Below are 72,089 nucleotides of genomic sequence, written 5' to 3' on the forward strand. Positions count from 1 at the left end.
AAAAACGATAATTTCTTTGTTCAAGTGTGCCCAAAACAGTTGAACTTCGATCTAAAGTTCAATTTGATTTATTGTAAGATCTATTTCTACACCCAAAGGCGGAGGGAGGTGGGGGCCAGAGTGGGCACGTGCCCCTCCTGACTTTAAAATATATATATATATATATATATATATATATATATATATATATATATATATATATGGTATAGTAGATTTAGATATCACACGTAGCACCGTATCACTGTCAGTGTACTATCCCCAATCACAATCAACATAAGTAATAGCAGTAATTTTATTTCCTTAAATAAATAATTAAAGGACCACTATAGCCCATTTTCACAGCCCATATTCACAGCCCATTTTAAGTCCAAATGAATAAAATAAATTATATATACAATACAATAAGAGAAAACAACCGTACAACTTCTTCTCCACTCCAACTCCAAATATCTTTAGTTTCTTCTTCTTCAAAAATTCATGCGCAACAGTAAAAAAAATCCACTTAGCCATTTTAAAAAATTCACCACTAGGTCTTGTTCACTCCAACTCCATGACTTCTCATTCTCAAGGTATCACTTAGCAATTAAAAATTTATTTTCTTATTTGTTCACTTCAATTCCCAAATTATGCAGATGATTTTTTTTATATGATTGAAGTGTTCTATTGATGATGATTTTTATTAGCTAATGTTTATAAAATTGCTAAAGTTTGACTATGGTTATTGTTTAATATTTTTGGCATAGGTATTGGAAAATATTTTAAGAGAAAATTAGAATCTCAATGTCAAGACAAATGGCATATTGAAAAAAATGCAAAGGTGGACAATGATGAATTTAGTGTTGAAGCTCTTCCCACCGATCCCGGTCTTCGACTTCCTATCATCACATATCATCCCAATTTGTGCGATCGAGTTCGACGACATTATATGCTTAAAGGTCCATGTCAACCCAAAGATCATTCTTTTCCGTTTACAAAATTTGGAACAAAATCAAGACGTTTTAACCGCGATTGGTTTCTAGAGTACGAAAGTTGGTTAGAGTATAGTATTGAAAAAGATGAAGCGTATTGTATATGTTGCTATCTTTTTAGATCAACTTGTGGAGAACAATCCGGTGGTGATTCTTTTGTTGGGCTTGGATATTCAAATTGGAAGAAAAAAGAAAATTTTCAAAAGCATGTAGGAGGGATAGGCAGTGCTCATAACAATGCTTGGAAGAACTACGAGACTTTGAAGAATCAAGATCAACATATTCAGACAATTCTCTCCAAACATACAGAGGTATCTCGTAGTGAGTATCGAACTCGCCTAAATGCATCTGTTGATTGTGTTCGCTTTCTTCTACGACAAGGTCTCGCATTTCGTGGTCATGATGAATCTGAACATTCAGCCAATCAAGCTAACTTTCTGGAGTTGTTGAAATTTTTGTGTGCTCATAATGATGCGATAGAGAATGTCTCGCTAGACAAGGCTCCAGAAAATAATAAACTAACGTCACCAGATATTCAGAAAGATATTGTATCTGCTGCTATTACTCTTGATGTTATCGTTAAAGATATTGGTGATGCACTCTTTGCCGTGTTAGTAGATGAATCTCGTGACGTTTCTATGAAGGAACAAATGGCTATAGTTTTGCGATATTTGAACAAGAATGGAGATATAATCGTTTTGCGAGTACCACTGCTCTCTCGTTAAAGGCAGCAATTGATAAATTGTTCTCTAAATATGGTTTGAGTATGTCAAGATTGCGTGGGCAAGGATATGATGGGACTAGCAATATGCAAGGTGAATTCAATGGCCTAAAAGCACTAATCTTGAAGCAAAATCCATCTGCTTTTTATATTCATTGCTTTGCTCATCAACTTCAGTTAGCTCTTGTCGGCGTGGCAAAGAAACAAATACATATAGCATCCTTCTTTGGTACAATTTCTATTTTACTGAACGTCGTCGGATCTTCCTCAAAGCGTTGTGACATGCTTCATGAAAAACAAGTTGTGGTGAACGATGAGGCATTAAAGAGTGGTGATATGCTAAGTGGAAAAGGCTTAAATCAATCTACCACTCTTAAAAGGCCGAGTGAGACACGTTGGTGTTCACATTATGACACTTTGATAAGTGTGATTCACATGTTTCCCTCTATCATTGATGTTCTTGAAAAGATTGTAGATGACAAATTAAGCATGAAACAAAGATGTGAAGCAAATAGCCTCTTGGATACGATCCAATCATTTGAGTTTGTTTTTAGTTTGCATTTGATGAGAAAGATGTTGGGGAGCACGAACGAGTTGTCGAAGGCATTACAACGAAAAGATCAAGATATTGTAAATGCGATGAATCTTGTAAAGATAGCCAAGACACAACTTAAAAAGATGAGAAATGAAGAATGGGAGTCGTTACTTGATAATATCTATTCTTTTTGCAAAAAGTACAATATAGATATACCGAGGATGAATGATAGATTTGTTATGCGAGGTCGATCGCGGCGCAACGTGGAAGAGGTTACAAACTTGCATCACTTCAAAGTTGATATATTTTATGCCGTCATCGATATGCAACTTTGAGAGCTAAATGACCGTTTTACCGAGGTGAACACGGAATTGCTTCTTTGTATAGCTTGTTTATGCCCTCGTGATTTATTCTCTTCTTCTGATAAAGGAAGATTAATATGTCTTGCTCAGCACTATCCGGAAGACTTTTCTCCAATCGACCTTTTGAAACTTGACGATCAACTTGAAAATTATATATGTGATGTTCGTTCTAGCATGGATTTTTCACAACTAGGAGGTATTGGTGATCTCGCTAAAAACATGGTGAAGACAAAAAGAAATCAAGTGTACCCTTTGGTCTATAAGCTCTTGAACTTAGCTCTTATTCTTCCCGTTGCTACCGCTACAGTTGAGAGAGCATTTTCTGCTATGTCTATTGTGAAGAGTCAATTAAGCAATCGGATGAATGATAAGTGGATGAATGAGAGTTTGATCGTATACATAGAGAAAGATATTTTTGATAAAGTTGAAAATGAAAGTATTAAGCAATATTTTCAATGTATGACTAATCGTAGAGGACAATTGTAATGAATTAAATTATGATTTTTGTTGTTAGTTTTTTTGTGCCCCTTCTCAAGTGAATTTCTAGCTCCGCCACTGTCTACACCCGAGGCATAACTTACAGCATTTCAAGGTTGGGTCATGGTCGAATTGTGAGAGTGCACTTATCAAGACACTCATAGAAAGTTAAACTACTACAAATACCTAATTTAATCAGGTAAAAAGTATTTAAAGTTGTTCTAGAGAACGGCTTCAATTGTCATGACTTAAAACGTATATGTTTTTTTTAAGACATTACAAAAACGTCTTCAAAGTTCTAAAAGCACATCTTTAAATCATAAAAAAAAAAAAAATTACTTTAAATAAAGCTCCACTGAAGCATAAAAAGTTGACATGTAAAGTTTTGTTGTGATTAGATTGGTGGAGGTGTTTTTCAAAGACGGAAATTATTCTAACAGTGTTGTAAACAAAGATTTTTTCATGACTTGAAATATTTTAGTCGTGACGAAAGTGTTTCTGCGATGGAAAATGTTTCTATCGTAGAATAATTTAAATAAATAAGAAAATTTAAATTTATGTTATGGTTTCATCATGGCGTACAAGAATCCCGGCACGTACAAGAATCTCGGCACGCCGTGACATTATTAAACGACAAAAAATAACCCGTCGTGGAATAGCATAAATAAATAATAAAAATAAAAATTTAATTTTGATTCGTCATCAATTAAAAATATCTCCTCGCGGTGGGAACTGATTCTACGGCAAAAGAATAACCTGTCATATTCAGTAAGTTGTCGTCACTATGGAAATATTTGACATCGTGACGAAACGATTTTAAAACATATTTTACACGTAGGAATTCAGACCTTTCTCTCCGTGATTGAGTTTTCATAAGTGTTTATGACCATTCTCTCTCGCTCTCCCCCTCCCTCTCTTTGGTTTTCTCAATCTGTCTCTGTGCATGTCTCTTCCCCCACTGCTGTGTTCACCTCCACCCTTACTATTTTCCTTCATCATGCTTGTCTCTACCATGCTCTTCACCTCTACCGTGGTCTTTCTCTCTCTCTCTCTCTCTCTCTCTCTCTCTCTCTCTCTCTCTCTCTCTCTCTCTCTCTCTCTCTCTCTCTCTCTCTCCGTGATCACATTTGTCTGCAAGGTAACATATCCAAAATCTTGTGTACTCAATTTGTTTATTTTTTGTAATTAGGATAAGATTAACGGTGTAGGATGTGATTTATTTGTTTTAATTTTATGTCTAGGTTTCATTTTCTGAAATGTGTAACTTTTTGGCCGAATTAGGGATTTAATTTTGGATTTTTCATGTTGTTGATGCTTGAATATTTTTATTGGTGATTGGGTCTTGCTTTTGCATTATTCAGTTGATGAATTACATGTTTAATTTTGAGTTCCTTGCTTGAGTTGTGTTTTTGGCCAAGTTTGCTTGAAATTAGGGTTGTGAGATGTTTATGAGGATTAGATGTTTATGGTGAATCAGTTTGTTATGTATTTTTTATGCTGAATTGATTAGTTTAGAATTGCAAGATTTGGTGAAATTTGAAATTGTGTCTAAGTTTGTGAGAATTGTAGTGAAGTTATATTTGTTTCTTAGTTTATGGTTGAATTGATTAGATTTTATATAATGATTGTGAAATTGGTTGATTGAATTATGAATTTGGTTTGTGAAATACTTTGTAGGTATGATTAGCTTATTGTGAAATCGGTTTGATTAAATAGTAATTAGGTTAGTTTATGTTTGATTTGGAAAATTGATTGAATATATTTTGAATATTGCTGGATAGAATTTTGAAAGTGGTTCTATTGACTTATGAATTTTGTTTGTAAAATAGATTGTATAATTGAATTTGTGGTTAAAGTTGAGATTTAAGGTTTTGAAGTTGATTGTGTAATTGTGTTAAGAGAATGTGGTATGTGAAATAGTTTAGAATTGTGTCTTATTTTGTTCAATCTCGTAGGTGTGAGTAATGGCTCCTAGGAAGAAATCGAAAACGACTCTCCAAAAGTCTAAAGGGAAAAGCTCATTAGGACGAGGCAAGCAATAGGCAGACGGGGAATCTGATGATGATGATGTTAAATCACATCCGTTCGTCCTCAAACGGAGCATCAACTAACCTCGAGACTTCGGTCCATAAGTGAGCCCCTCCACAACATTATCATAGAGCACTAGTGGATGAATTTATTTATTTCTTTGTAATCCAATTTTGAGGCTAACATCAACCTGATACAAACCTCGGCCGACTAAGCTCCGAGACCCGATACCCCAATAGCACAGCGATGGATCGTCTACAATTTAGGAACGAAGGTGGATCGAATGACGCCACGGACGGAAGCGAATGGCCGTCTGATGAGTCGGTCTCGAACTCTTACACGCACCGCTTTGTAAGAAAACCCGAGTAGTTCTAAACGAACCAAAGAGAGAATAAAATCCTCACAGAAAGTGTTTAACTCGAAAATCCAAATTGTGTGTCTTTCATTCAGCCTAAAGGCTTAATTTATAGAGTTTTACAAAGACAAATTCGTAGCTCCATAGGCCCTATAACCTAATAAGCCCATTCAGCCTTATTTAAGTACTAATGGACATAAAACAAAGGACCAGCCCAATACAAACACATATGGACTTTTTAAATAACATGTCTTGGCCCAAATAACACAAACTGAAATAGCAAAATAGGAATAGTCCGTCTAATTCAATTCAGCCCAAATAACATTCTTCATTGGTGTTCTTGGCTTCCTTGAATCCTCTCCTTTGCGAGCTTGTCCCCTTCTTCATCTTGGAGCTTGATGATCAGATTGTTAAGCTCCTCCTTAAATCTCCTCGCTCGAGCCCTCGTCAAGGGTCCTTCCGGCACTTGGTATTTTGCTTGCGGCTCCTTTTGGGGCATGTCCTCATCATTCCCCTCGTCTTGAAAAGGATTTGCCCTCAAATCATGATCTGCATCAAAAGGAGATAAGTCAGTCACATTGAATGTAGCACTAACATTATACTCACCTGGAAGATCCAATTTGTAGGCATTATCGTTGATCCTGTGAATAACTTGGAATGGTCCATCGCCACGCGGCTGTAGTTTGGACTTGCGTTGCTCCGGAAAACGCTCCTTGCGCATATGTAGCTAGACCCAATCACCAGGTTCGAAAATCACTCTCTTGCGGCCCTTGTTGGCTTGCTGCGCATACTGCTCCGTTCTTCACTCAATGTTGAGTCGTGCCCTCTCGTGAAGCTGCTTAACAAGCTTTGCTTTCTGTTCACCATCTAAATTCACATGCTCAGACATAGGAATAAGAGATAAATCCAATGGCGTTAGTGGGTTAAAACCATAGACAACCTCAAAGGGTGAGAACTTAGTAGATGAATGAATAGCGCGGTTATAAGCAAACTCAACATGTGGTAAACAATCTTCCCAAGTTTTGATATTCTTCTTCATTACTGCCCTCAACAAAGTCGACAAGGTCCTATTAACTACTTCGGTCTGACCATCAGTTTGGGGGTGACAAGTAGTCGAAAACAACAACCTAGTACCCAACTTAGCCCATAAGGTCTTCCAAAAGTAACTTAAGAACTTGGTATCCCTATCCGAGACAATCGTCCTAGGCATGCCATGCAACTTAACAATCTCTCGAAAGAACAAATTAGCAACATTAGAAGCATCATCGGTTTTGTGACAAGGAATAAAATGTGCCATCTTTGAAAACCTATCAACCACTACAAAAACAGAATCACGACCTCGCTTATTCCTAGGCAAGCCTAACACAAAATCCATAGATATATCTACCCAAGGTGAGCTAGGAATAAGCAAAGGTGTATACATACCGTGTGATTGAACTTTCGACTTAGCTTTCCTACATGTGACACAATTACCACAGATCCTCTCAACATCACGCTTCATGCGAGGCCAATAAAAGTGCTCTTGGATCACTCCTAGAGTTTTTGCTATCCCAAAATGTCCCATAAGGCCCCCACCATGAGCTTCCCTAACTAACAACTCCCGAAGAGAACAACTAGGCACACAAAGTCTACCAAGCCTGAACAAAAATCCATCATGCCTAAAGTAATCTCCCGACGCCATCTTCTCACACTTCGTAAATATCTCACTAAACTCTCGGTCTTCTGGATACAACTCTTTGATATGTTCAAAACCAAGCAGTTTAGCATCTAAAGTGGAAAGTAAAACATACCTTCGAGAAAGGGCATCGGCTACCACATTCTCTTTACCTTGTTTGTACTTGATGACATATGGAAACGGCTCGATGAACTCCATCCATTGCGAATGCCGTTTGTTGAGCTTTTGTTGTCCCTTCAAGTACTTGAGTGACTCACATGGTCCGTGTGGACCACGAACTCTCTTGGCAAAAGGTAGTGCTGCCAAGTCTCTAAAGCTCGAATCAATGCGTACATCTCCTTGTCGTGAGTGGGGTAATTAAGGGTGGCCCCACTCAATTTTTCGCTAAAATACGCAATCGGCCGTCGATCTTGCATGAGAACTGCTCCGATTCCCACGCCGGACGCATCACACTCAACCTCGAATGGTTTATCGAAGTTAGGTAATGCGAGACAAGGAGGGTTGACTAATTTTCCTTTGATTGCGGTGAACGCCTCCTCTTGTGCTTGCCCCCATGCGAACGCCACATGTTTCTTCATCACCTCTGTGAGCGGGGCAGCGATCGTGCTAAAATCTCTGACAAAGCGCCTATAAAAGCTCGCTAAGCCATGAAAACTCTGTACTTGTGCTGCATTTGTCGATGTCGGCCACTCTTGAATAACTTTCACCTTTTCCTCATCTACCTGCACTCCTTTAGAACTTACAACAAAACCCAAGAAAACAACGTGATCGGTGCAAAAGGTGCACTTGTCAAGGTTAGCAAATAACTATTCACGTTTGAGTACAATAAAAACCTCACGCAAGTGTAAGACATGATCATCCAGGGTCTTGCTATAAATCAAAATATCATCAAAGTATACCACCACAAATTTACCAATGAACGAACGCAAAACATGATTCATAAGTCGCATAAATGTGATAGGTGCATTAGTCAAACCAAAAGGCATCACTAACCATTCATACAACCCAAGTTTAGTTTTAAAAGCGGTTTTCCATTCATCCCCCTCTTTCATTCTAATTTGGTGGTACCCACTCTTTAAGTCAATCTTAGAGAAAACACACGCACAATGTAATTCGTCTAGCATATCATCCAATCTAGGAATGGGAAATCGATACCTGACCGTGATGTTGTTGATGGCTCGGCAATCCACGCACATCCTCTGGGACCCATCCTTCTTTGGAACCAATAGAACTAGTACGGCGCAAGGGCTCATGCTCTTTCTAATGTACCCCTTTGACAAAAGTTCATCGACTTGCCGTTGCAACTCCTTTGTATCCTCAGGGTTGGTTCGGTAGGCCGGTCTGTTTGGAAGCGAGGCCCCGGGTACAAGGTCAATCTGGTGCTCAATCCCTCGAATCGGTGGTAGTCCTGTTGGCATGTCTCGAACAACAACGTCCTTGAACTCCTGCAAAAGAGAAACAATGGTAGTAGGTAGGACCTCGCCATGTTGGTTAGTGAATAAGGAAGCCTCCTTGTACACAAGTAAAATCATCGGCTGTTTGGCAAAGAAGGCTTTCCTCACATCACTCTTTCCCGCAAAGAAGTTGTTTTGTTTTCTCTCACCGATTTTGTTTTCCATGACCCCATCTTTTCTATCAATCCCCACTTCTCTCTCGGGTTTTCTCTCTGGGACTCTATCTTTTTATCTCTCTGTTTTTACCTCATCCCTTTGTTCCTTTCCCTTCTCTAGTGCCCGAAACATTTCCCTCTCTTGTTGCATCTTCAGTTGATCTTCATGAGCTTGCTTTGGAGTAAGGGGTGCGAGGGTGATGGTACGATTCTTGTGCCTGAGGGAGTACTTGTTGGTGTAGCCGTCATGAGTCACCCTCCTATCGAATTCCCACGGCCGCCCCAAAAGTATATGCCCCGCGTCCATTGGTGCCACGTCACAGAGCACCGAGTCCTTATAGCTGCCAATCCAAAAACTGATAAGGACTTGTTTGTAGACACGTACCTCTTCACCATCATTAAACCACTGAAGCTTGTAAGGACGAGGGTGATTCGTCGTTGGAAGTCCAAGCTTCTTCACTACAGCAACGCTGGCTATATTCGTACAACTCCCTCCATCGACGATAACACTGTATACCTTCTCACCAATATGGTACCTGGTGTGAAAGATGTTTTCACGCTGCTCCTCATCATCTCGTACAACCTGTGCATTCATAGTTCGTCGAGAGACCAACACGAGCTCTACTGGGGCCTCAATTTCCTCGTCTGATTCTTCTCCAGGCCCCTCTTGATCTTCTTCTTCATCGTCAGTAACCATAACTCTGGTCGGAAGAATCGTCATGTTCCTCTTATTCGGGCATTGATTTGCGAAGTGACCAACTCCCTGGCACTTGAAGCACTTGATATCACGATTTCTCTGAAATGTCGTCTCCGGTTTCTTTTGAGCACTGGGACCAGAACTAGATGTGGTTGGGGCCGTGGACGCGCTTAGCTTGGCTACGTCTCCTCGTGGCTTGAAACTGCTCTTCTCGTCTCTGTTGAAGGTCTTCTTCCATGCAGGTTGTTCTAAAAATCATTCTCCATCTCATCTTCTGTCTCCTCCCTAGGCTGTCTTCGTCTTCCTCTGTTAGGAGCTTGTTGGCCTTCCTCAACTCTCTCAACACGTTTTCGTAGTGGCTCCAACTCTTCCCTCATCATCCTTCTAATCTCTCCTATCATTGCTTGCATCATCAGCCTCCGGTCTGGAATTCCGTCATCTTCGTCGCCGTTGTTAGACATGGTTGCTGCAAGATATTGTTAGTAACAAAAGAAACCTCACAAAACTCTCCCTCACGTGTTTACACTAAAAAAAATTATCACTCTGCGCTCGTTTTTGTTAATGGCGATAGTTATTCTCTCTGCCTTTTAACACTCACTCAAACTCTCTATAGGCTCGTACCGAACTACTCAAAGACCAGAAAGGTGATGAAAGGAAATTCGAAACCGATACACCAAAACGACACAAACGACACCCAAACGACACAAACAAGAAAAAACGACACCCAAACGACACAAACAAGAAAGACGACACCACAGAAAGTTATGACCAGAGGTCTTAAACGAGTCCCAAAAAAAATTCTCCCAAGGTGCGACAATCAGCCCAAAATGTGACAAATGGTCGAAAAAATTTCAATAGGATGTAGGGTACCTTAAAACGCTCCAAAACACACAAGGAATCTATCAGCAAAATAAAATTTCTTGAGGTCAAAAATACTTTTTTTTTTTCGGATCCTCTTTCTTTTTTTTTTCTTTTCTTTTCTCTTTTTTTTTTTGATATCCTGGAGATAATTACTAACCGGAATTAAAAGTGAATGATAAAAAGAAGATAAAATAAAAACGGTAAGAGATAAGGAAAGGATTCTGGAAATAAAGGAAATAAAAAGCAATCTGAGATTAAATTGACAACCGAAATCAGGGAAACTAGGAAATAAAGATACTTCCTAAATTAAGTACAAAAAATCGGAAAACTGAATAAAATTGATTTCCTAAAAATAGGCTGCGATAATTAGAATTGATCTCCACTGAATAAGAATTGATCTCCACGGATTCTCTTTTTTTTGTTCTTTTTGTTTTTTGTTTTTTACGCTCAAGAACGATAGACACGTAGATAACAAACACAGACCTGAATCACAAAATTTTACATACGGACAAACTCAACAGACAACAACGGGTAATTCAGCACAAACTCAACACAATAATTACGTACGTAAGGAATGAACACAACACAAACGGAGAAAAACAAAGAAAACGAAACAAAGGATAAGCAGACCTAAAAGTAGAGACTAGCTCTGATATCACTTGATACAAACCTCGGCCGACTAAGCTCCGAGACCCGATACCCCAATAGCACAGCGATGGATCGTCTACAATTTAGGAACGAAGGTGGATCGAATGACGCCACGGACGGATGCGAATGGCCATCTGATGAGTCGGTCTCGAACTCTTACACGCACCGCTTTGTAAGAAAACCCGAGTAGTTCTAAACGAACCAAAGAGAGAATGAAATCCTCACAGAAAGTGTTTAACTCGAAAATCGAAATTGTGTGTCTTTCATTCAGCCTAAAGGCTTAATTTATAGAGTTTTACAAAGACAAATTCGTAGCTCCATAGGCCCTATAACCTAATAAGTCCATTCAGCCTTATTTAAGTACTAATAGACATAAAACAAAGGACCAGCCCAATACAAACACATATGGGCTTTTTAAATAACATGTCTTGGCCCAAATAACACAAACTGAAATAGCAAAATAGGAATAGTCCGTCTAATTCAATTCAGCCCAAATAACATTCTTCATTGGTGTTTCTTGGCTTCCTTGAATCCTCTCCTTTGCGAGCTTGTCCCCTTCTTCATCTTGGAGCTTGATGATCAGATTGTTAAGCTCCTCCTTAAATCTCCTCGCTCGAGCCCTCGTCACGGGTCCTTCCGGCACTTGGTATTTTGCTTGCGGCTCCTTTTCGGGCATGTCCTCATCACAACCTCACCCCCAAGTTTTACGCAAACTTACAGGATCACAAGAAGGGGTGCGTGTTTGTCCGAGGAATGAACGTGTATTTCACCCCTGAAGAAATCAACTATTAATTAGAGATTTTGGGATCCTGGATAAAGAAGAGGGGTACGCCGATTTCCTTATGAGAGGGCCAAATGGACAAGTTGACTGCACAGCCTTGGCTGCGTCTCTTGGTGTTCCGGGTGCGCAGTTCTTAAATAAGGGGCCGAACATGTGAAAATTCGAGCAAACGACTTTAACGTTCGCTAAATTATTAATATACATCATATGCTCTCATAACCACTTGTCACAACCCGCGAGCCGCGACCATTCCTTGCTTCTTACTCTAAAACATACTATCATAATAACGACATAGCGTATATTTATACATCGGAATATATATAGTTTCTTGAAAATAATTACATAGTTATTGACATAGCATGAGTATACGGGGAAAAAAATTGCATTTCTTCTTTTCGTACTAACTCTAACGTGAATAGCATGTGTTTTTAATATAAGTCATTCAGCATGTTACAAACATCAGAGGTACATACATTATATATATATATATATATATATATATATATATATATATATATTAGAAACTTGTTCTTTCCCTGTTTTATGGATACTTCATATGACACAAGTCAAACTACACGTATTCAGTCTCTTATCCTTACTCATTCTTCCTAGCGTATGTCGTGCTTCAATCTACAAAGCCAAGAGTCATAATCTTATGAGTCGAGGTGACTCACTAAGTAATAAGTCTATCTAATTGTAATGTCATGTGACGTGCAAGTAACACATAAGAAATGCATAATAAACATGTGAGTTCATAAAGAGACGTAAGCATAAAGAACATTAACATAAAGTATAAAGCTATCATACATATCTAATATTTTGTAGTCTAATTGTCACACCTTTGGGACAATGAAACAATATCTAAGCTTACTGCCCAACCTTTGTGACGGATAAGTAACATATACTTGTCACCCGACCTTTGTGATGACAAGAAGCCACCTCATACTTGCGCTTTAGGCCCCCTTGGTGACTCAAAAGTTTTAGTATGGGATTCACTAATGATACCGTCATCAAAATAATTTTATACCTGACAGTAGGTGATATTGTGCCAACCTTAAGGCTACATTGGCACATCATAAGTCCGAATAAGTTTGGTATTCTTCACTAACCTAGAATACCACACTAACCTAAATACGAGATAGCATATAGCTTCGGGTTCAGTCCTGAGTTATTAAGAGTTATCACTTTCTTCGACTTTGTGCATTTTAAAGAGAGGCTAGGGCATAACTCCTAGGGCCTCTAGAACAATCTCCTCATTTTCAATCTGAGAGACGACTGTCCTCTTTCTCCTATAACCCCATCAGCTGGGTCATAGATAGTGAAGTTAGAATTTGGGATAACAACATTGTTGTCAATGGTCTTACGAAGACTCTTGCTTGTAACTGCTTATTAATTAATAAAAATTGAAACGTTCACTCAATCTTCCTTGTCTGAAGCTTTATAATAAAACATTAGTCTTTAGTCCATAAACAAACTAAACAACTTACGAAGAGACAAATGTAGATTTGCATGAACAAACTCTTCGTAGTTTGCTTAAAACGATATATTCGCAATCTAAGGGTCAAAGGACTATTGACCTCAGTACGATTGTTAGAAGAATCTATGATGTCTGGTTATGAGGCATTGAGTGTTGGAGACTCTATAGTTCTTCTAGGTATCTTTCGAAGGTACTGAATTGACCAGTGCACTTCTAGAGACAAGATAAGAACAAACCATTTAACCTCTTATGTCTCGAAGTCACTACGTATGAATTGCATCGTGCTTACCTTAATCCTGAAATGAGACATGCCATTTCACACCTTACGTATTCTCATTTGAGAAAGTCAGAGTTCGGACTCACTATGTGATTCTGAACAAGGCCTATTGGTGAAGTACTAAGTTGTGAGAATGTCATGAGTAACTTTGTGAAGTTCTTATAGATATGGAATTCATGTACAAGATTGCTGAAATGCAATGTATATCACCTCATGCTTTGTTCCTTGGAGTGTGAATAAATGAACTGGCCAGTGTCCAAATTGAGTCTTACCTTTTTTGGATGAAACAATGTGACTTGTTAGCTCCTCGTCAATACATTGTTTCTAACTTATTCACAAGCGACAAAGGAGTTGAGGAAGTAAAATGGTAATTTTGTAAATCCCGACTAGCTGATGATATTCATGAAGGGTAAACACTGATAATATTCTGTGGATCCACTCATTACAATTAGGTTGAATTCTTGAGTAGAAATAAATTCATTTGAACCGAGAGATTTTCAGTGTCAACTCTTTAGTGGAGTCAGTTGACATTAAGCTAAACTTGGAAAAGGTTTGTGAACTTTTGAGTCCAAGCATTTTAGCTCAAGCTTTGTTCATTTGGATCCATGAGGTCACTGTCACGAATCACATCGATTAGGAATAGTTAAACTGGAAGCTAAGTCAAAACAAGAACGAAAATAGTCAAAAGGGTATTTTTGTCTTTTGAGACATAAGATGAAATGAATGTCAATAAATTTTTTGACAAGGTCATTTATTGACATGTTTCACTCGGCCAATATTAGTCTTATTGGGCCTTGTGGATTAATTCCATTTCATAAGAATTTTATTGAAAATTATTAATGGGCCTTTTTCATGTTGTCATGAACAAATGGAAAAGCTTCTAGAAGCCTTTTCTAGATGAAATAGGCGCCCATCATACCCAAGAGAAAGAGAGAATATTTTGTGCATAAATGTATGAAGATACTTGCCAAAAGATAAAGAGGAAACAAATTTCCCCTAAGAGGAAACAAGGTGGGCGCACAAATATGGTCAAGGGAGAAGCAAACAAAAGAGGAAACAAATCCAAGGACTTACTTGATATGTCTTGGCCGTGCACCTCATGAAGGAAAAAGGGAAATTGGCTCATGAATATGTGATATTCTATAGAATAGGAAACTACCTTATTGAAGGTGAGACCTCTCCTATAAATAGGAGCCTCATTCTTCTCATTTTTTCTCATTCCACATAAGTTAGAGATTGAGAGCCTCTCTCTCTAGAACTTGTGGTTGCCGCCCCTTCCTCTCTCTCTCTCTCTAGTTTATTTTCGATTTTTGTTTTGGCACCTAGGTCCTCATTTGACCTAGTGTTTAGCTCTTCGACTTCAAGACTCGTTCTTAAGTCGTAGTGTTTAAAAGTGCCCACTCACTGATTCCTTTTATTTCGAGTGATTTAGTGATAGAAACTTTCGTGGTTGCTCGAGGTGCCGAGGAAAGGAAGAGAGACGTGCTGCGAGGGGAGACGAGCGTTGCAAACTTTCCAAAGCATCTCAAAGTTCAAGCTTCAAGAAAGGTTAGTAAACTTCTATGCTCATACTAGTTTTTATTTATATGTACTTGCTCTTTGTCTAGGTTAGTAAAAACCGTTTTTACTTGAAAATAAGATTTTTAAAATTCCGCCGGTTAACGAAACGTTAAACTTTTTCTTAAACCCTAGATCAATTCCAACAAACATGTAGTAAAATAAGCCTAGGTCTTGGTTCTAACTTCATCTACGTTTAATCTTATCGGGAAACTCAAAACTCATTTTTGTTAGTGGCCAAAGCCTTCGTTAGTGGTCGAAGCCTTACTCTTATATAGTTTGTCCTTTCATGGGCTTTCACCTACTTTTTAATACTAACAACTAATAATGCAAGAAAACATGTGAATCCCTTGGAAAGTAGGTGCCTATTTCTTACTTAATTCTAGTCTTGCTAACACGTGCTTTTTTTGCGATCTCCATGTTTACTTGAACAATCTCTAAATTTACTTGAACTTTGGTCCATGGAAATCTCATTTTCTTAATGTCAACTCTTACGGAAATCTATGAGTTCACCAAATAAAGAGGTGGATTATTGAATATTATTTGTATTCCTCTTATTACCACGATAACACTCTTGGTCGTACCCAAGAGAATTTGAACCTTGAGCATAATCACAACTATCTTCACTACCACGTTCACCACATCCTCTAAATCCCATGAGACATTAGGCATAGAAGACCAGAGAGATAAAGACTCAATCTTAAGAACATCTATTATATCTCATCCTTGAATCAAAGCTAAGGAAGTGCTCGGCCTTCCATCATTCTCATTATAGAGTGACCAACTAATCAGCACTCGTAGGTCTTGTCCAAAATCCATTGGTTTTAGAACCACTTCTTAAAATAGAAAATGAAATTGTAATACTTTAATCATGAAGCATATAGAAGATCTTTTACATGCATTCCTAAATAGAAGTAATCCACACAAGTTCTTGTTCCCTGAATCCATGACAAAAACTCATTATTGGAACAAAGAAAATAGAATATTTAAAACCATCCCTGTTCACATAGGGTAACAATTGAAATGCATCACCAATCGAACCAGTGTCGCACTACTACAACTTTTGCCATTACCATTACCATTACCTTTTGCGTGGTGCATATTTAATTTGTCTCTACAAAGGACCGTGAAGTCGGCTTGCTAGCATCACCAATCGAACCAGTTTCGCACTACTACAAGTTTGAAACTAGAGAAAAAGTGAGATATTTCTTATGCAATTCACATAGTGATTCACATACGGTTTCCTCTTACACATGCATCTTTCATTGTACTTATGTAATCAAAACGGTCTTATTCCTTAATTAAGACTCCTACATACCCCGTTTTGAGAGAGATCTTTACTTGTGAGTCTTTGATCATGAGACGACAAAGAGAGACATACTCATTTTTATTTATAGCATCAAATACCTCCTCGGACAGAGTACTCACTCTGGTAATGTCTACTATGCCCTCGTTGCATTGTGCTACTCTAACCTTAACCGACACGCTCTTAAACAAGATTTGGAAAAGGATATTGGATAACATAATGACAGTACGTCACATGTAGGTAAGGAAGCATTTATTTCAAGTAATCGAATATATATGCTACTCTAGATTGAGAAATGGGTGTAAGTGGTTCCAAAATCCACAACTGCATATCCAGCAAGGTCGTTGATTGAATTCTAACCAATTCTTATTGTGTTCTTCTTTTTGAACGTGCATATTCTAAAGGAACAAGACTTTGGCTTTTGAGAATCCTGCATATAGGCAATCTTATATTCTGTAACGCCATAATCCATTGTGAAATATCCTTCCCAGCTAAATTCGCATAACTTATTGCTCCTTTACATCACTTGTCGAGAAGTTCATTGCTAAACATGGTGCGTGAGTTTCCTTTCTCTATTAGACTTATTATGCTTGTTCATATTCTCATGTGATCCCGTTTTGAATTCACCTTTGTTACTCTATGGATCTAACCTCAAGTTTATGCTTACATCCTTCTTTTTCTCGTTGAAACATTGCTCTGGCATTGCAGCCATAGATCAGGGATTCGATCTGAGCGATCATTTCTCCAATTGTCAACTCCCAGCATCCTTGAATACATTGGGCATTTGGTGTTTGCTCATCTTACTCTTTGACTTCCCACGTAGAATTACCTGAGGCTTGAGTTCTTGTTGCTTCATGGATGTTGTACCTTATTCACTCGCGCAAGAATTGCAATATCCTTCTCTTTATATCCTTTACTTGGAGCGCCTTTCTATGGGCATATTTCCCTTTTTATGTTCGAGGGCTCTTCTCATTTGGCAAAGTCTCATGACATACTAGCGTCCTTTTGCTTCTTTGGTCCCATTCTTAGTCTTGCTTACTTAGTCCATGAATGGGTAAGCATTCGGCCAGGATAACTTTACGCTAGCAGACCAGACATCTGAATCGACATAATAGACTTTCATCTTATATTAATCAACCTCAACACCTAAAACACCATATCAACTTACTGTTGGAATCGATCTAGGGTTTAAGAAAAAGATTAAACGCTTCGCAAAGCGGCGGAATTTTAAAAATTTTCTTTTTAAGTAAAACTAGTTTTTACTAACCTAGACAAGAGCATATGCATGTAAATAAAAACTAATATGAGCTATAAAAGTTACTAACCTTTTTGATGCTTGAACGTTGATGAGCCTTTGGAAGGTTGGCAACGTTCGTCTCCCCTCTCAGCACGTCTCTCTATTCTTTCCTCGGGAACTCGAGCAACCACGATAGTTTCTATCACTAAATCACTCGAAAAGAAGGAATTAGTGAGTGGGCACTTTTAAACACTACGACTTGAGAACGAGTCTCGAAGTCGCAGAGCTAAAGACTAGGTCGAGTGAGGACCTAGGTGCCAAGACAAGAGAAAACCGAAAATAAACTAGAGAGAGAGAGAAGAGGACTTCGGCCAAGTTCTAGAGAGAGAGTCTCTCAAATCTCTTAAACTTGGATGAATGAATTGTGAGGAAATGGGGCTCCTATTTATAGGAGAGGTCTCACCTTCAATAAGGTAGTTTCCTCTTCTATAGAATATCACATATTCATGAGCAAAAATCCTTCATTTCCCATTCCTTGTTGGGCGCCCAAGGCTGCCTCCTAGAGGCAAGGATTTGTTTCCTTTTTTGTTCCTTGGCTTTCCCTTTTCTCACTTGGCCGAATTTCCTACAAGCATGTGTGGGAAATTTGTTTCCTCTTTTTCTTTTGGCAAGTATCTAAATACATTTATGCACAAAATAAACTCTCTTTCCTTGGGTATTATGGGCGCCCATTTCACTTCTAGAAGGAGCTTCTAGAAGCTTCTTCATTTATTCATGAGAACATGAAAAAGGCCCATTAAGAGTTTTCAATAAAATTCTTATGAAATGAAATTAATTCACAAGGCCCAATGATCAAGTCATGGCCGAGTGAAACATGTCATAAAATGACCTTGTCAAAAAATTTATTGACATTCATTTCATCCTTTGTCTCAAAAGACAAAAATACCCTTTTAACTATTTTCGTTCTTGTTTTGGCTTAGCTTCCAGTTTAACTATTCCTATCGATGTGATTCGTGACAGTGACCTCATGGACCCAAATGAACAAAGCTTTAGCTAAACACTTGGACTCAAAAGTTCACAAACCTTTTCCAAGTTTAGCTTAATGCCAACTGACTCCACTAAAGAGCTGACACTGAAAATCTCTCGGTTCAAATGAATTTATTTTCTACTCAAGAATTCGACCTAATTATGATGAGCGGATCCACTGAATATTATCTATGTTTACCCTTCATGAATGTCATCAGCTAGTCGGGATTTACTAAATTACCATTTTACCCTTCTAGCTGTTATTTCCTCAACTCCTTTGTCGCTTGTGAATAAGTTAGAAACAATGTATTGACGAGGAGCTAACAAGTCACATTGTTTCATCCAAAAGAGTCAGGACTCAATTTGGACACTGGCCAGTTCATTTATTCACACTCCAAGGAACAAAGCATGAGGTGACATACATTGCATTTCAGCAATCTTGTACATGAATTCCATATCTATGAGAACTTCACAAAGTTACTCATGACAGACTCACAACTTAGTACTTCACCAATAGGCCTTGTTCGGAACCACATAGTGAGTCCGAACTTTGACTTTCTCAAATGAGAATACTAAGGTGTGAAATGGCATGTCTCATTTCAGGATTAAGGTAAGCATGATGCAATTCATACATAGTGACTTCGAGACATAAGAGGTTAAATGGTTTGTTCTTATCTTGTCTCTAGAAGTGCACTGGTCAATTCAGTATCTTCGGAAGATACCTAGAAGAACTATAGAGTCCCAAACTCTCAATGCCTCATAACCAGACATCATAGATTCTTCTAACAATCATACTGAGGTCAATAGTCCTTTGACCCTTAGATTGCGAATATATCGTTTCAAGCAAACTACGAAGAGTTTGTTCATGCAAATCTACATTTGTCTCTTCGTAAGTTGTTTAGTTTGTTTATGGACTAAAAGACTATGGTTTTATCATAAAGCTTCAAACAAAAAAAGAATGAATGAACGTTTCAACTTTATTAATGAATAGATAGGCAATTACAAGCAAGAGTCTTCGTAAGACTATATGACATCAAATGTACATAAATAGACACTACTACTCTTCTTGTGGGCACCATTGACAACAAACTCCCACTTGACTCAAAGAAGATGTGAGTAGTCCTACATGCCTAATCCCTCTCGAAGTTGGTCGAAGACCATGTTCACTAGGGCCTTGGTGAATGGATCTGCCAGAGATCTACTTCACCTCCACGTCTCCGCGTTGCGCGATCTCTCGAATCAAATGGTATTTCCTCTCAATATGCTTAGAACGCTTATGGCTTCTAGGTTCCTTTGAGTTAGCGACAGCCCCACTATTATCACAATAAAGGGTCATGGGCTCGTCGACGTTTGGAACATCTTCCAAAAACCTAAGGAATTTTCTAAGCCATACAGCCTCTTTGGATGCTTCAAAAGCAGCCACATATTCTGCTTCCATTGTGGAGTCAGCAATGCAAGATTGCTTAATTCTCCTCCACACAACAGCTCCACCATTAAGGATGAACACAGATCCCGAAGTGGATTTCCTGGAATCCTTATCCGCTTGAAAATCGGAGTCGGTATATCCCGTCATAGTCAGGTCAGTACCTGAGTATGTAAGCATCAAGTTCCTAGTTCTTCGAAGACACTTAAGAACATGCTTAACAGCAATCCAGTGCTCGGGTCCAGGGTTGGATTGGAAACGGTTAACTACGTTAACGGCGAAACAGATGTCAGGTCTAGTGCAAAGCATAGCATACATAAGGCTTCCTACGGCAGAGGCGTAAGGAATTTTCCTCATGTCTTCAATCTCTTGTGCAGTCTTGGGAGACTGGTCCTTAGAGAGTGAAACTCCATGCCTAAAGGGTGTTTGACCCCTCTTGCAGTCTTGCATCGAGAAGCGATCCATCACCTTATCAATATAAGATGCTTGAGAGAGCGACAGGGTCCGGTTTTTCCTATCTCGAAAGATTTGGATCCCCAGAATGTACGCGGCTTCTCCTAGATCCTTCATATCAAATTGCTTTGCTAGCCAGACCTTAACCTCAGATAACTTACCCACGTCATTATCAATGAGTAGTATATCATCGACATATAGTACCAGAAACACAACTTTGCCTTCGTGTATTAACTTGTAAACACAAGGCTCATCTATTGACTGTTCAAAGCCGAAGCTCTTTACAGTTTCATCGAATCTAATATTCCATGACCTAGATGCTTGCTTTAGTCCATAAATGGATTTAAGCAACTCACAAACCTTGGTCTCTTGACCTTTATCCACGAAACCGTCTGGTTGAGCCATGTAAATGCGCTCGTCAAGATTGCCATTCAGAAAGGCTGTCTTGACATCCATTTGCCAGATCTCATAGTCGAGAGCTGCAGCTATGGATAGGAGTATGCGGATGGATTTAAGCATCGCGACTGGCGAGAAGGTTTCTTCATAGTCAATCCCTTCTTGTTGGGTATAACCCTTTGCCACAAGTCGTGCTTTGAACGTCTCAACGTTCCCATCAGGACCCCTTTTCTTCTTGTATATCCACTTACACCCTACGGGTTTAATCCCTTCAGGAAGGTCTACAAGTTTCCAGACTTTGTTGACATACATCGAGTGCATCTCAACTTTCATGGCGTCAAGCCAAAGGTTTGATTCAGAACAAGCCATTGCTTGGCTATAGGAAACAGGATCATCCATGTCAGAGATGGCTACAAGAGAGTCTCCATAAGACATGTACCTGTCAGGCTTTTGAGTAGCCCTCCCACTACGTCGAAGTACTACTTGACGAGATTCTGATGAGTTAGGTTGTGTTTCAGTTGGGGTAAGAACAGTTCTTACAGATGAGGTAGAAGCTTCCTCACCCAACTTTTCTTCAAGCACAATTTTGCTTCTAGGTTTTGCATCCTTCATAAAGTCCTCCTAAAGGAAACGAGCATTCGTGCTAACGAAAGTCTTATCGTCCTCGGGACTATAGAAAGTAAAACCTTTGGTTTCCTTCGGATATCCTACAAACAGGCACAATTCTGACCTACTAGCCAACTTGCTAGTCTTTTGCCTCAGCACGTGTGCAGGGCAACCCCAAATTCGGATGCGGCCAAGATTCACTTTACGGCCAGTCCATCGTTCATAAGGAGTACCAGGAACCGTTTTGGACGGAACTTGGTTCAGAATGTAGGTGGCTGTTTCGAGGGCATATCCCCAAAAGGAAAGCGGGAGTGATGAGTAACTCATCATCGATCTAACCATCTCCATAAGAGTTCGGTTTCTTCTCTCTGACACTCCGTTTTGTTGAGGTGTGCCAGGCGCGGTAAGCTGAGAAGCGATACCTTCTTCTTTAAGAAAGTCATCGAACTCTCCAGACATATACTCACCACCTCGATCAGATCGAAGGGTTTTGATCACTTTGCCAGTTTGCTTTTCCACTAAAGCCCTAAAGACCTTAAATACGTTAAAGGTCTCGGATTTGTGTTTAAGCAAATAGACAAACCCATATCTTGAGTAGTCATCAGTGAAGGTAACGAAGTATTCGTATCCTCCACGTGCCTGTTGGTTGAGCGGACCACATACATCAGAATGTATTAGTTCCAGCAACTCAGTGGCTCTTCGACCCTTATCGGAGAAAGGTCGCTTAGTCATTTTTCCTTCTATGCAGGATTCACAAGTAGGTAGTGAACCTATTGCAGAGGCTTGGAGTGGACCATCCCTCACAAGTCTCTTAATCCTATCTAGACTGATATGACCAAGTCTTAAGTGCCAGAGGTATGTTGATTTTGTTAGATCGGAGGATTCAGAAAGTTTGATCCTCTTTGGCTCCCTAATTAGATCGTTATCTATTTCGGTGTCTAAAAGAGAAGGTTGAGTGGGATAGATGTAAAAAAGACCATTCTTCATACATGCATCAGTGACGAAAGAATTAGAAAAAGAAATACGAATTCCATTCTTTATAAACTTTAAATAATAATCTTGCTCACGAAGACGAGCAACGGATATTAAGTTCTTCCCAAAGGTAGGAACAAAATAAACATTATTCAAGTTTAAAGTGCGGTCTTCAAAAGACAGCGTCACGGATCCCACAGCTTTCGCAGACACCAGGCTCCCATCACCCCATTTGAAACAGAACTCGCCTTCCTCTAAGCTTTTGGTTTTCTTGAAACCATTCAAGGAACAACAACTATGGTTAGTAGCAGCGGAGTCAAGAATCCACGTTGATACATTATCAGCTACTAAGCATGCTTCGGTAACTAGTACAATACTATGTTCCTTTGCTTTGAGATAGGCGGGACAGTTCTCTTTATCGGCCTTGTGAGGTCTCTTCTTAGTTCCAGAGGCGGAGGCCTTTTGCTCAGTAGCATGTGCCTCTCCTTGATTCCTCTTTCTCTTATTGAGACCTACAGCAGTGTGAAGCTCCTTCATAAGCTCGGTAACAGTGTACTTTAGCTTTGTAATGGAGTAGTTCAGCATGAAGGTATCAAGAGACTCGGGGAGAGTTTCTAAGATCATATCTATGATATTCTTCCCATTAATCTCAGATCCTAGGATTTCCATTTCATTTAGGTAACTAATGATCAGCATCATATGGTCCCTAACAGGAGTCCTAGCCTTCATGTGACAGTTCATAAACTGTCGGACTGCTTGTTGCCTGGTTTGACGCCTTTGCCCTCCAAACATCTCAAGGAGATTGTAGAGCATGTCAGCGGCAGTCTCGATGTCACGATGTTGCTTTTTCAGCACATTGTTCATAGATGCCAAGATATAGCACCTCACAATCTCATCAGATCGAAGCCAGGCCGCTAAGGCGTCATTGTCCTCTTGAGTTGAATCATCATTCGTCAGAAGAGGACATGGGGTGGTGAGTACCCATTTGTGCTTGTTAACGGTAGGTATTATGTCGAGGTTACGTTTCGAATCTACGTAGTTTTCATTTTCGAGTTTGATCGAGGAAAGAAAGATTGAGAGATGGTTGAGAGACATATTGCCTATATAAGTTGAAACAAGTTTATGATTAGTCTTTGGTTTAGGATTTAAGTTTCATTAAGACTTTTGTAAAACCCAAAGGTGTTATAAACCAAACGATAATTTACTCCCTCAAGAGAAGGCCGCAAAAAATCTCCATTTATAAGTAAATGACACATCATTAATGCTAAGCCAAGATGTCAATACATCTATTTTGACTAGCCACCTTGTAAATTGGTTTGATCACTCACATCCTTTCGCAGAGCCTTAAGGAAGGATACTAGGGATTGAGCCTAAGTGTGCAACCAACCACTTAGTCCAAAAGATCAGCTTTGAAAAACAATCCCCCAAGGGGAGGCCTTGCCATCATTGCATCACTCTCGGACGTAGCTCATTGAGCAATGATCGAAGCAATAACGCCTTGGAGTACTCACATTTAAGTGAGGGTCGCAAGAGCGGCTCTTAGTCCCACGTTATTGCATCTTTCACTAGTGTTGGGGATCGCGGGTTACAAACAACGAATATAACCCTCCCACTTAGTTTTTGGAGTTGGTTCATCGACTCTTATAAGTTCGGAAACAAATTTCCTAGTTAGAGAGCGACAGAGCGGACAACTAGAAGAGAATCCTAGATCGACATGTTCAGAGCAGTATTAGTGCATAAAGGCACAAGGGACATACTCGATCTTTTCCTATTTTCTATTTCGGGAAAGTGCGTGAGGGAAGTGTGAACTTCAACTCACTCGAACACTTGAAAGTTTGAGATTACACATCCTTTTATTTTTCGGTTTTGTCTACAAAGAGACCTCCCACTCAAAATTTCAAGAGCATATAGATTTTGAACATATGTGATATAGATATAGTTTTGAAAACATTTTGAAAACTTATTTGATTTGGATGACAAAATATTTTCAAGTTTGAAAGTGAAAACGGTTTTTCAAAATTCAAACTAGTTTTGTAAAAATTCAATTTCAATTAATCTTTCAAAAATCAAAACTTTTAATCTTTACACATCATGTTTATAATCATATGAAAAACATTTTTGCTCAAGAAAATTTTCTCATTAGAGTTCTATAACTCATGGTAGTGGGGTTTGAAAATCTGGATTTCTAAAAACTGGAGTTTCAGACAGCCGCGCACCTCGGAGTAAAATCGCCATAACTGGCGGCTCCGATGTCCTTTTGAGCCGAAACCGGTGGCATTGGACAGAGGACAGACAGAGCTTTAATTTGATTCAAGAATCATTAAATTTCGATTTCTGAGCAGAGAGTTATGCCGCTTTTAATGCGGGTTTACATTCCAGCTCGAAGAAAAAGAAATAAATTAAAGCTTCGTCCTTTTAGGTGCGAAAAAGAATCAAGTGTAACGGAACGTTTTAAGATGTTGTTTAAAGCTTTTATTTGTGTTTTATTAGCAGGGTAATAACATAGAATAAAAGAAATAACAACAAGCATAAAACGAATACGGTAAATAAAAGAAACTAGAAAGACAAAGTAACTAGTCACAAAATTTACCGAAATTTCTCAAACCTTTAAAACACGTTTTTCAGTATAAAAAATTAAAAACTTTTAGAACTGATTCTAATGTGTTTTAAAAACATCCCAAACTCATAGAAAATCAACATGCTTTTTAATTTAAAGACATGAGCAATAAATTAAAAAAAAAATCTAAGATAACAATTCTAACTTGTCACAAAATTAGTAAACTTTCGAAAACGATTTTCAAGCTCATAATTTAAAAACATGCACATGCATTCCTTTGACCATAGCTCTGATACCATTTGTTGGAATCGATCTAGGGTTTAAGAAAAAGATTAAACGCTTCGCAAAGCGGCGGAATTTTAAAAATTTTCTTTTTAAGTAAAACTAGTTTTTACTAACCTAGACAAGAGCATATGCATGTAAATAAAAACTAATATGAGCTATAAAAGTTACTAACCTTTTTGATGCTTGAACGTTGATGAGCCTTTGGAAGGTTGGCAACGTTCGTCTCCCCTCTCAGCACGTCTCTCTATTCTTTCCTCGGGAACTCGAGCAACCACGATAGTTTCTATCACTAAATCACTCGAAAAGAAGGAATTAGTGAGTGGGCACTTTTAAACACTACGACTTGAGAACGAGTCTCGAAGTCGCAGAGCTAAAGACTAGGTCGAGTGAGGACCTAGGTGCCAAGACAAGAGAAAACCGAAAATAAACTAGAGAGAGAGAGAAGAGGACTTCGGCCAAGTTCTAGAGAGAGAGTCTCTCAAATCTCTTAAACTTGGATGAATGAATTGTGAGGAAATGGGGCTCCTATTTATAGGAGAGGTCTCACCTTCAATAAGGTAGTTTCCTCTTCTATAGAATATCACATATTCATGAGCAAAAATCCTTCATTTCCCATTCCTTGTTGGGCGCCCAAGGCTGCCTCCTAGAGGCAAGGATTTGTTTCCTTTTTTGTTCCTTGGCTTTCCCTTTTCTCACTTGGCCGAATTTCCTACAAGCATGTGTGGGAAATTTGTTTCCTCTTTTTCTTTTGGCAAGTATCTAAATACATTTATGCACAAAATAAACTCTCTTTCCTTGGGTATTATGGGCGCCCATTTCACTTCTAGAAGGAGCTTCTAGAAGCTTCTTCATTTATTCATGAGAACATGAAAAAGGCCCATTAAGAGTTTTCAATAAAATTCTTATGAAATGAAATTAATTCACAAGGCCCAATGATCAAGTCATGGCCGAGTGAAACATGTCATAAAATGACCTTGTCAAAAAATTTATTGACATTCATTTCATCCTTTGTCTCAAAAGACAAAAATACCCTTTTAACTATTTTCGTTCTTGTTTTGGCTTAGCTTCCAGTTTAACTATTCCTATCGATGTGATTCGTGACAGTGACCTCATGGACCCAAATGAACAAAGCTTTAGCTAAACACTTGGACTCAAAAGTTCACAAACCTTTTCCAAGTTCAGCTTAATGCCAACTGACTCCACTAAAGAGCTGACACTGAAAATCTCTCGGTTCAAATGAATTTATTTTCTACTCAAGAATTCGACCTAATTATGATGAGCGGATCCACTGAATATTATCTATGTTTACCCTTCATGAATGTCATCAGCTAGTCGGGATTTACTAAATTACCATTTTACCCTTCTAGCTGTTATTTCCTCAACTCCTTTGTCGCTTGTGAATAAGTTAGAAACAATGTATTGACGAGGAGCTAACAAGTCACATTGTTTCATCCAAAAGAGTCAGGACTCAATTTGGACACTGGCCAGTTCATTTATTCACACTCCAAGGAACAAAGCATGAGGTGACATACATTGCATTTCAGCAATCTTGTACATGAATTCCATATCTATGAGAACTTCACAAAGTTACTCATGACAGACTCACAACTTAGTACTTCACCAATAGGCCTTGTTCGGAACCACATAGTGAGTCCGAACTTTGACTTTCTCAAATGAGAATACTAAGGTGTGAAATGGCATGTCTCATTTCAGGATTAAGGTAAGCATGATGCAATTCATACATAGTGACTTCGAGACATAAGAGGTTAAATGGTTTGTTCTTATCTTGTCTCTAGAAGTGCACTGGTCAATTCAGTATCTTCGGAAGATACCTAGAAGAACTATAGAGTCCCAAACTCTCAATGCCTCATAACCAGACATCATAGATTCTTCTAACAATCATACTGAGGTCAATAGTCCTTTGACCCTTAGATTGCGAATATATCGTTTCAAGCAAACTACGAAGAGTTTGTTCATGCAAATCTACATTTGTCTCTTCGTAAGTTGTTTAGTTTGTTTATGGACTAAAAGACTATGGTTTTATCATAAAGCTTCAAACAAAAAAAGAATGAATGAACGTTTCAACTTTATTAATGAATAGATAGGCAATTACAAGCAAGAGTCTTCGTAAGACTATATGACATCAAATGTACATAAATAGACACTACTACTCTTCTTGTGGGCACCATTGACAACACTTACTCTACTCCAGATAATATTCTTTAACTTTATTTATAACATTAAGGACACACGAGAATATATTATAGATAAGGCTACATCAAAAGATATACTTTACATAAACTAACCTTATCTTGCAAGTTGGCAGCATGAAAGGGAAAACTTAGTCAACTTAATCTCCTTCGCAACGTACTCGTCAATATAGACTTTCTCTTTTCTTTAGGCTCATATATTCAAGTACCTTACATAGCATGCAAGCTATGCCAAGATACTTTTTATAAAACATGTTGAGGAAATGGGTTCAGTGATTAGAGAAACCTTCTCGATAATAGCGACGATTCCCACCAATTCCTTGTCTCAAGTTTCAATGATGCACAAAAAACTCATTTCTAAAAAAAGACTTATGAGCCATATGCATATACTTGATGTGTTCACTCTATATCCTGCCTTTACTCATGACAGGTTCGTTTTCTTCATCTAAGGTTGGGGACTCATCACAAAGCCATTTGCATCATAGCTTTCTGGAATCTTGTCATAATCCACAATCAGGGTGACGACCCTTAATATGGTTGTCGATGTGGCCATTAAGGTGATAATAATGGCACCACCTCTTATCTTATTGGTCGTCCACGTTGAGGTAGTTGGGGCTATGGTTGTTTCTCTAGTGGAGTTCGCTATTCATTCATTTGCACAATCAATATTGTGTGCTCATTCTATTACTTTTATTACGCATACATCCTCTTTTAGAGGAGTCTTTTACTCATTATCGAAGAAGGCACTTATTAGGCCTAGTATCGTGGTATGCTAGCATAATTCTGCTTATTTCATCACATTCTTGGTCCTAATTTTCTAATTGTAGGAATTGGTAAGCATTCACTCATCATAAAGGTTTTCTAGTATTCCAAACATCTTGAATTTAACATAAATACTTCCATAAACCATGCTTATAACGATCACATTTTCCACTAGCTAACAACATACTCTAACGTCCTTTGACCCAACCATTACTCTCAACAACACTTATAATTTCAAGGCGAACAACAAAGCAATTTACTTATGTACATAGGATGCACATTTTTTCCTATTCCAAAAACACATATTCACATGCAACATAACCACATATGCACGTACACGTGGAATTCCTTGACTTTACATCTCTATCTCCAAAAGAGAATAAGCTTGTCGACTTTAGGGACAAGATCATTTGAGAGCTTATACTCGTCAATCTCTTGTGTCACTATTTTAGTCAAAAGTCTAACATAGACATGCCAAGCTTCTTCCTCGAATCTGTCTTCCTTCTACACATCAATCAGACGCGAGACACGAGAGGTTTCAGACGCGAGAGGTTTCAGACGCGAGAGGTTTCAGACGCGAGAAGTCGCGTCTATTTAGACACTACTTTTAGTATTTTTGACGTGAAAAGTCGCGTCTGATACGAAATTTCACCAAAATTTTGAGCGGGACATTTATCCCGCTTTTTATTAATTTTGTTTGGTATCAGATGCGACTTCTTGCGTCTGAAATTTAAAGTCACGTCTATATCGAATGCGAGAAGAAAAAGGAAAGTAGTTTCTTCCCAAAAAAATTTCGCTCAGGATTTAGACGCGAGTTCTCGCGTCTGTAGGTTAAAAAAAATAACAAACTGATTGTTGAAGTATCGGCTGAAAATATAATATCCTCGTTTCACTTTTATAAAGAATAACCCAATTAGTATAACCTCCCCCGCGTTAATTACCACTCTCCCAAGTTTCTCTCGGCTACACCAGAGTTCTCCCAGAAATTGGCCGCCACTCCGCGCCGCCGTGGATTTTGGTGAGTGATCTCTCGTTCTTTCTCTCTTCCTCTCCTCTGACACTCTCTCACTTCCTGGTTCCGAACCCAGGTTTTACTCCCAACCCAGGTCCGGCGATTCCCAAAAATCCAAATTTGTCTTTTACTTGCGATTTCGGCCGCCGCTCGTCGAGGTGAGTCGATTTCTCGTTCTTTATCTGTGTCGCTCACTCCCGCACCCTCTCATTATGTCTCCAAAGTTTCAGATTCGCCGGGTTCAGGTCTGTCGCGTCCATTCCACCGCTCAAGAATCCGCCAATCGATCGTTCTCTCAAACCCCGCCCAGAAATCCACCAATCGATCGTTATCTCAAACCCCGCCCAGAAATCCGCCAATCTTCACCCAAGTAATGGGTCGGTATTATCTGTGGGTGAATTGGAGATTTGGTCCTTGTTAACATACTGATATGATATTATGATTTCAATGAGCTTTTTTCTTTCTTTCGGGTATGCAATTTTTTCGTCTTTTTTTCTTTCTTTTGGTCCTTGGCTGTTACGGCTTAAAAAAATGTTAGTCCTTGGCTGATATGATACTGATATACCCGCATTTTGCAGTCTATTTTAACCTTTCCTTCCATTTTAGGCTGATTCTCGGCAGTTGGTAAAATTAAGAACATATTTTTTATACTGCATTTCAGAGCTTCCCTATTGACGTTTTCAGGGCAATTTTTATCCATCAATAAAATGTCTGTCATATACTTACAGCATTGTAAGTGTAGGAATTTACGCATTCAATGATCAAATGGGACTGAGACTCTAAAATTAAAGACTGAGAGAGAATCAATTGTTTTGTTAGTGAATAAATATGTTATAATTGTTTTTCTCAATTACAATTACATAGATATCTTTCTAACTGCTTCTTCTTCTTCAAAAATCAGAACACATAGTGTTGCAGCTGAGAGACTATTGTCTTAGTGTTATTTATGTATTACTGTGCAACCGCCTTCTTGGTTTTCTTCGCTGTGAGCAAAGGCATTCCTGGTTGGCTGTGCTTATTTCATATATTATTGCACAGTTTTAGAAGAGTATGTGCGAGTTATGTTTCTCCTTTCTATTGAACGACAGAGTAAAATGAAGAAATAGAGAATTTGTTGAGATATGGTATGGTTAATTCCAAATTATTACAATGTCAATGGAATAGTGTGCAATCTTTCTCTTTTTTCTATTTCAAATCATTTGAATGACAGAGTATTTATATACATACTCTAAAGAATCAATTGATATAGATTTGTTTGTTTATACATCATGATTATAGTTTATTTTGTTTATTTTACTTGTAAGAACCAAGCAATGCTGAATAAAGGGTGATATGTAGATCAATGAGCTTATTAGGCAGTTATTCTTACATCAACAATGACATTTTGCAGTTTATCTGAGCAACCTCAAAATAAGATACAAATCATATAACTAGGTAATCAAATGAAACAATAATATCTCATATGAAATCATGAAGCAAACATCAGAAAATTATATTCTTCTTGTTCTTGTCCTGCTATTTCATGGCAATATTCTACTACTCTTTCAAGTGTTGTTTGACCGTTTCGTTGCTTCATTTTCTGATGTTGAAAAGTCTAAATAAATTCATCAGAATTGCTGTGTTCTGGACTTGCAATAAACTATATGGTCAGGGAGACAAAGTCTCAGTTAGAGTTTTTCAGGTCCTAGAGATAAGCTACAATATAAAAGCATGGCCAAACAATTAAGATATTGTGGGTGTGACCTACAAAAACTAAACCCATCAATGTGTTGCACTGCACAAAGACATGTTATTAATACCTGCGAAACTCATGCTCTTTTTTTTTTCTTTTCAGATTAGTGTCCGTCATTCATTGTTGCCGTACGTAGCAATTATTCATCGTTTTTGTACGTAGTTGTCACGAGATACTCGATATTGTCTCGAGACACTCGATCCTCCTATTTTGGTAAGTAAATAATTTTTGTTTAGTAAATTAAATTATTGGTGATATTTTTAGTTTTGATTTGAGTTAACAATTAAATTATATATTAAATTGTGTTAGGTTTACGAAATAGTAATTAGGAATTTAAATTTGATAATTGGTAAAAATTAAATTTTAAAGCTTTTTTATCTGTTTTGATCGAGCCATGGAGACTCGGTTTATGTAGTTGTAGTTAAGGATTTTTATTTGTGATTAAATAATTAAATTTGCAGGTTTTGGTTTATCCAAAATATAGCAGAAACCATGCCAAATTTTTGGTAGAATTAATTACATTCTAATTTTAAGCTGTAAAAAATTAACCATCTCTGAATTTTTAATCAGTGAAATGTCGAATCCAAATCGTGAATGGATTTACGAGAATAATCGTGTGAGTTTGGAGTTTCGAAATGGTGTAGCAGAGTTTATTCGACTTGCACGCCAGCAAGTGGTAAATGGAAAAGTCAAGTGTCCATGCAAAACTTGCAACAACGTGAAGTATCAGACCATCGATGATGTTGAAACCGACTTGTACACCCGAGGGTTTTCACCGAACTACAAACGGTGGTTTCATCACGGGAAACCAATAATTCCAGAGGTCATAGAAGACGACGAGAGCATTGATGAAAGTGAAGATGGAGGGTTGAATGACGCTTTGCATGACATCCTGGATCATGATGAATATGACCCAGAGTATGATCCGACCCCGAGAGAAGAACGAGAACAAGAGCAATTGGAGGACCTGTTCGCCGAGCTTGAAGCAGAGCTGTACCCTGGGTGCAAAGAATTTTCGTCTCTTTCATTTTTGGTGTTGTTGATGCACATCAAAGTCACGAACCAATGGACAAACAAGTCGTTCACTCAGCTTCTTCAGTTATTGCGGAAGTCTCATCCGACCGGAAATCGAATTCCAGAAAAGCACTACGAGGCGAAGGCGAAGTTGAAACGTTTTGGCATGGGGTACGAGATGATCAACGTTTGCGTCAATGATTGTGCCTTATTTTGGAAAGGGGAGGAAAATGCCGACTATTGTCCCGTTTGCAAAGAAAGTAGGTGGAAGGTCAAAGGGTTAGGAAAGAAGATTCCGCATAAGATATTACGGTATTTTCCTTTAAAGGATCGACTGAAGCGATTGTACGCATGTCGACATACAGCCGAAGAAATGATTTGGCATGATAAAGAACGTATCGAGGAGCCAGGTGTACTTAGGCATCCTGCTGATGGTTTGGCGTAGAAAGAGTTTGATAACAAGTATCCTGATTTTGCAGCGGAGCCGAGAAACGTTCGTCTTGGGCTTGCTGCTGATGGGTTCAATCCGTTTGGAGAAAAGAGCTTATCATACAGTATGTGGCATGTGGTTTTGACTACATACAACTTGCCGCCTTGGTTGTGTATGAAATCGGAGTACATGATGTTGACGATGCTCATTCCAGGTCGCAAGTCACCGGGAAAAGACATAGACATTTTCCTTCAACCGCTTGTTGAAGAGCTAAACGACTTGTGGCAAGGTGTCAGATTACGAGATGGGGCTACCAGTATGGTATTCACAATGCGCGCCGCAGTGCTTTGGACAATTAACGATTTCCCAGCACGAAGTAGTTTATCGGGATGGAGTGGACAAGGGTATTTAGCTTGCCCCACGTGCAATAAAGACACGCCAGCACTCCGTGTTAGAAGCAAGATTGTCTATTATGACCATCGTCGATACCTGCCATCGAATCACTCGATGAGAAAGAGCGAACACTACCAAATCCACAACGAGAAGGGGAAGCCACCGAAGAAGTTAAGCGCAAGTAACATACTCGAGCAGTTGTTATACGTTCCTCGGACAATACCGGGCAAGCACCCTGATTTTGGAGGAAAGAAATGCAAACGCTCGCCGAACCAGTTGAATTGGAGTAAAAAAAGTATTTTCTACGAGTTTCCATATTGGTCAGAATTGCAATTGAAGCAAAACCTAGATGTGATGCACATCGAGAAGAACGTTTGTGAGAATCTTTTGGGAACTCTGCTCAGTATAGATGGGAAAAAAAGACACTGTTAAATCGAGAATGGATTTGAAGGACTTGAAGATAAAGAGTGATTTGCACTTGAAGAAAGTAGGTGATCGTTGGGTCAAGCCACCGGCGTCATTCACGCTAACGGAAGACGAGATAAAACATTTTACAAGTTTCATTAAGTCTGTCAAGTTCCCCGACTTATATGCTTCAAACTTGGCAAAAAATGTTACCCCAGACGGGAAATTGACAGGTTTGAAATCTCATGATTGTCACGTCATCATGCAACGATTGTTGGCCCTTGGTATTCGTCCGTTTTTGCCGAAGCCTGTGCGAGAGACTATTGCTGAACTTTGCAACTTTTTTAAACTCATGAGCGACAGAACGTTGCAAGTTTCTGCTATTGAGAAAGCGCAAGATGACATCATAGTGATCTTGTGTAAGTTGGTCCTGCGTTTTTTAGTATCATGGTGCACTTGACAATACATCTACCTGAAGAAGCTTTGAATGGAGGACCTGTGCATATGAGGTGGATGTATCCATTTGAGAGATATCTTGGAACGCTAAAGCATTTTGTGAGAAATAGAGCGAAGCCCGAGGGCTCTATTGCCGAAGCATATGTTGTAGAAGAAGCTTTGACATTTTGTTCAAGGTATCTAATAGATGTCAATGCTCGTCTTAGCCGAACGGATTTGGAAGCAGAACGTGAGCTTACAATTTTTCAGTCACATACGTGTCGCCCTTATGGAAAGATGACTGCGAAGCGATTAGATGAGAAGAGCAGCGAGCAAATAGAGTGGTACATTTTGAACAACTGTCTTGAAGTGGATCAGTATATGATGTAAGTAATATTTTCACATAGTATAACTGTCTTTTGTAGCACATTTAACATTTGGTGGAATTATCAGTGAACACGAACAACTGATGGAAGCAGAAGGTCGACCTGAGGCGCATCGAAAAGAATTCAAAGACTGGTTTCAGAAAAGGGTATTTGTTCTTTTATAATATTACCCCATTCGATCAATAATTTTTCGTAATTAATTTGTTGTTTTGGGTGTCAGATTTTTGAACTTAGAGACATGGGCTCTCACGTATCGGATGAGTTGTACGCATTAGCTATGAGACCACATTCTACAGCTCAAATATATCCAATTTGTGAGGTCAATGGGATTAAGTATGTGACTTGTCTTCGTGATGACAATCGGACTACTCAAAACAGCGGCATCAGAGTACCATCAGTTGACGGTCATGATTTTTACGGCGAAATGGAAGAAGTCATCGTGATGAAGTATACTAATAGCTGTCGTGTCATAATGTTCAAATGTCAATGGTTTGGAGACAATGATCCTAAGAAACGAATATATAAGGACGAGATTTTTGGAACTACAAGTGTTTATGTGGCGAAAAAATGGTACCAAGACGAGCCACTCATATTGGCGACTCAAGCTCGCCAAGTTTTTTATCTTAAAGACTTGCATAATGATTCGCAATGGGAAATCGTAGAGGAAAGTCATCATCGTCATGTGTGGGATGTTCTTGATATTGAAGATCGATCCACGTCTCAATTATTGGTTCAATCAACGGATTTAGAGCAACTTTCTATATGTCATGACACAGCTTTGCCAGAGGTTGTGATCGATGATGTTATCATTGAAGAAGACATCGTTGTAGAGGACGATGATTTTATAGATGACGAAGAACTTGAGCAAGATGTTTTCGTTGATCGCAATGTTGATCGTCCTGATGATGTGGATGATGATTTAGACTTAGATGACATAGATTATGTATATGCTGACGATGAATGAGTAATTTAGCTTATTCTTGGCTTCATATATCAAAATTAAATTATTGAAATTTATTATTTTTAACATTTTGTTTTGCTTTTAAATGTACAGTTATGTCGACGGTTATGGGAGCGGGAGGTAGCGGTGGAGATGATCAATCCCATCACCGCGATGATAGTGGCCATGATGACAAGATGCCACCGCACAAGAAGCGTGGAATCACGACCGGCGTGACCTCTGAGAGAGCCAAGATGGGCAAGCCAAAAGAGTTGGTACACTACTACCCGAACTACGACGCTTTTCTGCAGCCGGAAAAGGATGACGAAAGCGATTACATGATGTTCACGAATTTCTTAGGCGGTTTGGTTCGCGACGTCATTCCTCCGCACACAATTGCTTGGAAGGACGTAACGCCAGCGCAGCAAAAACGACTATTGGAGTTGATGCACGAGCAGTTTGACATTAGGCGCATAGATCCTGAGACAAGAGTCATTGGACGAGCAGGCGATGGACGAGAAAGAATCGATCAGGGTATCATCGCTGAAGCGAAGAAACGCCTACGAAATGTGAAGACAAAATGCGGAATTCACTATAAGAAAAAATGTGGATCAGATCGAGAGTACGCATTGAAAAACCCTCCTTCAAATGTGAACGCCCAAGCTTGGGTAAAGGTTTGGATCTTTTTGAGACAGAAGAGTACAAGGTTTGTTTTCTAACTTATATATGTTTGTAACGTTTTTTTTGTTTTTACTAATTATATAAGTTTGTGTTTATGCAGGCAAAGAGTGCTCGAAACTCTGCGAATCGAGCAAAGAAGAAAAGTGTCAGCCTGCAAGGGACGGTGTCTTTCAATGCACTTCGCCATAAGAACGTAAGTTGCTTTGCTTGACTTTAAAATCATTTTCAATATTTGATTTATATCCTTGTAAATTTTTCAGAAAGACGAGGACGGCAATCCGGACACCTTGCTTGGAAACTATCAGAAGGTCTATACCAAGAAAGGTGCGAGGACCTCGGCGGAGAGCGAAAGGGCATATGTAAGTTTTAAAATAACTTGTTTACTTAATAATATTTATTTAACAAATTTAAATTTATATTTTTAACGCGTACATGGTAGGATGCAAGCGCTCGTCGACGAGCAAAGGTGGCAGGCCACTGACCAAGGTTTACCAGAAGACTTGGAGGCGTGGGCGAGATATGCCATGCGTGAGGTTCTCGGGGCCAGGTCTGATCATCTTCCGGGGATTGGCTCGATTGTCCCGAGAGGATCGGCTATCAATGCGCAACGAATCGACGATAGTCAAGCTTCTTCTTCTGCTTCACAAGGACCGCCAGAAGTATTGATATCGATGTCGAGTTTCTTAGGACAGCTCCTCGAAAACCTTCAAGCTGCAAGCATTCCTGGTATGCATATTCCAGTCTTACCTCCCGACGTAGCGCAGATGGTATCACAGTTCTGTCCGTCGACTCAGCCAGGGAGCAGCGCTGCCTCACAGCAGACTCCTACGCAGGCAAGGATGCATTCACCGCATACATCTTCTCAGACGATTCCTGAGCCACCATCAGTGACACGTCCGACTCAGACTACTCCTGATCCACCATCAGTGACACGTTCCGTTTAGAAGGGCAAAGGGAAAACAACAACAAAAGTGAGCTCAAAGGGCAAAGGATCGGGAGCACGGAGAGGAGCGGGACCTGGAGGAGGGCGGCCGGGAGGTCCGAGACGTAGATGTGCATCTTATAGACTTTGATATTTTGCACTATTTTGTTATGTATTTTAGATAAATATCGTATGACGTTTATATTAGTTTTTATGAAATATTTACGACTTTTATGATATCATATTTATTAATTTATATGCATTTTTTTATTAATTTAAATTAATTCAAAATAAAATTTATACAAATTAATAAAAAAAAAAAAACAAAACTTTTGACGCGAGTTCTCGGGTCTAAAGTATTTCCCGCTTTTTGGCGGCAACATATTTAGACGCGACTTATTGCGTCTGTAGAAATTTCACAAAACTGTTCAGACGCAAGAAGTCGTGTCTGTTTCTCTCCCGCCAATAGGCGGGAATACATTTAGGCGCGAGTTGTCGCGTCTGAAAGTCGTGTCTAGCATTAGACGCGACTTCTCGCGTCTGTTTAGCCAACAACAAAATCGACATTTAGACGCGAGTTTTCGCGTCTGAAAGTCGTGTCTAGCATTAGATGCGACTTCTCGCGTCTGTTTACCAACAGACACGAACATACAGACACGACCATTGTCGCGTCTGATGTCGCGTCTATTAGGTAAATAGACGCGACTCTGGGTGCTTTAGACACGACTTTTGTCGCGTCTAAAGCTCTATATTGTCCTAGTGAATATCATTTTCCATTTCATTGTACTTGTACAGGGGCTAGCTCTTCTAGTTCAAATATATCTTCCATTTTCCCTTGATTCTCGAGATTCGTGAAGGGAAGTGTCAGCAATGGATTTCGTAGGGCTGACGGTACCTGCTTGCAGACTTCAAGAACCTTCGCATACAACTCTTAGCACACTTTCTACACTTATCGTATACCTAAAATTTAATACTGGAATACGTGCTCCTAAGTCTACAGAAACGACTCAATCTGGATCTTATACCAAAAACTCTTTCACGAGTTACCTTTACCTCGCCTATGAGCCGCGATCATTCCTCGTTTCTTACTTTAAAACATACATAGGTAATAATGACATAATATATTGATACAGCGGAATATATATATATATATATATATATATATATATATATATAGTTTCTTGAAAATAACTACATATTTATAGACATAGTATGAGAGTACGGGGAAATTTTTCATTTTTCTTTACTTACTAACTCTAACGTGAATTGCATGTGTTTGTAATACAGTTCATATAGCACGTTATGAACATCAAAGGTACATACTTAAAGGTATATATATATATATATATATATATATATATATATATATATATATATATATATATATATAATAAAAAAAACGTTCAACATTGCTAAATAACCAACGTTTGGTAAATTTTAGGTAAATAGCTACTTTCATATGTAAATCTTAGGTAAATAACCAACATTTGATATATGAAAGTGACTATTTACCTAAGATTTATAAGTGAAAGTGGTTATTTACCTAAAATTTACTAAACGTTGGCTATTTAGCAATGTTAAACGTTTAAATTGGCTATTTTCCAATTTATTATATATGTATATTAGAAACTTGTTCCAGTCTCCTACCCTTACTGATCTTTTTTCCTAGCGTGTGTCATGCTTCATTCTACAATGCCAAGGGTCATAATCTAATGACTCGAGTTGACCCACTAAGCATGAAGCCTATCTAATTCTAATACCATGTAACGTGCAAGTAACACATAGGAAATGCATAATAAACATGTGCGTGCATAAAGAAACGTAAGCATAAAGAACATTAACATGAAGCATAAAGTAGTCATATACATATAATCTTTTGTAGTCTCACGTCAAACCTTTGCGACGATGAAACAATGTATAATATTACCGCTCAACGCTTATTATGGATAAGCAACTTATACTTGTTGTCCGACTGTTGTTACGATAAAAAGCAACCTAATATTTCCGCATTAAGTCATCTTGGTGACTTAAACGTTTTAGTATGGGATTGACTAATGGTATCATCATCAACATAATTTGGCGCCCGATAGTGGGTGATAACGTGCTAACCTTTGGGCTCCATTGTCACATCATAAGTCCAAATATCATTCGGTACCATCGACATGTTTTTCTTTACTTGTGTTCAGCATTATGCACTAACTTAGAATACTAACCTAAATACGAGATAGCATTTTCGTGTTCAATCCTGAGTTATTAAGTGTTATCATTTTCTTCGACTTTGTGTATTTTAAAGGGTTTTTAAGAATATGGGAGAGTACAACTATCACATTGAGGCTGCCGCTAAGTATACTTGCATTTCGTTACGTGTGACTTGCCTAGCAACTTGCCTAGCGGCTTGCCTAGTGACTTGCCTAGCGACCTGCTCAGCGACTAGCCTAGCGACTTGCTCAGCGGCTTGCCCAACGACTTGCTCAGCAGCCTAAGGCGACTTGCTAAATGCGAGCAACCCGGATCCCGACCTCAAACAATAGAGAAAGACCCCTAGTAGATGACGAATCTACCCCCACTCTCAAGACAACACTATAAATACCCTCATCTCCAACACTTGGAGATAAGTTTGCTCACGCTTACAAAACCTCTGCTTCTCTCTCTTGAACTTTGAAGCAAAACACCCGGACTAATGTTGAGCGTCGGAGTGCCCTTTAGCTCACGTTTCTCTCAAATCATGTACAATTAAATAATAAAACATGTACATTCTCAAATCATGTACAATTAAATAATAAAACATGTACATCACATAGTTTAATTGACATAAATCACTACTTTAAATTACATCTAATAAATAGCATCAGCACATAACTTGCAAATCATAGATCACTCAAATATTAAACCACAAAAGAACAAACACGCCATCCGATAGTAAAATGCATTCTTAAGTATATAAAAATACATATTCAGGCTCATAAATAATATTATGATCAAAATTATTTTTGAACTAATCTGTGTTGCCGTGAGATTATTCTCACCTTTACAAATCGAGAGTAAAGGCTCGTTGGTCGAAGACGGAATTAGAAGCTCTATTTGACTCGAATCCTAATTGGGATAATAGACTATCGTGGATCAACTAAGAAAAGGATTCAAGACATACTTTAGATTCTGGAAATTTTCAGAAACGACATTCAACGTGAAAATTACTAAAATACCCTTAGCTATTAGGGCTTCGGGAGAAAACTAAATCTCTGTAAAAACTTCTTTCAAAATCTTTGTAACTATAAAACATAATTTTGAGCACTTTTTGTAAAGTCATCATGGCAAAAAACATCCTTTAACTATTTCTTAAAATAAAACAAGTATAAAATATGACTTTAAAAATTGGTACCAAAACTCTTGTGTGCACAGATCGTACTATAATAAGAAAATATTATGTATAGTATGAAATATTTTTCAGATATATTTTTAAATAGAAGATATATAAAACTAGCGTTTCCAAAAAGAATCAATGCAAAATAATAATTTTTTAATCCACAATAAACGTTACACAAGTCTGAAAATCGGAATTATGTCAGACCAGCGAATCAGGTTTGCGCACTGATTAGAGAATAATCGGAAAATTTTCGCTATTTCATAAAAAAATATCCGATTAAGGATTTAGATAGAAGACATTGAAACCTAGCTTTTTCAAGAAACGATGCAAAATAACGACTTTTGGAACCACAGTAAATGTTTTAAGAAACGATTTTTATTGAATCCAAACCAGATAGAAGAAATATATAGCTATTTTTTTAAGGATTTAGTTGCCTAACTAGAGCTACGAATTTCCAAAGAATAAGAAGAATAGGGGAGAGAGAGAGCAGAGAGGTAGCGTGAAAAGAAAATGAGTGTATATATACATATAAGGGTTGAATAAACCCTAAAAACTCCAACCCTAAAAGTCCAAACTTAATCCTGCTCCTACTCTTAATATATGAATTATTACTTTTATTATATATAAACAAATACATCCAAAAATCACTTAATATGTATATATATATATATAACGACTTTTATATAATTTATACATTAATAACTTATATTATATACATATTCTCAATATACTAACTTTTCACTTATTATATATTCATATGTAGCTATGTAACAATTATATATACATATACATCCGATATATGTAAAAAATACTACAGTAATGTATATATCTATATATACATATATATATATGTATGTATCAATACATGTACATGTGTACACATTTTAAATTTATTTATAGGGAAATAACCTCATATATAACAGTATATAGTATAATTACATATCACACGCACATACTACATATATATATATATATATATATATATGTATATATACTTATCACAAGCACAATATCCTTATATATATAAATAAATAAAAGACATATATATTAAATCTACTAAAATACAAAAAAGAAAATTTCAACAATATTTATCAAATAATTATGGGGTTTCACAATTCTGAACATCGGAACGGTAACGGTAACGATATTTTGATCATTGATTTATATATGCAACATACACTAATTAATTGATGTATTCAATTGATTTTTTAATTATCTAAAATTGTATTCTGATAAAAATAAAATTGAAAGAAATAAAAGAACTGAATGTCCGTATATGTATATATATATAATTATTTTTCAATATTATTTCTGTCGCAGTTTTCGTATTTTATCGAAATTTTAATTGGTCATCGCACTTTTTTTCAACACAATTTTTGAAATTTTCATATTATTTTTATCACAATTTCCATCGATTATTGCGATTTTCTATTTTTAGGATCATGACACGAATCGACCGTCGGTGGCATTTCAATCCTTTATTGATCACAGGGGACCATGCTACGATTACGAAAATAAAGTGCCATCGTCTTTTTGCAATACATTATTTGATTAGACAGGCAACGAACCAATCAAAATTTGAAGAAACAACGCATCACCAAAGAGCACTCGTGGTTTGATTAGAAAGGCAACCAACCAATCAAAATTTGAAGAAAACGAACAAAAAAAAAAAAAAAAAAAAACCTTACCAAAACCTGCCAAAAAAATCACTGTAAAAAGGGCTCTCTCTAGTGTGAACGAGACGCACTGTTAATAGAAACAAGCAGGTTTATGGAGTGTGTCCATTTTTTAATGAGAAATTACTTCAACTAACATAACTTAATGTTTTTTTTTCCAATTTTTTTTATCAAAAACTAAACTCGACCAAAAAAATATTACTAAACCACTTGTAAAAATACAATTTTACCTTCAACAATTGATGCCAACAATTTATGTCCATTGTTGACATAAATGTCAATAATAGATGTCGATTGTTGACATAAATATCAACAAATAGAGAACCTAAAACTCATAGATGTTAACAATACATATCAATTGTTGACATGATGTTGACGATAAAATTGTATTTGTACAAATACCTTATTAGTATTTTTGGCCAAATTAAACTTTTGGTGAGAAATTGAAAAAAAAAAAATTGTCAAATGTTAGTCGAGGCTATTTCTCTTTTTTAATGAGATTTTCTATTAAGACATTACAAGTGGTTATTTACCTCAAGTTAGCCGATATAAATTATTGCCGTTATAGGACTATAAATAGGGGTTTCAGCAACATTGTAATGACATCAAACATACATTTACACGTACAACAAACCATGAATACCAAAGCTGCAATATTGTTGGTCGCTCTCATGGCCTTGGTGGCTTCATCGCCAGCGATATCTTCGGATGAGAACCAGATGATAATAAAAGACACTGCTTCTCTGACCGCAACGGAGTCTGTGTTTGTGGATGTCGGAAACAGGAAGCTTGCGATAATGTTGCTCCCGGGCCCACAGCCAAACTGCATTACACAAGGCAACACTTGTGGAATGTTTCACTTGTGCTGTCCGGGGCTTTTCTGCTACGGTGCGATCTCGATATTCAGTGGGTCGTGCCTCTCTCTAACAGCACTCTCCCCCATCATGAAGTAAGTATGCATGTGTGCATGCATGCTGTGTTACGACGTAGGTAGCTACTGAAATATCTCTCGTGGGCACCATTATGATATGTACCCTTAAATAAAAATGATATTATAAGGCTACCTATTATGTTCGTTGTTCATCCGTTTGTATTTCATTTATGTATTTTGGTATTTCTCTGTGAGTTGTAATAAACTGAAATGTATTTCTTTGTTACTTTTCTGTCAGCCCCTCTCCCATTTATTTTTCTCTATTCATTGCTTGTTTGATTCAAGGATTAAAATCTCAAAGTAACTTAGTAGTATCTCGCTTTATTATGCACAAAACCATGTCTTTTTCAATAAACCGACTAAAAGAACTTTTTTTTAGTGAAAACCTGGGAATTACCAACTTCATACTTTCTCATTACTAAACCTGTACTTAGCTGGTATATCCAAGGTATGTTTTGGTATTTACAAATTTAAAGATTTTCAGAATTTGATTTTTGAGTTTTTCTAATGATTTTTGTGTATATGTTGAACATTGTTATATATGTATGATTATATGTATTCATTTCATTCCAAGTCTGCAAGTAGATTTTCACAATATCTGAAAAGATTTAAAACGTTTGGCGAACAACCAGAATTTCTGACGAACCAACATTTTTTCGGGTACCTCAAACTAATCTATCAGGCATCTTTGTAATGTAAGTCTATCAACTCATATTGAAGTTGTTAATCTTTTTTTTTTTTTTGGATAAAATATTGAAGTTGTTATTGAATAATTGATTAAATTTTGCATTTAAACCTGAAAATTGTTGAATTATTTATTTATTTTTTAGAAAAAACTTACTGAAATTGAAATTGAAACTATTTCCTGATTAGATTGGCCGTATTGATATTGTTAATGAAATTGGAGTTTTAAATATGTGTAAATAATGCTGGAAAGTGTGAACAACAGTGCAGGAAATTTTCCAAAATTTTGATAAAACTTGTAAATTTTGGTTTGTAGAAAGTTTCTACGTGATAAAACTTGTTAAATCAAAGTGGTTGACAAGACGGCGGAGATTATATATATATATATATATATATATGGGTTATTAAGCTATATAGCCACACGGTTATATTGAATTGTAAATAGCCAAGTTAACTTATAAACAGATTAATAAAAGACTTATTTAATCCAACCAAACATATAAAAAAGGTAGTTAATAGGTTGCCACGTATGCAAGTTGGCTATTTACAAAGTATTTACTAAAGGTTTGCTAATTTACAATTCCTATAGTTTAGGTGGCTTAAGTAGCTAATTTTTTGTATATATATATATATATATATATATATATATATATTACCGAAAATCTAAATATTTTATAAAGAAATTGCACGACGAAGGCCACTTGAAACTATCGAAATAGCCAATCCACTACTACAAAATGTGGATTACACAATGGACTTCTCACAATACTTAAATTAAGTGTTGTGAAAAGTCAATTTTTCACAACACTTAAATATAGTGTTGTTAAAAGTCAATTTTTTACAACGATTATTTTATCCCATGTAAAAAAAAAGTGGACGGATTGGAGTTTTTACAACGGTACAGTGTACCGTTATATAATATCGCTGCGGCGACGTGTACTTCTCGCAATGGCAAGATGATTTTCGGTTGTAGCAAGGCTTACACAACGGAAAGAGAGCACCGTTGTGTAAACTTACCAAAACATGTCTTCTGAGTAATAGAAGAAAGAATCTGGTTCGTACAGTATAAAATTATAACCTACCAAGGGATTTAATCTAGACTGTACATTAAACAAAAAAAAACATTAATTGAAGAAGGCGACGAAGATAGATAGATAGATAGATAGAGAGAGAGAGAGAGAGAGAGAGAGAGAGAGAGAGAGAGATTGGAATAGAGAAGAAGAAGAATCACTGGAAGCAGATTCGAACAACGATGAGGATTGGCGAGGATTCGAACAACGACAAAGCTATTTAGCATGGTTTTGACGACGAACTCAAGCCTCACTTTAACGACTCCAGAAAAAAAAACCAAAAAAATTGAAAGGTACGATTGAGAGAGATATTGAAGAACGGAATCGCCGAAGCATCACTTATCATCTTCGTCCTCTTTCTTCGCTTGTTTTCTATGAATCTCATTTGAATCTTGATTAGCTTGGGTTTTTGTACTATAACAGCCGGGCTTCGAAGCTTTTTTGACAATCGAACTACGACTCTCTCCGGGAAATTTTACTTCTATCAATCTCTTTGGCCACTTAACAAACCCCCCTACAGCTTCTTCAATAGTTTTAGCTTCTTCGGTGGTTATCGGCAATTTGGCTTTTTTAATAACTGCCGCCGTAACGCTCACTCGGACATTTCCTTCCCCCAAATATGAGAAGTGAACTAAGTATCTTTTCTTGTACACTCGCCCATTTGCAACACGAATGATGCATCCATTCGCAACATCATCAATGAGAAGAAGACATTCGGTGCTGTCAACCGATCTCGGTGTCACCGGCGTGGTTGGATTCAATGAGTAACTTGCACGAACACTATTTGGGATGTCAACTTGCACGTCACCAACATGAAGATCCACGTCAACATCATGTTTATCTAAGTTACGGATAATATTAATAAATTACTATCAAAATATTTAGATTTATTACTATAGAGTTTAAAAAGAGTAGAAACCCCGAAAAGATCAATTCATTGATGTAGTCTTCAACATTAGCCACGTCTTCATCATCATTCTCTTCCTCGACCATGTCTTCATCGTCATTCTCTTTCTCACAATATTCGACACTTGGATGTACGACATTACGGGGCTCGACATTAGCATCTCCGACACTAGACGAGTCGACATTAGCGTATTTGACACTTGGAAAATTGATATTACCATTTTTCGCTAATCCATTTAATGATCCAAAATTTTACGTCATTCATTTCTAGGCGCATCTTAATTACATCTTCATTCAGGATTGGAGGAGAAAAGTAATTGAAGCGCGAAGAGTATTTGGATTGACCACGAAACTGCCTGGGATGATGAATATTTCTCAAAGCTTCTTGCAATATACCTCCCTTTTCTGACACCCATGTCCCTTCATTGCTTGTTGGGATAATTTATGCTACAAAAAATCATTTGTAAATCAACGGGACCATAATAATTGTTGTAAGAAAATAGAAACACTTACAATGTTCTCCTTAATTGGTTTAATGGCAGGATCTTTGTAGTTGTCATCATCTATCATTCACGAGGTAATTCATAAGTTCTCCCGTGTAGGTTATTTTCGTTTTCTCGTACTCTTATAAAGAAAAATAAATAATTATTTGATGAATAATTACAAAATATTAAATAACAAATAAAACATATAAATCTTACCTTTTCTTGATCAAGTTTTTGATATCCGTTTCGGCCGGTTCAAGATTTGTACAAATTTTTCGCTTTTGTGTTTTTCCATTTTCCGATGATTGTTTGAAGAATTTGGTTTGTCTATAATCAACAAATTTTATCCAATCTTCCTTGGTGATGTTTGAGAAGAATTTCAAAACACTCTTCGGTCTCTTGAAGGCGCTTGGTTCGTTGATCGCGTCTTTGAGATGAACATTATATAACTCGTGATAGAATAACCTTTCGGCTTCTCCTACACTCTTAAGACACTTTGCCTTTTTATCGGTACCATCCGTAAATCCTTCACATATTTTGTTCCAAATCGGTTACTTCAATTGCATATTCTCTTTTTAATCTCCAATCAAGAATCGTGATTGGAACATGTTCGTTAACTACCACACCAAAATAGCTCGACAACTCATCACCCTCCTTACCTATTGGTTGTCATTTGTCATCAAATTCTACTTTTATTTTTTACCAAGAGTTTTACACTTATTAACCCTGGGCATAAGAGTATTTCTTCATTTTTCTCACATCTTCGATATTGAGTGATCTTTTAGTTTTCTTTTTATTACCACTATCGGTAATAGTAGTAGACGACATTATATCTAAGAAAAAACGCAAACTACAATTAAAAAAAATGCTATTTCAAGTACAAATCCAAACAAAATTCTAAACAATTTCATTCTAAATTTCATACAATATCAAATCCAAACTCGATTTCAACACAATTATTAAATCCAATGAAACCTTGATTCCAACGGAATATCAACATTTTCAAGCTAATTTCTACAACAGATTACACATACAAAACATTCAACTACTTACCCGAATTTAGAACATTCTCAAATTCAATATCAATTCCAATAAAGAACTCAATTTAAAACATAAAACTCAATTCAAACTAATATGTAACACAATTTCATTTTAATTTCAACACAATATCAAATTCTATCTCCATTCAAACATCATTTCAAGACATTTAAACCTAAACTCTATACAAAAATACATATTTGAAACATTAAAAAACTTTCTGTCGAGAGATAGGCGTTCTTTCTCTCGGTCGTGGTGGTGGAGACGTGGTTAGGAGAGGTTGAAAGCGTCGGGGCAGAGGCACTCAGCATGGTTGAATGCGTCGGCGAAGAGACATCCACTGGGGGTTGAAGGCGTCGAAGAGGAGACGTGAGCCGGGGAAAGGACTCCGAGCAGAGGCACTCGGCATGGTTGAATGCGTCAAAGAAGAGACGTGTTCTGGGGTTTAAAGGTGTCAGAGAAGAGACGTGCATCGGACGTGGTCAAAGGCGGAGTGGTGGAGGCGTCGGAGCGAGAGGGCAGCTGAGGCCGCGGCATGGGTTTGGAGGGAAGCAGACTAGTTGGTGGCAATGGGGAAGAGGGCAGAGAGAGAGAGAGAGAGAGAGAGATAATTAATAAGAGAGGAAAATAAGTCTAAAATTTGAGTGGGAATTTCAGAAAACCTAAAATTTTAGGTTTCTAAACACTTCCACAACACTTATGTCGTGTTCGCCGCGGTGAGATCTTCTACAACGGAAATATTAATTGTTGTAGAACCTCTTACCGCGGCAATGTACATTTGTCGTTGCAGCGAGGAAAATCTGGGAAATCAAAATTATTTTCTCGCGGCGGCTAGTTTTGTATATCACTGCGATGAGATGAACTTCATTGCTCTCGATAACTTTCTCACCGCGGCGAAGGCTATTTGTCTCCGCATGGAGAATATCTTCTTCTAAAAGGGATATCTGGAACTAGGCGCACCGCGGCGATCAGTAAATCTCGCCGCGCCGAATATCTTTGTAAAACGTTTAAATAAGAGTTGTTGAAATGCTCACCAACCGGGTGAGAAACACGTGACATATGATATAAATTTTCATTTCTCATCTTTTTCCCCTAGAAATCTCAAATCCTTACTCGGAAAATCATTCCAAACAAAATTTCGACTCATTATGCGTTGTCGTCGTTAACAACTCTCAACTACACATCAAAATCTTGTAAGTTCTTCTTATACTTGTTATGAATGTGGTTCTATTGCATAATTTACTAATTATAATAGGTATTTTTTTTGCAATATCTAGGGTTTTCTTTCCATGAAGACTAGAAAATGGATGTTGGAGATTAGATAAAATGAGATATATCGAAAAGGCGTAGATGAAACCCGCGGACGAGATAGTGGACGTCGTGAGCAATGTAGTCGACGGTGGCAGGTTCAATCACCGAAGGTGCTTGTAGACGAAATACGGGCTCGTTGAGTGGTGATTTCTTCTCTTCCTCCTCTTCTACCTCTTTTATTTTGTATGCTTGATCGTTGCATCATCAATAGGGTTCAGAATCTTCTTGATTGTGTCTATTTTTGAGCCTCCTACACCAACTCATAGACATGGGCCGTAGATAATTGATTGATACGGTAAATCGTGTCGTTTATTAGTATAATCGTTACTCTTTCTCCAATTGTAGATGAATCGATCGAAATTGATAGATTCTCCATGAACGACACAGTACAAGACATTGACATGATCCTTATCGAGATGGGTGAAGTGACTGATCAAAAAGAGACGAGAGCGAACAAAATAAATCCAAGTTTTTCTGAACTTGTTCAATGGATCATGATGGAGGAATCTCTTTCCTTTGTCCATTCTCCAGTCCTGTCATGGGATCGTCAACAACCTCACCATTTCATCGTGGTCATGACGTCTTAACCACCTCTGGTAATCCACATTGTCGCAATCCACATTCGGTGCCGATAGCAAATCGTTGATGGCTGGGACACTACAGTCGCCCTATGTACCCTGGACCCTAACCATATCTCCCTCATTATCCGGTATGTTCGCGTATAACTCGTACATGAGCATGATGTTCTTTTTGTCTTGGGTGTGGTATAAAATTTCTTCCAAGAATGACCTTCGGTAGTGTTGTGGATTTGCGCTCCTACTGTCGTGTTTCTGCTGACCTTCAATCCCCTGCTCAAGGATCGGACTACGTATCGCGAGAATGTCATAGCGTTCCCAGAGGCCTTGGTACTAAATATCCGAATATTATAATCCACTTCGGGTTCGCGTGATGGTTGACGAGCCCGCTTGGATTTTTTAAAAGGTTGTCCAGAAGAGCTGGGCGTCGCTGTGATACCTGCATGCGTTTTTATTGAACAATTTTTCACCTAATTAAACAAAGTCATAAATAATTCAATCACAAATATCGAATTATCATTCTAATTTCAAACTCAATTCAAACAAAAGTATTATATTTTTTAACCCATTCAAAACAAAATTCTAACACAACCCAGCTAATAAATTTAAAACATATTATCACACTGATTTCAACTTCTCTTTTAAATCAAACTCTTAACATATATTTTGCTTATATATTAAAATATTTTCCACCAAAAACCTATACGTCTCACACTAATTTCAACATAAAACAAACTAAATTACAAACTAAAACTAATTTATTTTACAAAAACTCTATTTAAACCTCAAATTTACCACAAATCCATCTTAATGTCAATCTACAACTCAATTTCAACATCAAATTCTAAAAATTGTTTAATGCTAATACAAATCTACACAAAAACACATATCAAAACCCTTAATTCCTGAATTAATCAAGCTAATGATAAACAAAACCTTAAATTCGTGTATCAATACATACTGTGAAATGAAAACTCATACAAAAAGCTCATACAAAAAGCTGATACAAATTCGGAAAACACTATAAAATTCAAGCTAACCACTATAGAAAATCATACCTTTAAGTTGTGTGGGAGAGAGAGCAAGAGAGAGACGGTGAGAGAGAAAAAGTGGCGGTGGGACTGAGAGAGAGAGAGAGAGAGAGATAATGGGGCCGAGAGAGTCTGGCGGCGAGTGGTGGCGAGATGTGGTCACTGCACCGAGGACGTGGCGAAGAAGATCGGTGGCGAGGATGCGGCGAAGAATTTGGGCGGCGAGATCTGCACAAAGTCTATCAAAACAGAGAGAGAGAGGTTTGGGTCTGAGTAAAAGTGAGAAAAAAAATGAAATTTTCCTATTGTACTTGATCATTAATTTTTATCGGGTTGTCGCCGTGGCCACTAGTACAAAATAGTGCATCAGGTGCGACAAAAGTCGCACCTGAAAGCACCATAGTCGCACCAGAAAGTATCATCAGGTGCGACTTTAGATGCGACAAAGTCGCATCTGAAAGTCTGCACCTGATGCTTTTAGGTGCGACAAGTCGCACCTGAAAGTCATCACTATCAGGTGTGTCAGTTTAGGTGCGACTTCTCGCACCAAAAGTCGCACCTAATTATACTCCAAAATAAGATATTAAAGCGGGATATATACAATCAGGTGTGACTAGTCGCATCTGATACCTTCGCGGGAAAAGTATCAGATGCGACTAGTCGCATCTGATAGTATTTCCCCGCCTAATATTTTGGCAGGTTACAGTACAATCAGATGCGACTAGTCGCATCTGATATTTTCCCGCGAAGGTATCAGATGCGACTAGTCGCACCTGATTGTTTGTAGTTTTTTTTTTTAATGCTGATTTTAATAGAATCAGCCTATATTAAATAAAAATGTTGATAATTAAATACTTTTTTTGTTAAATTAAATAAATAATTTTAATAATAATAAATATATTATATTAATTAGAATAATTATATAAATAATTTAATAGAAATTCTAATATTAAATTCATAAAATTTGATAATTTACGTTCAATAAAATAAAAAAAATTACAATCTATTCCTTTTGTTTCCCTTTTTCACTCGAAGTCTTCCAATTCTTGAATGCACGGCCTACTCTTCCGCCAGATCTTCCTCGTGCGCTGCCGCTCGAACGATGTCGCTGAAATTCTATCGAATTTGGCGTCTGAGCATTCGGCATTGAAGCTAGTGGCGGTGTTTGAGCATTCGGCATTGAAGCGGATGGCGGCGTCTGAACATTCGGCGTTGAAGCTGATGGCGGCGTTGTCCCAGGGTGCATCATCGCGGGGGATGTCTGCATGGGAGACGGATGATGCTGTATGTAGGCAAAGAACTGTCGCTGAAACGCCTCCATCGGATCTCGTTGCTCACGCCTCATCTCTTCCATTGCGGCCTGTTGTGCGGCCAACGCTGCTTGTAGCTCACTAACCACTGGATCTGGAACGCGCCTCGATGAAGAACCTGATGACGAGCTGTCGTCCTGAGCCTGAGCCAAGAGATACGAGGATCTCGGGATCGAGGGACCTATCCCGACATACCAATCTCGACGTTGCCCGAGAACAGTATCAATCGCGTACTGCTCCGCCTGGTCTATGTCAAACGTTTGGCCTGACTCCGCTGCTTGTCGCTGAATATCCTCGACTTGAGTCATAATTCGCGCCTTCAAACATATGTTAAAAAAATTATTAAGATTATCGAAACTTGATTATTAAGTAATTAACACAAGCAACTTACAAATGCTTGTTGCGCCCAATCTGTCGTCCAATTGCCTTGATCATCTTGATGTTTTTTCTCCCACGTGTTTAACGCCGAGGCCAAAGTCCCATCTTCCCTACTCTGCAGTTCTTATGAAAATATGAGTAATGTATTTATTGCAAAAAAATATATTACAAAATTAGAATAAACTTACGTTCAAATGTCGATGAGCCAAGAAAGAAATCGACCCTTGTGTGGACTTCGTTTTCTTGTTCTTTGAATTGTCCCTGTTGCGAGTAGACTTTTTCTGCACATATTAAATTGCGTTATAATTCGATTTCATAGAAAATAACATATTTTTTTTTAATTATACATTACCTTCCAATCGTCAGTTGCGAACTCCTCTATCACCTTCTCCCAATCGTCTTTTTGATATCCTTTTGGGATTTCTTTCTTGGCGACATTTATTTGCCCACAACATTTGCCTAAGAAAGTCCCTGATAATCTAGACTTTTGGTTGCGCCTCATTTCGCTTTGCATCGCGAATGATAGTCTGGTCAATCTGATGAGGAAAGCAATCCGCCTAAAGCAGCTCCTCGGTCTCATCATCCTTGTACACGAAAGTGTACTCGGAATGAAGTGCGCTCAGAATATTGCCCAACATCTGGGGCGTCACTTCGTTCCAATCACGAAGTGTGACCGGGATATGGACTTTCACCAAAGCGCCGACGCGATTGTTGAATACTCCTACCTTTTTTTATTGTTTTCCTTACGTCCTGGTAGAAGGTTTGGTTGATTGGGTCATACCTAACAACTTTCGCATCGGGTACCCCAAGCGCTGCTTTTGGCGAAGTAGAGCCGGTTGTTGGTCCCCTTGTTTTCTTAGGAACTTGGGAACCCGGTGTCTCTAGCGGAGACTCATCTCCCCCTGCTCCTGAACGGTGTAACGGAGACTCATCTCCACCTGCATCTGACATCCTGTAAGATGTGAACAATATTAGTAAATAAATATTAGTTTTCTATTTAAAAAAAACGTGGACGGCACCACGGATTTTATTATTAACAAACCTCACATATTGGAGGAACTCGGTAAATCGCTGCCTCTGATCAAGGGTTAAGGTGTACGATGCTCGCGGTTTGTACCACGAATCCCCTTGTTTTTTCAAGTGGAGAGCGGTCTTGATGTCCAAGTTCATCAAATCAAACTTCGCCTTATCCGTATCGTAGTTCTTCTTTTCTAAGCTTAGCATGGTTCCGAGAAGATTCTCGCACACGTTCTTCTCTATGCGCATGAAGTCCATGTTATGCTTCAACTCCAAATCTGACCAGTACGGCAACTCGTAAAAGATGCTATTCTTGGCCCAATTTAGTTCGCACTCTGCTCACTTTCGTTTTCTGCCCACGGAGCCAGCATGTTTGCCAGTTGTCGTACAAGACACACTAGCCAACTGAGTGAGTATGTCTTGCGAAGTCAACTTCTCGGGTTTACTGTGTTTCTCGTGGCGATCCTTGTAGTGATCGGTGCTTTTTCTCAATCGATGACGCGTACGCAAGAATCGACGATGGTCGTAGTAGACGATCCTGTTTCTGACTTTCAAAGACGGCGTGTCAAGATTGCACGTCGGGCAAGCGAGATACCCTTGGCCACTCCATCCCGATAAATAGGATCGAGCCGGAAAATCTTTAATCGTCCAGAGTAGCACGGCACGCAATCGAAACACTTCATCGTTGGCGCCATCTCGAACGCGGAATCCGGTCTCCCACAGTTCTTTCAGCTCTTCGACAACTGGCTGCAAGAACACGTTCATGTCCTTTCCTGGTGAGTGAGGCCCCGGGATCAAAAGCGTCAGCATCAAGTACTCTTTCTTCATGCACAACCAAGGCGGCAAATTGTACGCAGTTAGTACCACAGGCCACATGCTGTACGATAGACTCATTTCTCCAAACGGATTGAATCCATCCGCAGCTAGTCCAAGCCGCACGTTTCGAGGCTCTGCAGCAAAGCCTGGGTATCTCTCGTCCAGGTTTTTCCATGTCGTACCATCCGCAGGATGTCGTAGAACACCAACTTCCCTGACGCGATCTCTTTCGTGCCACTGCATCAGAAGCGACGTGTGTCGAGACGCGTACAACCGCTTCAATCGATCTTTCAGGGGAAAATATCGCAAAATCTTTTGCGGTATCATTTTCCCAGTTGGCTTCAATCTGCTCTCGTTGCATACTGGGCACACGTCGACTTCCGCGAGATCTTTTCGAAATAGGACACAGTCATTAATACACGCATCGATCATCTCGTATCCCATGCCAAAACGCTTCAGCTTCGCCTTTGCCTCGTAATGCTTCTCCGGAATTCGATTACCACGAGGATGAGACTTCTTCAAGAGCTGCAAGAGTTATGTGAACGACTTGTTCGTCCAATGGTTCATGACTTTGAGGTGCATCAACGAAACCAAGAACGACAAAGAAGAAAACTCTTTGCATCCAGGGTACAATTCTGCTTCCAACTCGGCGAAGAGGTCTTCCACTTGCTCCTCTGCACGCACCTCGCTCTGGGTCGGCTCCGTAGCATCGTCGAAATCCTCGTGATCCCTGATATCCTCCACAGCACCGTGCAATCCTCCTATTCCTCTCTGATCTGCTCCTCCGATGGAATCTTCTTCATGAGGAAGGACGACACGCTCGAGCTCGCCGTGATGATACCATTTTGTGTAGCCTGGGGTAAACCCCTTGTTCAGAAAATGATTACTGACAACCCCGACGTCCTGCCATCTCACATTGTTGCAAGGTTTGCAAGGACACCGATATTTTCCATTTTCGTTAGGGAATATTCTTGCAGCGCGAATAAACTCGTTAACACCGGTTTTGTACTGCAATGTCACCCGATTATTCTCTGTGATCCAATCTCTACTTGGATTGGACATTTCGCTGAATGAGAGCGAGAAATGAAAGTTTTGAAGAGTTATTGATAAAGGACGACGAAGAACAAAATGATGCAATGTCACCCGATTATTCTCCGTGATCCAATCTCTACTTGGATTGGACATTTCGCTGAATGAGAGCGAGAAATGAAAGTTTTGAAGAGTTATTGATAAAGGACGACGAAGAACAAAATGAAAGAGAGATTATGAATTGTATGTTATTTTGAGCTCGGATTGAATAAGTTGGGAGTTTTTAGACTAATTAATTCGAAACTCTACCGAAATTTCGGCAGAGTTTCCCCTATTCTACTGACAAACCAAAAGCCTGCAAAATTATTTAAAAACATACACAAACCATCCAGAACTATCCTATAAATTAGCTCAGCCCTAAACCGAACCTCCGTGGTTCGATCACAACATTTATAAATGAAAAACCGAAATAAACAAAATATCACAAACTATCAAAACATGTCACAAACTATCAAAGCATGTCACAAAACTATTTTTCTTATTTAAATTACAATTTCATTAATTACATGTTAAATCAACTACACAAACTTATCACAGATTAATTAACTAATTATAAACTAAGCAACATAAATGTAATTATTAAACTAGTTACAATTTCTAGGTAATAATATTTTACTTACAATTAATCTAAATTAATTAAAAGTCAAAAAACATGTCAAAAAACAATTAAAACATGTCAAAAAACAATTAAAACATAATTTTAACCTAATATAAACTACTCACATTATTAAACATGTGAAATTATCATATTAATACTAACTAATTTACAATCAATTTAAACTTTTAACCTAAACTAATAGAATTATTAAACTTAACCAAATTACTAAACATGTTAAATTAATTATCAAATTAATACTAATTAAGTTACACATTAAATTAAACTAATCCAAATAAAATTACTTAACACAATATACAATACTATAATATATACATACAAACACACATATATATATATACATATATTATTACACATATATACATATATTAATTAGTAATGTATATACATATATATATACTTAAACATGAAAAAAAAACACTAACCTTGCGTCGGAGATTCAGGAGGGACGGCAGAGACGGTGAGGTCCAGTGGCTGAGGCGCTGTCGGAGATGGAGCAGCGACGGCGGCGGAGCTGGCGCAGCTCCGGCTGATGAAACAGAGAAAATTAGTGAGAGAAAGACAGAGCCAGAGATAGAGTGAAAGAGAGAGAGAGAGAGAGAGAGAGAGAGAGAGAGAGAGAGAGAGATAACCTGGTGGTCCGGTGACTGAGGATGTCGGAGCGGGAGCTTGTGGTGGTCCGGTGGCCGGCTGAGGCAGCGGAACCTGAGACGGGCGCTTGTGGTGGTCCGGTGGTGGTCGGCGAAGTGTTCTTAGGCGAAGGAATAGTCGGAGAAGAGAGGGACGGAGGAGATGGATGTGGAGTCGGCTAATGAGTTTACAACCGGAGAAGAGAAGTTCGCAGAGAGGGAGAGAGAAAAACGAGTTTACAAAAGTTTCAGCGGCTACGGAGAAGAAGAGTCGACCTGGGTTTTTAAACAAACCCTAATAATCAGGTGCGACTTAATCGCACCTGATAACTCTTCAGGTGCGACTAGTCGCACCTGATGCCTCTACCGATGCGACTAGTCGCACCGGAATATAATAAAAAAAAATAAAAATTTCATTCGTCACGTCAGATTAATGAAATAAAAGAGGGGGAGATGAGGCCCGCCTAAAAATTTAAAACTATCTGATGCGACAAAGTCGCACCTGAAAGTTTCAACATATTTTCAGGTGCGACTTTGTCGCATCGGATTGTCAAAATCAAAAGACAATTTGAGCGAATTTTTTCGGCTTCTGATTGACTATCCGATGCGACTAGTCGCATCTAAAAGTTATTTAGATGCGACTAGTCGCATCTGATAGTCTTGCGCATCAGAAAATCAATTTTGTAGTAGTGGGCAATGAATACACTTCGTCACAGAGAAATTTTTCCAGAACCTTTCACAACGACACTTAACCGTTGTAGAAGGTTCTCGTTGCGGCAACGTATACTTCACGCTGTCGCGAGATTAATAATTGTTTTTGGTAACTGTCTCACCGCGGAGAGAAGTACTCATCGCCGCGGCGAGATTGTACAACGGTACAATGTACCATTGTATAAGATCATGACTTTATCTCGCCGCGGCGAGATTGTACAACGGTACACTGTACCTTTCTACAAGGCAGAGACTGTCCATTTCTTACAACGGGACTGAATGACCATTGTAAAAGCACTCATATTTCACAACACTACAAAATAATCATTGTAAAATTTCAACTTTTCACAACACTTGATTTAAGTGTTGTGAAAAATACGTTGAGTAATCCACAGTTTATTGTAGTGGCTTTAGTAGGTCTTTAGCAGGTGTACATTACAAACAAATACGTACGGATTTGTAATAAAAAAAAACATTTACGTTTTAGAATTTTCGTTTTTCTTTGGACTTGTACAGTAATCGACTAAGTATGTATTGGGGAATGTTTTTGTACAATTTATTAGTGTTCAATTATAGTTATAAAAATCACGTCTCTTTTTTCGGGGTGCGACATATTACAACCACTAAAAAAGAGGATTAAATTGGCCGCCTAAATATACCTTAAAAGAAAACATCAATAGAACAATAACAACAGAATAAGGGAAAAACGATAATTTCTTTGTTCTAGTGTGCCCAAAACAGTTGAACTTCGATCTAAAGTTCAATTTGATTTATTGTAAGATCTATTTCTACACCCGAGGCATAACTTACAGCATTTCAAGGTTGGGTCATGGTCGAATTGGGAGAGTGCACTTATCAAGACACTCATAGAAAGTTAAACTACTACAAATACCTAATTTAATCACGTAAAAAGTATTTAAAGTCGTTCTAGAGAACGGCTTCAATCGTCATGAATTAAAACGTATATGTTTTTTTAAGACATTACAAAAACGTCTTCAAAGTTCTAAAAGCACATCTTTAAATCATAAAAAAAAACAAAAAAAAATACTTTAAATAAAGCTCCACTGAAGCATAAAAAGTTGACGTGTAAAGTTTTGTTGTGACTAGAATTGTGGAGGTGTTTTTCAAAGACGGAAATTATTCTAACAGTCTTGTAAACAAAGATTTTTTCATGACTTGAAATATTTTAGTCGTGACGAAAGTGTTTCTACAATGGAAAATATTTCTATCGTAGAATAATTTAAATAAATAATAAAATTTAAATTTATGTTATGGTTTCATCATGGCATACAAGAATCCCGGCACGTACAAGAATCCCGGCAAGCCGTGACATTATTAAACGACAAAAAATAACCCGTAGTGGAATAGCATAAATAAATAATAAAAATAAAAATTTAATTTTGATTCGTCATCACTTAAAAATATCTCCTCGCGGTGGGAACTGATTCTACGACAAAAGAATAACCTGTCATATTCAGTAAGTTGTCGTCACTATGAAAATATTTGACATCGTGACGAAACGATTTTAAAACATATTTTACACTTAGGAATTCAGACCATTCTCTCCGTGATTGAGTTTTCATAAGTGTTTATGACCATTCTCTCTCGCTCTCTCCCTCCCTCTCTTTGGTTTTCTCAATCTGTCTCTGTGCGTGTCTCTTCCCCCACTGCTGTGTTCACCTCTACCATGGTCTCTCTCTCTCTCTCTCTCTCTCTCTCTCTCTCTCTCTCTCTCTCTCTCTCTCTCCTTGATCACATTTGTCTGCAAGGTAACATATCCAAAATCTTGTGTGCTCAATTTGTTTAGTTTTTGTAATTAGGATAAGATTAACGGTGTAGGATGTGATTTATTTGTTTTAATTTTATATCTAGGTTTCATTTTCTGAAATGTGTAACTTTTTGGCCGAATTAGGGATTTAATTTTTTATTTTTCATGTTGTTGATGCTTGAATATTTTTATTGGTGATTGGGTCTTGCTTTTGCATTATTCAGTTGATGAATTTCATGTTTAATTTTGAGTTCCTTGCTTGAGTTGTGTTTTTGGCCAAGTTTGCTTGAAATTAGGGTTGTGAGATGTTTATGAGGATTAGATGTTTATGGTGAATCAGTTTGTTATGTATTTTTTATGCTGAATTGATTAGTTTAGAATTGCGAGACTTGGTGAAATTTGAAATTGTGTCTAAGTTTGTGAGAATTGTAGTGAAGTTAGATTTGTTTCTTAGTTTATGGTTGAATTGATTAGATTTTAATTATATAATGACTGTGAAATTGGTTGATTGAATTATGAATTTGGTTTGTGAAATACTTTGTAGGTATGATTAGCTTATTGTGAAATCGATTTGATTAAATTGTAATTAGGTTAGTTTATGTTTGATTTGGAAAATTGATTGAATTTTGAATATTGCTGGATAGAATTTTGAAAGTGGTTCTATTGACTTATGAATTTTGTTTGTAAAATAAATTGTATAATTGAATTTGTGGTTAAAGGTGAGATTTAAGGTTTTGAAGTTGATTGTGTAATTGTGTTAAGAGAATGTGGTATGTGAAATAGTTTAGAATTGTGTCTTATTTTGTTCAATCTCGTAGGTGTGAGTAATGGCTCCTAGGAAGAAATCGAAAACGACTCTCCAAAAGTCTCTCACCCAAAAGTCTAAAGGGGAAAACTCATGAGGACGAGGCAAGCAATAGGCGGACGGGCAATCTGATGATGATGTTGTGACATATAATTATCGGGTTTGTGTTAACGAGGAGGTTCAAACTCACTTTTTGCGGTTTAAATCACATCCGGTCGTCCTCAAACGGAGCATCAACATACCTCGAGACTTCGGTCCATAAGTGAGCCCCTCCACAACATTATCAAAGAGCACTAGTGGATGAATTTATTTATTTTTTTGTAATCCGATTTTGATGCTAACATCAACCTCACCCCCAAGTTTAACGCGAACTTACTGGATCACAAGAAGGGGTGCGTGTTTGTCCGAGGAATGACGTGTATTTCACCCCTGAAGAAATCAACTATTAATTAGAGATTTTGGGATCCTGGATAAAGAAGAGGGGTACACAGTTCTAAATAAGGGGCCGAACAAGTGAAAATTCGAGAAAACGACTTTAACTATGTTCGCTAAATTATTAATATACTTCATATGCTCTCATATCCACTTGTCACAACCCGAGAGCCGCGACCATTCCTTGCTTCTTAATTTAAAACATACTATCATAATAACGACATAGCGTATATTTATACATCGGAATATATATAGTTTCTTGAAAATAATTATATAGTTATTGACATAGCATGAGTATACGGGGAAAAAAATTGCATTTCTTCTTTTCGTACTAACTCTAACGTGAATAGCATGTGTTTGTAATATAAGTCATTTAGCATGTTACAAATATCAAAGGTACATACTTTAGGACATATATATATATATATATATATATATATATATATATATATATATATATTAGAAACTTGTTCTTTCCCTGTTTTATGGATACTTCATATGACACAAGTCAAACTACACGTATTCAGTCTCCTATTCTTACTCATTCTTCCTAGTGTATGTCGTTCTTCAATCTACAAAGCCAAGAGTCATAATCTAATGAGTCGAGGTGACTGACTAAGCAATAAGTCTATCTAATTGTAATGTCATGTGACGTGCAAGTAACACATAAGAAATGCATAATAAACATGTGAGTTCATAAAGAGACGTAAGCATAAAGTATAATGCAATCATATATATATATATATATAATCTTTTGTAGTCTCATTGTCACACCTGGGCGACAATGAAACAATATCTAAGCTTACTGCTCAACCTTTGTGACAGATAAGCAACATATACTTGTCACCCGACCTTTGTGACGACAAGAAGCCACCTCATACTTGCGCTTTAGGCCCCCTTGATGACTCAAAAGTTTTAGTATGGGATTCACTAATGGTACCGTCATCAAAATAATTTTACACCTAACAATAGGTGATATTGTGTTAACCTTAAGGCTCCATTGGCACATCATAAGTCCGAATAACTCTTGGTACCATCGACATGTTTTTCTTTACTTGTGTTTGGTATTCTTCACTAACCTAGAATACCACACTAACCTAAATATATACGAGATAGCATATAGCTTCGGGTTCAGTCCTGAGTTATTAAGAGTTATCACTTTCTTCGACTTTGTGCATTTTAAAGAGAGGGTAGGGCATAACTCCTAGGGCCTCTATAACAATCTCCTCATTTTGAATCTGAGATACAACTGTCCTCTTTCTCCTATAACCCCATCAGCTGGGTCATAGATAGTGAAGTTAGAATTTGGGATGACAACATGTAGTAAAATAAGCCTAGATCTTGGTTCTAACTTAATCTACATTTAATCCTATCAGGAAACTCAAAACTCATTTTTGTTAGTGGCCAAAGCCTTCGTTAGTGGTCGAAGCCTTACTCTTATATAGTTTGTCCTTTCATGGGCTTTCACCTACTTTTTAATACTAACAACTAATAATGCAGGAAAACATGTGAATCCCTTGGAAAGTAGGTGCCTATTTCCTACTTAATTCTGGTCTTGCTAACACGTGCTTTTTTTGCGATCTCCATGTTTACTTGAACAATCTCTAAATTTACTTGATCTTTGGTCCATGGAAATCTCATTTCCTTAATGTCAACTCTTACGGATATCTATGAGTTCACCAAATAAAGAGGTGGATTATTGAATATTACTAGTATTCCTCTTATTAACACGATAACACTCTTGGTCGTACCCAAGAGAATTTGAACCTTGAGCATAATCACAAATATCTTCACTACCACGTTCACCACATCCTCTAAATCCCAAGAGACATTAGGCATAGAAGACCAGAGAGATAAAGACTCAATCTTAAGAACATCTAATAAATCTCATCCTGGAATCAAAGCTAAGGAAATGCTCGGCCTTCCATCATTCTCATTATAGAGTGACCAACTAATCAGCACTCGTAGGTCTTGTCCAGAATCCGTTGGTTTTAGAACCACTTCTTAAAATAGAAAATGAAATTGTAATACTTTAATCATGAAGCATATAGAAGATCTTTTACATGCATTCCTAAATAGAAGTAATCCACACAAGTTCTTGTTACCTGAATCCATGACAAAAACTCATTCTTGGAACAAAGAAAATAGAATATTTAAAACCATCCCTGTTCACATAGGGTAACAACTGAAATGCATCACCAATCGAACCAGTGTCGCACTACTACAACTTTTGCCATTACCATTACCATTACCTTTTGTTTGGTGCATATTAAATTTGTCTCTACAAAGGACCGTGAAGTCGCCTCGCTAGCATCACCAATCGAACCAGTGTCGCACTACTACAACTTTGAAACTAGAGAAAAAGTGAGATATTTTGTTATGCAATTCACATAGTGATTCACATACGGTTTCCTCTTACACATGCATCTTTCATTGTACTTATGTAATCAAAACGGTCTTATTCCTTAATTAAGACTCCTACATACCCCGCTTTGAGAGAGATCTTCACTTGTGAGTCTTTGATCATGGGACGACAAAGAGAGACATACTCATTTTTATTTATAGCATCAAATACCCCCACCGACAGAGTACTCACTCTGGTAATGTCTACTATGCCCTCTTTGCATTGTGCTACTCTAACCTTAACCGACACGCTCTTAAACAAGATTTCGAAAAGGATATTGAATAACATAATGACAGTACGTCACATGTAGGTAAGGAAGCATTTATTTCAAGTAATCGAATATATATATGCTACTCTAGATTGAGAAATGGGTGTGAGTGGTTCCAAAATCCACAACTACATATCCAGCAAGGTCGTTGATTGAATTCTAACCAATTCTTATTGTGTTCTTCTTTTTGAACGTGCATATTCTAAAGGAACAAGACTTTGGCTTTTGAGAATCCTGCATATAGGCAATCTTATATTCTGTAACGCCATAATCCATTGTGAAATATCCTTCCCAGCTAAATTCGTATAACTTATTGCTCCTTTACATCACTTGTCGAGAAGTTCATTGCTAAACATGGTGCGTGAGTTTCCTTTCTCTATTAGACTTATTATGCTTGTTCATATTCTCATGTGATCCCGTTTTGAATTCACCTTTGTTACTATATGGATCTAACCTCAAGTTTATGCTTACATCCTTCTTTTTCTCATTGAAACATTGCTCTCGCATTGCAGCCATAAATAAGGGATTCGATCTGAGCGATCATCTCTCCAATTGTCAACTCCCACCATCCTTGAATACATTGAGCATTTGGTGTTTGCTCATCTTACTCTTTGACTGCCCACGTAGAATTACCTGAGGCTTAAGTTCTTGTTGCTTCGTGGATGTTGTACCTTATTCACTCGCGCAAGAATTGCAATATCCTTCTCTTTATATCCTTTACTTGGAGCGCCTTTCTATGGGCATATTTCCCTTTTTATGTTCAAGGGCTCTTCTCATTTGGCAAAGTCTCATGACATACTAGCGTCATTTTGCTTCTTTGGTCCCATTCTTAGTCTTGCTTACTTAGTCCATGAATGGGTAAGCATTCGGTCAGGATAACTTTACGCTAGCAGACCAGACATCTAAATCAACATAATAGACTTTCATCTTTTAGTAATCAACCTCCACACCTAAAACGCCATATCAACTTACTTTACTCCAGATAACATTCTTTAACTTTATTTATAACATTAAGGACACACGAGAATATATTATGGATAAGGCTACATCAAAAGATATACTTTAAATAAACTAACCTTATCTTGCGACAGCATGAAAGGGAAAACTTAGTCAACTTATTCTCCTTCGCAACGTACTCATCAATATAGACTTTCTCTTTTCTTTAGGCTCATATATTTAGGTACCTTACATAGCAAGCAAGCTATGCCAAGATACTTTTTATAAAACATGTTGAGGAAATGGGTTCAGTGATTAGAGAAACCTTCTCGATAATAGCGACGATTCCCACCAATTCCTTGCCTCAAGTTTCAATGATGCACAAAAAACTCATTTCTTTGTAAGACTTATGAGCCATATGTATGTACTTGATGTGTTCACTCTTTATCCTGCCTTTACTCATGACAGGTTCGTTTTCTTCATCTAAGGTTGGTCACATCTAAGGTTGGGGACTCATCACAAAGCCATTTGCATCATAGCTTTCTGGAATCTTGTCATAATCCATAGTCAGGGTGACGGCCCTTAATATGGTTGTCGATGTGGCCATTAAGGTGATACTAGTGGTTACTCATAAGAAGCACCACCTCTTATCTTATTGGTCGCCCACGTTGAGGTAGTTGGGGCTATGGTTGTTTCTCTAGTGGAGTTTGTTATTCATTCATTTGCACAATAAATATTGTGTGCTCATTCTATTACTTTTATTACGCATACAATCCTCTTTTAGAGAAGTCTTGTACTCATTATCGAAGAAGGCACTTATTAGGCCAAGTATCGTGGTATACTAGCATAATTCTGCTTATTTCATCACATTCTTGGTCCTAATTTTCTAATTGTAAGAATGGGTAAGCATTCACTCATCATAAAGGTTTGCTAGTATACCAAACATCTTGAATTTAACATAAATACTTCCATAAACCATGCTTATAACGACCACATTTTCCACTAGCTAACAACATACTCTAACGTCCTATAACCCAACCATTACGCTCAACGACACTTATAATTTCAAGGCAAACTACAAAGCAGCTTACTTATGTACATAGGATGCACATTTTTTCCTATTCCAAAAACAAATATTCACATGCAACATAACCACATATGCACGTACACGTGGAATTCCTTGACTTTACATCTCTATCTCCAAAAGAGAATATGCTTGTCGACTTTAGGGACGAGATCATTTGAGATCTTATACTCGTCAATCTCTTGTGTCACTATTTTAGTCAAAAGTCTAACATAGACATGCCAAGCTTCTTCCTCGAATCTGTCTTCCTTCTACACATCAATATCATTTTCCATTTCATTGGACTTGTACAGGGGCTAGCTCTTCTAGTTCAAATATATCTTCCATTTTCCCTTGATTCTCGAGATTCGTGAAGGGTAAGTGTCAGCAATGGATTTCGTAGGGCTGACGGTACCTGCTTGCAGACTTCAGGAACCTTCGCATACAGCTCTTAGCACACTTTCTACACTTATCGTATACCTAAAATTTAATACTGGAATTCGTGCTCCTAAGTCTACAGAAATGACTCAATCTCGATCTTATACCAAAAACTCTTCAACGAGTTACCTTTACCTCGCCAACGAGCCACGATCATTCCTTGTTTCTTACTTTGAAACATACATAGGTAATAATGACATAATATATTGATACAGCGGAATATATATATATATATATATATATATATATATATATATAGTTTCTTGAAAATAAGTACATATTTATAGACATAGTATGAGAGTACGGGGAAATTTTTCATTTTTCTTTACTTACTAACTCTAACATGAATTGCATGTGTTTGTAATACAGTTCATATAGCACTTTACGAACATCAAAGGCGCATACTTAAAGGCATATATATATATAATAATAATAATAATAATAATAATAATAATAATAATAATAATAATAATAATAATAATAATAAACGTTCAACATTGCTAAATAACCAACGTTTGGTAAATTTTAGGTAAATAGCTACTTTCATATGTAAATCTTAGGTAAAAACCAACATTTGATATACGAAAGTGACTATTTACCTAAGATTTATAAGTGAAAGTGGCTATTTACCTAAAATTTACCAAACGTTGGCTATTTAGCAATGTTAAACGTTTAAATTGGCTATTTTCCAGATGGACATATATATATATATATATATATATATATATATATATATATATATATATATATATGTATGTATATTAGAAACTTGTTCTTTCCCCATTTTAGAAATACTTCATCTGCCACAAGTCGAAGTACACGTATCCAGTCTGCTACCTTTACTGATCTTTTCCCTAGCGTGTGCCATGCTTCATTCTACAATGCCAGGGGTCATAATCTAATGACTCGAGTTGACTCATTAAGCATGAAGCCTATCTAATTCTAATACCATGTGACGTGCAAGTAACACATAGGAAATGCATAATAAACATGTGAGTGCATAAAGAAACGTAAGCATAGAGTAAATTAACATGAAGCATAAAGCAGTCATATACATATAATCTTTTGTAGTCTCACGTCACACCTTTGCGATGATGAAACAATGTATAATATTACCGCTCAACGCTTATTACGGAAAAGCAACTTATACTTGTTGTCCGACTGTTGTTACGATAAAAAGCAACCTAATATTTGCGCATTAAGTCATCTTGGCGACTTAAACGTTTTAGTATGGGATTCACTAATGGTATCATCATCAACATAATTTGGCGCCCGATAGTGGGTGATAACGTGCTAACCTTTTGGCTCCATTGTCACATCATAAGTCCAAATATCTTTCGGTACCATCGACATGTTTTTCTTTACTTGTGTTCGGCATTATGCACTAACTTAGAATACTAACCTAAATACGAGATAGCATATTTTCGTGTTCAATCCTGAGTTATTAAGAGTTATCATTTTCTTTGACTTTCTGTATTTTAAGAATATGGGAGAGTACAACTATCACATTGAGGCTGCCACTAAGTATACTTGCATTTCGTTTCGTGTGTTTGATTCCTTATGTTACATTGATTGCCTTTGCAGATGCTCATCTCGTCCTTGAACATGGACTTTCGAGCTCATCATGATGCCATGATGATCAACAACATAGAAGATAAGCTCTGTGAGTCTCACCGCGACTTGGAGTGTGCCAAGGCCCAGCTAGCCCTCGATAGGGTACCGAGAGTTCTAAACTTAGAGTTTGCTAAGTTTTGTAGGCTTTGCTCGGACTTGGCCACAATCATGACATAGAGGGACTTCTTTCGGGACGAGCTTCATTGAGTCTCCATGATCCTGGAGGAAGAGAATGCCATTGTTCCTAATGAGTGCATGGGAATCTCCAATGCCCGACTTTGCGACCTAACCGCCCTTCTGAAGAAGCATGAGGAGACCAAGACAGAGCTCGAAGGCCTTCAAACTTTGTTCAAAAAGGCTAACCGGGAGTTTTGTTCCAGGGGCCACCAGAATACGCATCTTTTATAGCAGATAGAGGACGCCAAGATGGCACATGAGGAGGTTGATCGGTTGTTTGTGGTGTCTGATGTCAGAACAAAAATCCACCAAGCCTCGATGGAAGATGCCGTGAAGACCGTTGATCGCTTGGAGGTCGATCTTGAGGCAGGGAAGGAAGCCATGGCTCACTTGGAGGTCGACCTCGTGGCCGAAAGTGAGGCCTCGAAGATGTAAGCTAATATTCCCACGGAGGTAAAGACGAGGGCTCAGGAGGCAGCTATCTAGTGTCACGATCAGATGATTCAGGAGAACGCACAATTCCCCGTCAGTCATGACTTCTTTGACGACAAGCTCCAGGATCTCCTGCTGATGGATCTTTTCTTGCAATGTTTGAATCACTACGCGTGTAGCGAGGACGTGGACGATGCGGATGAATGATTTTACTTTCTTTTATTTCTTATTTCTCGTTGGATTGTGACGCCTTGTTTTGGGTCTTTGATTTATATCTTTGTTACTCAGACTACTTTCTTTTTATAAGATTTCGTCTTTTCTTCTTTACTTGTATCGATTGCTTTAGCTATCTTTGAGATAGTAAGCCTTTGTGCGGACCTTTATGGTGGTCCTTGTTGCCTCAGGATTAACTCATAAGTCTCTAGACGGTGGAGGTTTTTCACCATTTAACCTTACGATCTTGTTACCCTTATGAAATTTGATATGCTCATGAGTCTGCTGAGTTTCGTGGGCTTCCCTCGGACTTAGACATGGTCACGATGGAGATGGACTTCTTTTGGGACGAGCATCATCGAGTCTCCATGACCTTGGAGGAAGAGAAGGCCATTTTTTGCAGCGAGTGCATAAGAATCTTCGACGCCCGACTTCGCGATCTCACTGCCCTTTATAAGAATCATGATGAGACCAAGACAGAGCTCGAGGGCCTTCAAACTTTGTTCCAAAAGGCTAACTAGGAGTTCTCTTCAAGGGGCCACCATAATGCGCATCTTCTAAAGCAGATGGAAGATACCAAGGCGGCGGCGAGGAGTGACTGTCCACCAAGCCTTGACGGAAGATGTCGTGAAGACAGCCACTCGGTTGGAGGTCAATCCTGAGGCGGGCAAGGAAGCCATGCCTCGCTTGGACGCCGAGCTTGTGGCCAAACATGCACCAGAGAGGCGTCCATCTAAAAAAAGTACGCCAATTCCTACAGCGGTGAAGACGAGGACGGCTCGGGAGGCAGTCGTCTGGTATCGCGATAAGATGATTGAGGAGAACGTACAATACCCCATCACTCGTGACTTCTTTGATGACGAGTTCCCGTGGTGTCTTGCTGATGGATCTTTTCATGCGACGCCTGATCATTACACGTCTAGCGAGGACTCGGACGCTGCGGAATGATTTTACTTTCTTTTATTTCTTGTTTCTCGTTGGATTGTGACGCCTTGTTTTGAGCCTTTGATTTGTATCTTTATTACTCAGACTACTTTCTTTTAATAAAATTTCATATTTTTCTTCTTTAGTTGTGTCGATTGCTTTGGCTATCTTTGAGATAGTAATTCTGTGTGCCAACCTTTATGGTGGTCCTTGTTGCCTCGGAACTAGCTCATGAGTCTCTGGGCGGTAGAGGTTTTTCACCGTTTAACTCTAAGATCATGTCACCCTTATGAAATTTGGTCTGTGTCGAGCATCGGTACTATTTTTCCCTCCATGTACACCTTTTCTCCCAAGAAATCAAAGAGAGATGTGCAAACAGGCACGGTTCTGGCTCGTCCCAAGCTCATTTTTTTTCGAAGGCCTCTTTGAAGAGGATGTCAGCGGAGCTGCCATTGTCAATCAAAATCCGTTTCACGATATTGTTAGCGACTTGGATTGACACCACAATTGCATTGTTGAGTGGGTATACTATCCTTTACGACTCTACCTTCATGAAGTTAATTGCCTTATACAGATAGGCAAGCTCATTGTCGGCGTAGGCAGTGAACTTCATGTAGTGAACAGACTCTCCTTTGAGGATCTTTCGAGTGTATTTCTTGAACTCGTTGTTCGAGTCTCCTGTGTGCAGCCCACCGAATATGGTGTTGATGACATTCATGGTAGTTGTGTCATCACTCACGTCTTCCTGGTCGATGCTGACTCGGAGGGTCTCCTCGGGTGCTTGTCCCTTGGCCGACCCTTTCTTCTTCGACTTCTTGGAGCTGTCAATTATCCATTTAACAAACTCCTTCAGCTCCTCTTTTCGAATTATCATCTCTATCGGCCTTCTGAGCTGAAAGCACTTGGCGGTAAGGTGACTGTCGTCCTGATGGAAGTTGAGCAGGAGGTGTGAACTTTTCTCGCATGAGAGGGAATATCCGATCCGACGTGACTTTGAGGGGAGAGAAGTCTAAGTGTTTCCGGAAGGTGTCCACAAATGGTTGAGATGATCTTCCGTGTTGGTTTCCCCCATTCATCCTCTTCTTCTTGCATGACCTTCATGGTCATGCTCGCTCCTTTTGCCCCCCCCCCCCCCCCCCCCCCCCCCCCCCCCCCCCCAATTTGCCGGATTTTTGATAGTTTAGGCAATCCTCAACTCCCATGTACTTCACCCCCCGAACCATGAGCTTTGACAATGTGGTTGGGCAGTCCGCCACAATGAATTTCATGAAGTCGTCAATTCGAAGCCCTTTAGTTATAGTGGTAATTACATCATCGTCATCGAATCGATCGACTTTGTTAGACTCCTCTGTTAAATGAGCGAGGTATCTTTCGAGAGATTCCTCGCTTTCTTGCTTGATGGAGAAGAGGTGCAACTTGCTCTTCTTTTGGACCTGAAAGGTTGCGAACCGAGTGAGAAACTATTTTTGGTGTTCCTCGAAGGAGTTTCCCTTCTTAGGTTTTAAATCATTCATACCCCGCCCTTATGAGGGTTAGACTGAAGACTTGGCACATAATGGCCGGTTAGTAGCGCCATATCGTCATCGAAGTGTGGTATTGCTAGATGTAGTCAACAGTGTCGCCTATCTCATTGTAGCGGATGAGAGGTATGGTGAATCCTGCGCGATACTCCTCCATGAAGATTTTTGCTTCGAAGGGAGTGGGCGACTTAACCTTCATCTCTTGCACTACATGAGTTGTTAAGCGACTCTCATGTAACTCCCTAATCTCGTTGCGAAGGCTTTGGATCATCGTATCATAATCCAATGCCCTAGGAGGCGGAGTCAGTAGTCCTCTCTTGTTTGACGCTTGGTCGAGCGGGTTTTGAGTAGTGGCTACCCCCTTTCGGACAGTGTGATGGGGGACCTAGTTTCGCGAGATCTCCAACCGTAAATTTATTTGCTGCCTCAGATTCGTGCCTTGAGGTGTCAGCCTGGTGAAATTTCTTCGGATGGGCTCAGGGAATCGCGAAACCTGGGCGCTGCTTCAGCCTCGGGACCGAGTCGCTCGAAGGTGGAGTGTCAAGATTGGTTGGCGGTGTGGCTGCCTCATCGGCCCTGGCTTAGCCAGTGTTCCTCGTCACGTGAATGAGAGTCTCGTAGCACTCTCCGCATGAAGCGAGAGCGGGTGGATTTCTTTGTTAGGGGCTTCCTCTCGCCGAGCGCCCTCCGGGATGTTATCCTGCCCGTCCAGGAAATCATGGAGGAGAAGGTTACTGCCATGGATTTGAAGGACTATCCACATTAATTGGTTCATGTGCCCTTCGACTCGGGCAGCCCTTTCATCATGGAGATCGATGACGGGAGGAGGCGAGACGCTTAACTCGGGAGCAGTCTCCTTATGCTCAGCTTGTTGTAGTTGGGCTCTCTATGGGGAATTAGGGCATCATTTTCAAGTCTTGAGTGGGCTCAAGTGTGGGAGAATACGTCAGTGGTGTGCACTGCACCACCTCTTTTCGAGGTTTTGTGATGATGTGTCGTTGGGAGGATCGGATTCCCATGCTGAGACTTAGGATTAAAACTTCTATAGGGTCTCAGGATGAGACCTTTAGGATGTTGATGTTGGGAAGTTACAAGTTTGTATCAAACGCGAACAATAGTTTTGATACCAATTGATGGGAAGACAATATGGTATCAGGCACGAACTATCGCTATGATACCAATTGTTGGGAAATAAGGTGGTATCATACACGAACAATCGCTCTGACACCAATTGTTTAGAAGTCACAAGTTGGTATCAAACACAAATAATCGCTCTAATACTAATTTTTTGGGTAAACAAAGGCTATTAGTATCGGACACGAACGATAGCTCTGTTTCCATTTGATGGGTAAATTACTTCTCTAAGGTTAGTTAGGCTTCCCATGTATTGAACACGAACTATCGTTTTAATATTTTTTTTATTGGGTAACCAATCTCTCAACCCTTACAATATGTTTACTAGTGCGGGATAAAAGAATACACAAACAATCGCTAATCTTTAACGTAAACAATAATTAACATGATACTCAAAATTACTCAATAACAACATATCTAATATTTAAGAAAAGCACAATCAACACAAACTATAAGAGGATTTAGTAATACATACTTTTCGGCTCAGCTACAGAACCTCAACACTCCTAGCTTTTTGGATCTCATTGCTTCTCGAATTTATCGACGGTTCCTCACTCTTTGGATCTTCAGATCTCCAAGCTCTCGGACTCCTCGATCGGTGACTCTTTACTCTTTGGATCTCCAAGCTCTCAGTCTCCTCGGCGACTCCTTTCTCTTTGGATCTTCGGATCTCCAAGCTTTGGACTCCTTAGCTTCGTCGGTTGATCGATACCATAATCTTCCGAGATGTAATATCCTGAAGGAAAGATACCAACGTGTGGGCAAACTATTATCTCACTAATTACTCCAACAAGGTGTTGGAATAATTCTTTCTTTCTTTGGGAAATGGTATCAACGAATTTTCCAACTCTATGAGAGAAAGGAAAAAGTCCAAGACTAGGGGGAGGAGGATTGCCAAAATTACAAGAGTGGAATAAATGGAATGGGCGATTTTTGCACTACCCCAAGCCCCATATTATAGGCTTTCTATCTTAACAAAAATAGAATATGCACTTACATGATTTCCTTTGATGTTATTCTAATTAATGTGAGAGATTTATTCTATGAATAGAACAAATCAAATATCTTCAAGATACTTTAATAAATAAAATATATAGTTCATATATGATATTTATTTACTTCTCAGTTTATAATATAATATGGAATATCTCTATGATATTCTCAATAAATAACATCATTAATATACTATTTATTTCTTACAATAAGAGATACTGCTCCATAAATAGGATAGCAGAGAATCTCTTCATGATACTCTCAATAAAAAAAATATAATTAATATTATATTTGTTTATCACAATAGGATATACTATTCCATAAAAGAAAAAGCAGAGAATATATCCATGATACTCTCATAAATAATTACAGCATTTAATACTCACTCAATCGGATCATATTTAATATATAATATTTATTTCCTATTTGAGAAAAGCCTCAATACATTTAGGCTTTGATAAAACAAATCCAATACCTATGTACCATGATGTACATGCCTACCACAAGTTCTATTGGGCCTTGTGGGATGATTGAAATTGCTCTTTTACAAGCCAATTTAAAACTAAGTGATATTCCGAGGTTACTTAAACAATTAACAACTTATTCGTAAAATACTTTATTTCCCCATCATATGATCCCTGAGCATTGTTGATTCTCCAACGAAAGATTCTTTCATATGTACTTACTATAAAACTGGGCGCAATCAATCAGTTCTAGAAC

At 38.3% G+C, this 72,089-nt stretch overlaps 2 protein-coding genes and 2 pseudogenes across 2 annotated transcripts; 3 read left to right on the top strand and 1 right to left on the bottom strand.

Annotated features, from left to right (window-relative positions):
* Window positions 1–827: 827 nt before the first annotated feature.
* LOC149404802 (uncharacterized) lies at window positions 828–4,746 on the top strand (annotated as a pseudogene).
* A 23,016-nt stretch (window positions 4,747–27,762) lies between these two features.
* LOC149404803 (uncharacterized) lies at window positions 27,763–35,032 on the top strand (annotated as a pseudogene).
* Window positions 35,033–42,286: 7,254 nt separating this feature from the next.
* LOC149404804 (beta/delta-urticatoxin-Uf2b-like) lies at window positions 42,287–42,604 on the top strand. Its single transcript, XM_089607680.1, has one exon. It carries the CDS (start codon window positions 42,287–42,289, stop codon window positions 42,602–42,604), a length of 318 nt encoding a protein of 105 aa, XP_089463806.1.
* A 6,140-nt stretch (window positions 42,605–48,744) lies between these two features.
* On the bottom strand, window positions 48,745–51,872 carry LOC149404805 (uncharacterized). The gene is made up of 5 exons (XM_089603692.1): window positions 51,723–51,872; window positions 51,559–51,651; window positions 51,384–51,485; window positions 51,079–51,309; window positions 48,745–48,924 (listed from the first exon to the last, which is right to left on the bottom strand). Exons 1-5 carry the CDS (start codon window positions 51,870–51,872, stop codon window positions 48,745–48,747), a joined length of 756 nt encoding a protein of 251 aa, XP_089459818.1.
* Between the last annotated feature and the right edge of the window lie 20,217 nt (window positions 51,873–72,089).

The sequence above is a fragment of the Urtica dioica genome, chromosome 2 (assembly GCF_054948205.1).
Source record: "Urtica dioica subsp. dioica isolate 48M chromosome 2, U.dioica_male_clone48M_v1_H2, whole genome shotgun sequence".
NCBI classification, from domain to species: domain Eukaryota; kingdom Viridiplantae; phylum Streptophyta; class Magnoliopsida; order Rosales; family Urticaceae; genus Urtica; species Urtica dioica.

What these genes read in the sequence shown, in the direction of transcription:
- LOC149404805 (XM_089603692.1), bottom strand. Translation starts at nt 51,872, where the DNA reads ATGAGGCGCAACCAAAAGTCTAGATTATCAGGGACTTTCTTAGGCAAA. An exon ending in TCGCAACTGACGATTGGAAG is followed by an intron (nt 51,652 to 51,722) that starts GTAATGTATAAT and finishes TAATATGTGCAG; the next exon opens with AAAAAGTCTACTCGCAACAG. An exon ending in ATTGGGCGCAACAAGCATTT is followed by an intron (nt 51,310 to 51,383) that starts GTAAGTTGCTTG and finishes ATATGTTTGAAG; the next exon opens with GCGCGAATTATGACTCAAGT.
- LOC149404804 (XM_089607680.1), top strand. Translation starts at nt 42,287, where the DNA reads ATGAATACCAAAGCTGCAATATTGTTGGTCGCTCTCATGGCCTTGGTG.